The 72,089-nt window shown below is 37.4% G+C and overlaps 4 protein-coding genes across 6 annotated transcripts; 2 read left to right on the forward strand and 2 right to left on the reverse strand.

Annotated features, from left to right (window-relative positions):
* The first annotated feature begins 4,307 nt into the window (after positions 1–4,307).
* On the forward strand, positions 4,308–4,979 carry LOC145164295 (uncharacterized). The gene has a single exon (XM_079083019.1). The coding sequence runs from the start codon at positions 4,308–4,310 to the stop codon at positions 4,977–4,979; it is 672 nt and encodes a 223-aa protein (XP_078939145.1).
* A 16,988-nt stretch (positions 4,980–21,967) lies between these two features.
* Positions 21,968–24,270, reverse strand: LOC145166859 (putative eukaryotic translation initiation factor 5-2). Its single transcript, XM_079085909.1, has 2 exons — positions 24,172–24,270; positions 21,968–23,593 (listed from the first exon to the last, which is right to left on the reverse strand). The coding sequence occupies exon 2, from the start codon at positions 23,299–23,301 to the stop codon at positions 22,111–22,113; it is 1,191 nt and encodes a 396-aa protein (XP_078942035.1). The 5' UTR covers positions 23,302–23,593; positions 24,172–24,270; the 3' UTR covers positions 21,968–22,110.
* Positions 24,271–48,040: 23,770 nt separating this feature from the next.
* LOC145166860 (carboxypeptidase) lies at positions 48,041–49,640 on the reverse strand. Of its 3 annotated transcripts, none has more exons than XM_079085913.1 (3): positions 49,304–49,640; positions 49,003–49,170; positions 48,041–48,316 (listed from the first exon to the last, which is right to left on the reverse strand). In XM_079085913.1, the coding sequence occupies exons 1-2, from the start codon at positions 49,578–49,580 to the stop codon at positions 49,016–49,018; spliced, it is 432 nt and encodes a 143-aa protein (XP_078942039.1). In that variant the 5' UTR covers positions 49,581–49,640; the 3' UTR covers positions 48,041–48,316; positions 49,003–49,015. The 3 variants fall into 3 exon arrangements, with proteins under 3 accessions (XP_078942039.1, XP_078942038.1, XP_078942037.1); XM_079085912.1 differs by having other exon boundaries at positions 48,041–48,394; XM_079085911.1 differs by having other exon boundaries at positions 48,041–49,170.
* Positions 49,641–51,272: 1,632 nt separating this feature from the next.
* Positions 51,273–53,009, forward strand: LOC145166861 (uncharacterized). Its single transcript, XM_079085914.1, has 4 exons — positions 51,273–51,493; positions 51,702–52,051; positions 52,159–52,201; positions 52,271–53,009. Exons 1-4 carry the CDS (start codon positions 51,373–51,375, stop codon positions 52,711–52,713), a joined length of 957 nt encoding a protein of 318 aa, XP_078942040.1. The 5' UTR covers positions 51,273–51,372; the 3' UTR covers positions 52,714–53,009.
* Positions 53,010–72,089: the final 19,080 nt, after the last annotated feature.

Below are 72,089 nucleotides of genomic sequence, written 5' to 3' on the forward strand. Positions count from 1 at the left end.
ATGAAACTATTGTTTCATTTTTGGAAAATTATGTAGAAATATACTTTATTTTTGGAATTGAATGCAATTTCTGTTTTTGATGTATACAAAGTGCAAACTATTAAAGTTAATTTTATACATCATATTCTCTTAAGAGTCACAGTTAAGGATAAACTAGATACTGTAAGATAAGTTCCATTAATGATTTATAATAATGTTTATGTAAGTAAATAAATTTAACATCAAACATTCAAACTATTGAGACTCTACGTTTGATTGCTTCTAGGCTTAATTGTTGACCATGTAATAAATCCCTAAACGTAAACTTAATTACTTGATAGTGTTATAGTCAAAATCAAATACTTAGTTACTGTATGTAGAATGTTGATGTAATTATAAATTGTAATTACAAAATCAATAAACCTCACCTAATTCAAATGTAGATGCAACATTATTACCATAATCATATGAATCTCATAAATATTGTGTGTTCTTTATTTTTCTTAGCATATTTAATTGTGTGTTTGTCTTTTGAAAACCTAACTTGTATATATATGAGTTATCTCTGAAGGCGTGAAGGTTATGATCAACAAATTTGATGGCCCTGGTTTTGGCTTTTGGAAGATGCATGTTATCTCTATTAGAAATAAAAATCGCGAATCATTGTCTGAATTTGAACTAGAATGGATGAAACGGAAGGATCGGGCGATATTAGATCACTAGGCTTTTGGCATGATCAAATTATCACCGGTGAAGAATGTTGCTTACATTATCGACAACGGGAAGACAACTTTTAGACTAATCAAAGAGTTTTCTAATATGTGTGAAAAACCCTAATTTGCAAAGAAGATTTCATTGATCGACAGTTGGTAAATACAAATATGAATGAAGGCATGTCGGTGATAGATCATGTAAACAAATTGAATTCAATATTATAAATCGTTGTATCTATTAAAATTTAATTCGATGATGAAGTTCAAGTTTTGTTGTTATTATCATCTTTGCTCTAAAGTTGGTTGTGTACGGTTACAGTAGTTAAAAGTTCATATAGAACTACTAAGGTTACATTTGAACAGATTCATGATTGGATCCTAGGAGGATATTCGAATATTAAGTGTCGGTGAGTACGGAGGGTGATCCTAGGAGGATATTCGAATATTAAGTGTCGGTGAGTACGGAGGATGGGAAAAAGAGTTTCTTATCTACGTGGGGTAATGGTAGAGCAACACAATTAATAATTATGGGTCGGTCTATGAAATATTATATATATATATATATATATATATATATATATATATATATATATATATATATATATATATATATATATATATATATATGGAAAACCTTGTGAATAGTACCTTTATTGGACTTCATAGTTTGACCACAATTGTTTGTAGTTTTAGATATTTTGCCCCCTCCTCATTAGATAAAAAATTTGGTTCTTGGCCGTCTTCGAATCGTTAGTGAGATTTAGGGAAACACATGGAAATCGAGTAAACAGCCGACAAGAGGAGACGGAAGCAATCTGAGGCGGTGACAGACAGAGAAGAGATCACATGTCCACATCTTTTTTTTGTAAAGGAATGGATGTTGGTGATTTTAGTGTCACCATGTCATTTTATGTAATTGGAACTAACATGTGAGCTAAGGGGCTTCACAATGTGTATTCTAATATATGTACGGGTTTGTGCGGAGTGCACGCATGTATAAGATCGAATTAGAAGCTGGTTCGATGACAAGTCGGGGGTCCGGGGGCTACGCTCCTGGGTCCGGGGTTTCCAAAGGGGTAGCGCCCCTAGCGGGGTCCAAGGGACAGAGCCCTGGATTGGGTCTCGCTGACGGCCCACCCTAAGAGAAACTCTGATCTCGTTTATTATATAAACGACTCTTCTCTTTGAGAAGAAACACATAAAGTTATTAGTTATCATTTTCTTCAATCAAACACAGAATCTATATAGTAATTTGCAACCCAGGCATAGGGTAGAAATATTAGTTCGGAAAGTGTTCTCACGATCCAATTGGTATTCAGATCTCCAACGTATACCCTATTTCCTCCAACAATCGAACTGGTATCTTCTTGTTTCTGGAGATAGGAGATTCAATCCGCGAGATGACCAGGAAGTTTACAAAGTTGGAGAAGTTCGAAGGCGTCGAATTCAGACGTTGGAAGAAGAAGATGCACTTCATGCTGACTACTTTGAAGGTAGCATACGTGCTGACTACTCCAAGACCACCGGAGGTTGAGGAAGGTGCTACTGAGAAATTTAAGAGATAAGGAGGAGACAGAAGTGGGACAACGATGACTACATCTGCAAATGTCACATTCTGAACGGTATGTCTGATGCTCTATTTGATATCCAGAGTGAAGTATGGTGTGCCAAAGATGGACGATTCAAGGTCTGTCACTGAACAATACAATGAACTCCTTGGCATATATGGTCAGTTTAAACTGCACCGTATGAATATGGATGAATCCATTGTTGTGTCAAGCATCATTGAAAAACTTCCTCCATCCTGGAATGACTTCAAACATAACTTAAAACATCAAAAGGAGGAACTGTCTTTGGTTCAACTTGCTAGTCATATTCGTATTGAAGAATCTCTTCGTACGAAGGAAAGTGACAAATCTGATAAATCCAAAGGGAAAGTTGAATCTGGACAGCCCTCGGTTCATATGGTTGAAAACAAACCAAGAAATCAGAACCACAAAGGACATGGAAAACGTAAGCAGGAACATGTCCCAAGCAACTCCAACAAAAAGAGAAAGGATTTGGTTTGTTGGAGGTGTAATCAGGTTGGGCATTGCAAGCGTGATTGTCATGTGAACTTAGGCAACAATGGTGCTGGAAACAGTGAAGCCAATGGGAAGGTGAATGGGTCTTCAGCCCAAGTTAAAGGAGGTTAGTTTTTTACTAACTTTGATAATTCTAATCAGAATTATGTTTACTATGTTTCATTTATTCCTGAATCATTCTATGTATAGGGTGATGATGTTGCTCGGTGGATCGACTTCGGGGCAACGAACCATGTATGCAAGGATAAACGGATGTTTGAAACATGAACTCCACTTGAAGATGGGTCGGTGCTGAAAATGGGAGAAGATTCTTTTATTCCTATTTGTGGTTTTGGTGTCGTGTGTCTTGAATTTACTTCTGGAAAGAAAATCAGGCTTTCTGATGTTTTGTTTGTTCCCAAGATTCGCAAGAATCTTGTTAGTTCTAGTTGTTTGAATTCTGATGGCTTTAAACATGTTATTGAGTCAGATAAGTTTATTTTATCTAAGGATGGAATGTTTTTTGGCTTTGGATATTTAAATAATAGAATATTTCATTTGAATATTGTTAACAAATTATTACATGTTCAAAATTCTGCATGTGTATCTTCTACTTCTAATGTTGATAAATCTATGCTTTGGCATGTAAGATTAGGTTCATGTCAACTTTAGAAAGATGCATGAGATGTCAAAAGATGGATTAATTCTAGTCTTTGATATGACATATGATAAATGTAAAACATGCATGCTTACAAAAGTAACAAAACAGCCCGTTCCTAGTGTCACTAGAAATTCAGCTGTTTTAGAACTTGTACACAGTGACCTGTGTGATTTTCACTCCACTCCTTCTTTGGGAAATAAAAAGTATGTAGCCACCTTTATTGATGACTGCACTCGGTTGTTTCTAAGTCCTTGTTTGTTTTCCGTCGTTTCATCACAATTTACGTTCGATCTAGAGTTTCTCTTTGAAATCTTTGGAGTAGTTACATTAACTGTGAATATCTTGGCTATTCGTTTTGATTTAGGGTTTCCGCTTCTTCTTCCCAATCAAAATGAATATCTGAGTTTTTTACATAGGATCCTGGTACTGGGATTTCAATTGTATTCTTGCAGTGAGATTGCTTGTTGCTTGTGGTGTATATAACGTCTGTTGGAGTCTCGTCGGTTGGATTTCGGTCGATCAATCTTCTTGTCTGAAATAACTCTCTAGGGGTCGGATTTTATCACCGATAAACCTTACTAGATAACGGATAAAGAGAGTCGACTCTTTGTTGGGTCTTCTTATCAGCACTGTGAGGATTTTTTGTTCTTTTTTTTCATCTCTTTCTAATATTGTATTGGGAGATCCTGGTTGTCTTGAGTACACCAGTTATTATTTGCATCACTGTTTATTTGTTGTTAATTGTTTTTTCTTTGACTCGGTATTGATTGTCTTGGGCCCCAAGAAATGTGGTGACCATCTGGACTTGAAATCAATACAGGTGTCAGTTTTGGTGTTTTTCTTGCTTGTTATTTGCTTTGCCTAGTTGTTGTTTGAGTTTAATCTGTTCTTATGGCTAGTCCTAATGAATCTCCTAGTAGAAGTGGAAAGGATGATCAAATTAACTTTGATGATCCTCTCTTCGTCCATCCTTCTGATAATGTTGTTACAACTATTGTTACAATGAAGTTAACTGGTAATGAAAACTTTAGGTTGTGGAGAAGTTCTATGCCTAAAGCTCTTAGGGCCAGAAATAAACTTGGATTTGTAGATGGAACTTTTAAAAAGAGTGATGTTGATGAAGCTAAAAAATCTAAATGGCATAGAACTAATGATGTTGTTTGTTCTTGGCTTCTGTCTTCTATTTCTAATTCCATTTATCATAGTCAAGCTTATTCTGATGTAGCTAAAGATATTTGGAAAAATCTTTTTGAAACTTATAACAAATATAACGGATCTATTGTTTTCAGTGTTCACCAACAAATAAATTCTTTTAAACAAAATGGAATTTTATTGTCAGATTACTTTAATAAGCTTGACTCCCTATGGAAGGAATTTGATGGTCTTATTAGTCTAACTGAGTGTACGTGTGAAACTTCTATTAAACTCAAAGATCATTCTAATCTCATGAAACTTATGCAGTTTCTTAGTGGTCTCGATGATTCTTATAGTCAAGTCAAGAGCCCTATATTACTCATGGAACCATTATCTAATGTCAAAAGTGCCTTTTTCCATATTGTCTAGGGAAGAGTCTCTTCAAAGAAATGGTTCTTTGTCTTCTCTTCAGTCTTCTCAATCTTCATCTAAATCTCAGTCTACTGCCTTCAACAGTAGGTTTAATAATAGATTTAACTCAATTAATTCTAATATGAATAAAAATCAAATTGTTCAGTGCAAGAATTGTGGTATTAAAGGTCATTCAATAGAAAAATGTTACAAGTTAATAGGGTATCCAAAGGATTTCAAACCAAGAAGTGAATCAAACAATCAAAAAAAAATTATGTTAATTCTGCTAGCACTCCTTCTGGGAGTTCTGATACTTCCAATTTAACTGAGTTTGTTGGAGATTTAGAGTTTCACCAGCTTACTAAGGATCAGTACGTCAAGTTTTTACAACTAATCAATGATAAGTAAACTAATGAGGAAGCATCTGCTAGTGCAAATATGGCAGGTACTTGCTTGTTTCAAGCTTTTAATTCTTTGGTAAATTTTCAAAAGTGGATTGTTGATTCAGGAGCCAGTTAACATATGATTTCTTCTTAATCACTTCTTCATGACACTGTGGATGTGTCTAAACTGAATCTTCTTGTTAGTCATACTAATGGTACTTCCGCTAAGACTGAAAAAGTGGTAATATGAACTTGTCTAATTCCTTAACATTGTTTGATGTCTTTGTTGTTCCAAAATTTAATGTAAATTTATTACTTTTTCATAAGGTCTAAAATTTAAAATTCAGGGTTTACAATCAAAGGAGATACTGGGGAATGGTAAGGAATCTGGAGGTCTCTATTACATAAATAGTGTGCCTTCAGGTAATTCTTCTAGGATTAAATGTTCCTCCTATATTTGTTGTGTTTCTAAACTTACATGGCATAACAGACTTGTTCATCCTTATGATCAAGCTTTAGTTTCATTAAAGAACAAACTTTATTTTGGAAATGAAGTTCTTCCTCCTTGTGATGTGTGTCATAAAGCTAAGCAAACCAGAGAGTCCTTTCCTATTAGTCAACATGTCACATCTATACTTGGTGAGTTAATTCACCTAGATGTATGGGGACCTTATAGAGTGACCACTATAGAAGGATTTAGATATTTCTTGACCATTGTGGATGATTAAACTAGAGCTACTTGGGTTTACTTGTTGAATTCAAAGGATGAAGTTTTTTATTGTGTTCTTGTTTTCTTTAACATTCTTTTTAATCAGTTTGAAATTAAAATTAAAACTGTTAGGTCTAATAATTGAACTGGATTTTTAAATCATAAAATGAGACAGTTGTTTGAGTCTAAAGGAATTTTTACATCAAACTTCTTGTTTTCACACTCCACAACAAAATGGAGTTGTGGAGAGAAAACACAGGCACATTTTAAATGTTGCCAGGTCAATAATGTTTCAGTCTTGTTTACCTCTTAAGTACTGGGGAGAAGCTGTTTTAACTTCTGTTTTCTTGATTAATATAACACCTACCTCTGTTTTAAATGGTGCTTCTCCTTATGAGCTTGTTTATAAAAATTCTCCTGCTTTTGATAAGCTTAAAGTGTTTGGTTGTTTGTGTTTTACAACAAAACTGAATAATTTTGATAAATTTTCTGAGAGAGCCGATAAATGTATATTTCTTGGTTATTCATATGATAAAAAGGGATATAGAGTTCTTTGTCTTGATTCAAATCTTATTTTTGTTTCCAGGGATGTAAAATTTTACGATTCTGTGTTTCCATTCAAGCTAAAGTCTTCATCTGTGACTGATAAATCCAATGTCCCTTTATGATCTAATGATCCTTTTTCCTATGATGAGTCTTTGTATTCTAGTTCTTTACTTAATAACACTAGTTTAGATGACTTGAGAGGTGTCTATCAATTGGATGGTGCTAGTGTAGGCCATAACCGGGATGAGACTAGTCCCTTTGATGCCAATAACCAGACTGGAGAGGCACATGTGCCTCCTTCTGGTGAGATGTTTTCAAGTTCCTCTACTTTGACTGAGGAAAGTGGTCAAGTTAATACAATTCCTTCTGAGGGTCAGTCTACTAGGGCTACTAGATCTTGTCGTGTTGTACACATGCCAGTTAGATTTAGTGACTATGTTGTGGAAGGAAGGCATAAATGTGGAATTGAACGTTCTGTTAACTATTCTGCTCTTAAAAATGAAAATATATGCTTTGTTTCTAATCTTAATAAAACAACTGAACGAAAACTTATAGTGAGGCTGCTTTAGATCCAAATTGGATAAAAGCAATGAATGAGGAAATGGAGGCCCTTTATAGGAATAACACTTGAGAAATTACTGATCTTCCTAAATGAAGAAAGGCTATAGGATGTCGTTGGATTTATAAAATCAAATATAAATCTAACCATGAAATAGAAAAATTTAAAGCTAAGCTAAAGGATATAGTCAAAGGGAAGGAATTGACTATGAGGAGACATTTTCTCCTATTGCTAGAATTGCCACTATAAGAATTGTTTTGTCCTTAGTTGTTCATCATTCTTAGCCTTTATATCAACTTGACATAAATAAGGCATTTTATATGGTGATTTGTCTAAAAGTGTTTATATGGAACTTCTTGAAGGATATCATTCTAAGGGTGATATCAGAGTTTGTAAACTAATAAAATATCTTTATGGGCTTAAGCAAGCTCCTAGGAAGTGGAATGAAAAGTTATGTCACTCTCTTTCAATTTTTGGGTTTAAGCAAAGTATAAATGATTATTCTTTGTTTGTAAGGAGTTTTGAAAATATTGTTGTAATTCTGTTGGACTATGTTGATGATAACATTATCACTGGAAATTGTAATGTGGAATTGGAAAATGTTAAGAGTTTTTTAAAGTCACGGTTTTTATTAAGGATTTAGGAGAATTAATATATTTTTTGGGAATTGAAGTTATTAAAACTGATAAAGGAATATGTTTTAATCAAAGGAAATATTGTTTGGAGTTGTTGCACGAGTTTAGAATGCTTTCTTGTAAACTTGTTAAGACTCCTCTCGAAGCAAATTTGGTTATTAAACGAGAATGTGATTTGGATAGTTCTGATTATATGGTTAATATAACTGAATTCCAGAAATTAATAGGAAAATTGATTTATTTGACTATGACTCGTCCAGATATATCATATGTTGTTCAAATTCTAAGTCAATATATGCATAAACCTTACAAGTCACATTAAAATATTGCATTCAGACTATTGAGATGTCTGAAAGATAGTCCAGGTAAGGATGTCTATATAACAAAGCATAGTTCTCTAGATCTTATTGGTTTTATAGATGTTGATTGGGCTAAATGCCTCTTTAGTCATAGATCTGTAACAGGTTATCTTGTTTATTTTGGAGGTTCTCTTGTGTCCTGGAAAAGCAAGAAACAAAGTACTATTTCTCGTTCTTCCACTGAATCTGAATATAGAGCTTTGGGTTCTGTGGTTTGTGAAGTAATATGGATTTTGAAATTATTGTTTGATTTGGGCATAAAAGGCTTAACCCCTGTGAATATTTTTTGTGATAATGAGTCAGCCATTAAGTTGGCTTTAAATCATGTGTTTCACAAAAAAAACTAAACATATTGAAGCTGACTTTCATTTTGTTCGAGAAAAAAAATTGAAAATGGTGTTTTAAAAATAAATAAAATTGATTCCTTTAATCAAAATGTTGATATTTTGACAAAAGCACTTAGGAGTGCTCAACATAAGTATATTTCTGATCTGACTTGGTCTTATTGATATGTTTAAAAAATAAATTTTTGTCTGAATTAATGTTCAGTTTGTGGGGGGAGGGGGGTGTTGAAATATATCACATCTTTTATTATCAAAGTAAGACAAAATTGCAAGAATGGTCCCTGTGGTATGTCAAAACTAGCAACTTTGGTCCAAAATAGGTTTGGCTCGCAAGGATGGTCCAATAGTTTCGTTTTGTTGCGAGTTTAGTCCAATTTCCTATGAACTTTTTTATAATGACGGATTTGCCCTTATTGTTTTATTTTCTATTTTTCTTGTATTACAACAATTAAAAAATAAAACAAAAATAAAATCTCTCTCTCTCTCTCTCTCTCTCTCTCTCTCTCTCTCTCGCCAAGAGCTTTTTCTGGGTTTGTTCTTGTCCACCCAACTGGTCCCTCTTTAACCACCCTCATATTTGGGCTTTAATCCCAACGAAAAACCCCCTGAAGCCTCTTGAGAGCTCAAGCACACACACATATACACACACAATCACATTCATGAACCCCATATCGGCGATCTTCACCTTTCTTGCATTCACTCCCTTTTTCTCTCTCTTTCTCTCTCTCTCTCTCTCACATACACATAAACACACAGACAAACTCTTTTTTTTCTCTCTCTCTCTTTCACTCTTAGGGTTAGCAACAACAATAAGAAACCAAAATTGGCCAAGGAAGATGTTGCTGCCACTGTCTAATCTCTCATTCTCGTCATCGAGATAGAGAAAGACGTTTAGAAACCCTAAACGGCAGGCGATGGTATGAAGTCCAGTGAAATGTCGCCACCACTGTGAAGGGCTTCAAAACCCACTTGCGATGGTGGTTTGCTAGAAATCGAGTCATAGAATGAGATCGTTTGAGCTAGAGAAGAAGGATATCGTCGTTCTCGGATAAGGGTAGCGATTTAGGGTTTCGACCACTATCACTTTTTTCATTTGGGACGGAGGATTTGTGGTTCGACCATGTTATCTAGGAGGGTTTCGACCACCATCACACACGACGACATATTTTTGGTTCGACATTCCTGCGAGAATGACGGTGATTTCCGGAGATAAGAGAGGAACAGGAAGAAGGTTTGAGGATGTAGGTTCGATTAAACAGATTTAGGTTCGATTTTATTGTGGGATACCTTCATCTTCATCTTTGCCGGTCTTCGCTTAGTTTCTCCATATCTGTTAAGCAAAAAATAAACAAGGGACAAATCCATTTTTAAACCACAAAATAATTATATGTTGTTTTTGTTTGAACAAAAAAATAATGGTGTTTTTTGTTTGATTCAATAAAAAGAAGGAATGTAACTGTCAATGGAAAAAATATATGTTTCATGTTCATCAATTGGAGAGAGAGAGGGAGAGAGAGATAGAGAGATTTTATTTTTGTTTTATTTTTAATTGTTTTTTAATTGTTGTAATAAAAGAAAAATGAAAAATAAAATAATAAGGGGCAAATCCATCATTATAAAAAAGTTCATAGGAAATTGGACTAAACTCGCAACAAAACGAAACTATTGGACCATCATTGCGAGCCAAACTCATTTTGGACCAAAGTTGCAAGTTTTGACATACCACAGGGACCATTCTTGCAATTTTGTCTCAAAGTAAATATTAATTCATGTTTGTGGGTAAGTTTTGTATGTTTCTTCTTGACAAAATTGCAAATTTGGTCACTGTGGTATTCAAAAAACTTTGGATGAGGTCCAAAAACTTTTCCACTTGCATAGAAGATCCAAAATCAAGGTTTTTCTGTGTTTTTGGTCCAAAAAAACTTGAAAAGACAGTTATGCCCTTTTATTTCCTTTTTTATAATTATTTTTATTCCAATTTAACTTAAAAATAAAAAGAAAAGAATTATCCTCTCTCTCTCTCTCTCTCTCTCTCTCAAATCAAGATTCGTTCAACTCATTCCCATTACTCAGATAACTAAGTGGGTCTTGTATATTCTTCCTGAAATAGTTGTTTATGTTGCTGGAAATGTTGTTAAGAAATAAGATCTAGATGATTTTGAAGCTGAGGTACTCCCTATCCCCATATCCTTCCCCAAATTGCATTAATCGAAGTACCAGTCATACAGTGTTCTTCGAGATGCGAGTTTCTTTATGATTCCTTCAAAAACAGTGACGAACATACTTTTTTTATACAAAGTGTTGTTAACAGATATGAATCGAGATATCTTGTTAATTGAAATATGTGTAATGATTTCCAGGGAACCAGTTTCAGGCTACAAGTTAAAGGAGATCACTTGAAGTGGTATATTTGTAGGTAATAAAGAGAATGGTGTAGAAGAAACCGATGCTGCCACTCACACCCCATCTAAACCACCACGCGACAAAACCCACAACCAATCTCCTCTCCTGCCCGGACTGCCCGACGACCTCGCCATCGCTTGTTTAATCCGCGTCTTTGGTACCATATCTTCTCCTTCCCGGACTGCAAAAACCTCGAAATCGCCGAAAAATGGGTTTACGTTATGGAAAGAGACAAAGATCGGAGCCCTACTCTCACCTTAATCAAAGTTATTGGGGTTGATTATGGATTTTAGGGTTTTTAGGAGGGATGGTTGGAGAAGATGAAGAGGGTGAGAGAGAGAGAGAGAGAGAGAGAGAGAGAGGGACAGAGAAAGAAAGAGAGAGAGAGAGAGAGAGAGAGAGAGAGAGAGAGAGAGAACGTGGGTGGGGGTGGCTAGGAGAATAATACTTTTATTTTTATTTTTTAATTAATAAATTATTAAAAGAAATATAAAAAATTCCAAAAATAAAAATAAAAAGGGTAAAACAGTTTTTTCAAGTTCTCCAGGGACCAAAACTCAGAAAAAACCTCGATTTTGGACATTCCATGCAAGTTGAAAACTTGTTGGACCTGATCCAAAGTTTTTTGAATGCCACAGTGACCAAATTTGCAGTTTTGTCTTTCTTCTTTTTGCTGGGTATATTGTGTAATTTATGCAACAAGTTGGGTTACAGCACGGATCCTGGGTTGCTCCATGGAGCAGGAACTGATTTGTTTACCCGGTGTATTTAATGTGTATCTTGTGTTCATTTCATTCATTCACTTCTTTCATTCACTGATTTTTCACCTCTGTTGAACTCTCTCGTTTATTAGGGTTTGTTCATATTAGAAGATTGTTCTTCTGTAGAGTTTGATCTTTTGTTTCTAGTAATCGTATCAGTGTGAGTGTGAATATAGTGAGATTTTTCTTTTTAAGTTGATGTATAGTCGAACTGGTTTATAATGAATAAACTATTCAAGTTGGGAATCTTTGGTGTTTTTTACTTTCTTCACGCATTGATGTAGATGAATATATAGATTACAACTTGCAGCATGTCAATAACAGTAATTTCATGTTATTATTTGTACATAACAAGTGAGGTATTTTAAATAAAAAATGAAGTGCAATATAGTCATCAGAGTGTGCTCTTACTGTAGGAAAGTTCGGGGTCGATAACATTCGCTTGTAATTTTTATGTGGACCCAAATCGGGCATGGGAGAAATCGTCTCATTGTCTCTAATCTTGACTTATATCCACCAATCTAGCTTTCATTTATTTACAAATTTGGCTAAATTTTTAACTATTTTACACATTTGATTAAAACTTTTTTTAATAAAATTTCCCTAAGCTTTTTTTTTTTACAAATTTGTTTTGTTCTTATGTTTTTCAACAAATTTTGCTTTACAACTTTTTCATATATATATTTTTACAACTTTGTGTTGGACGATCGAATTTGGTTCTACAAAATTATTAATTTTTTACTAAAATAATTACTTTATAAAATATTCGTTTTTATGGATGGTTGTTTTATGATTTCCCAACTTTGTTTTTATACGTTTTTCTAGATTTTCTATATTTACATAATAGATTTTAGTGTTCATGTATTTTTTTCTGCATATTTGCTTTCGTACACACTGTTTCTTCAAATGAACACAAGGTCTGTGTTGCAATGCCCAGGATGCTTAGTTTTAGTTAGGTATATTTTTAATAATTAAATTTATTATTTTTCATTCTAAAATCTTTATGAACAATAATTTACAAAGAATTGGCTTTGCTTTTATTCTTATCCAAGACATAATGAAGATGTATCAAAGTTGTTTAAATATTCTTAAAAAGAGTACTATTGTTTTTGTTATTTTGTTAGTCAATATAAATATCAAAATCGATTAATAGATAATCTAAAATTTTAAAACTTCGATATTTCATTATCTAAATAGTCAATTTTACAAAAAGTAAAAGTCAACTCTGTTCAAGTGGAGTTTTGTTTCTCTCTATTTTGTTTGTGTTTTTGGGTTACGTAAGTCGGGTTGACCTCTCTTAATAAATTGAATTTCTTAATTTATTTTTTAAAATTATAAATATAAGTATCCACTTTGAGCGCGATGTAAAACTGGATGTTCTTTATATCATTTTGTAGGTGTTTGTTGTAGATAACTAATGCGATTATTGATTCAGTGTTTTAGAAATTAATGTGATTATTTTTTTGTTGTTAAGAAAGAAACACATGCATGCTGGTTTTTATTTGTTGTGTTATTTGTTAACATTAACAAAGATTATGTTGATACATGTTATGTGTTGAACTGATACATGATTTCGAATATTTTGTTTAAACAAATAATATAATATCATTTGATTATAATAAAATATTTAATCTTTTGATAATTTGATGTATTAATCTGATCCGACAATCTAACCCGATTTAAAACATAAGAAATTGTATATTTTGATTTGTTACCTCATTCCGTCATTGTAGCACATGTTAGAGATCATAACTTGATAATTAACATCAAGATAGCATGAAAGTCAACCAATATTTTAGTGTTGACTATCTCTATTTTTCTTTAACTTTAAGTGTAGTCAGCCCATTTTCATTGGTTGACTCTTTATTAAATAATTTGTTTGGAGAAAATAGACTTGATTATAAGGTTTAAAGTTTATTTTTGTTCAATATATATATATATATATATATATATATATATATATATATATATATATATATATATATATATATATATCACAAAATGATTTGACACAAATTAAATTATGCAATCAGATCTCAAATTATTACAAAATAACTTGACATGAATTATGAAATAAGATCTTAAATTATCACCAAAATATACAATATTGCACCAGTGTTGAGACCTTGGTTACAATGTCCAATCTTGGGTTTTCTCTTTCCTTTGCGTTGCGAAACTTTCTTCTTTCTGCCGCCACCATGACCAATAGCCAAAACAGGAGCGGTGGAGCTTGATCCATGAGTTTTCAACATACTCACTTCAGCAGTTTTTAGCTTGTCGTGTAGTGTCATCAAGATGTCCAAGTTGTTCATGTTATAGTTCATAATGAACTGTTGGTATGAACCATAAAGCAAGTTAAGTACCATATCAATGGCCAACTCCTTGGAAAATTGGACACCAAGATTCTCTAATATGTATATGTATGATTTCATTTTCTAAACATGCATACACACATATGCTCCTTCTTGAGTTTGCACGCTATGAGGGATTTTACGATCTCGAATCGTTCCAGCCTGACTGCCTGGTTTACTCCTGAAACATTTCCTTGAGCTGGTAATTTATGTTATACGCCCCAAGATTCTCAAATCCCTTTTAGAGCTCAAAGGACATGCTCGCTAACATAAGGCAAGCAACACTATTCGACTCATCGTAGTGCTTATCATAAGCATCCACTTGTTCAAACAAGTTCGGGGATATCCATATCGAAAATATACTCTTTGCTCTCGTACCTTAGGGTGATCCTCAAGGTGCAGATCCAGTCAAGTAATTGGGTCCCATGAGTTTCTCCTTTGAGAGTATAAAGAGTAGTGAGAATTTTAAGTGAGGTGGTGGTAGGGGATGAGGAAGGTTATTATTAGAATTTGGAATAAACATCTACAAAAGCAAGTTTTAGTTAGTTTGATTAAAAATTAAAATAATTACCCAAAACAAAATTATTTAATACAGCTAGGATCCATATTTCATTTTATGATGTGACGAGGGATGTCGTAGTCACAACATGAAGCTATTTAGGTAGGCAACTTTATTGGCCAATTTCAATCACTATGAAATTTATAGATCTTTAAGATTCATTGACTATGGTAAAAGGCATGTTACTTTCGATTATGCTCATCATAGTTCATGACATAGATGTTGTGGATCATGAATTAGATAGTGGATCGACCATGAAAAAATGTTTGATTCCCAACTCAAGATACACTTGAGTATCGTGAGTATTATATCATTTTCAGCTATACTCTCAAATTGATGTGCCGACACACCGCACACGCTCCGCCAACATATTATAAAGAAAATGTATGTTTTTCATGGGTAACATATGGTTCGCGTTTTTACCATTTAAAACAGGATTTTGTTATAATACTGTAAGCTAATACTTTTAACTTCAAACATCAACCTATCAAACCCTTTCGTAACTCCACTCAAAATAAAATGTCCCAAAAATAAGGCCCAAAAATTCATTTTTAATTTAGTAAAACAATGTTCAAGACATCATCATAAAATCCCAAATGAAACAATTTATCAAAACATCATCTCATCAAAGTAATCATCAAATGCGGAATAAAACGTGTGTGCATTGCAATCACCCCGAGCTCTTCCCTTTTGCACCAAAAGTACCTAAAACATAAACTGAAAATCGTAAGCACGAAGCTTAATGAGTTTCCTCCAAATACCACATACCAAACATATCATAAATATGACGGGCCCCGCCCACTGATTATAATAGGCCCCGCCCAAACTCATATAACGGGCCCCTCCCACTAAATATAATGGGCTCCGCCCACTGAGTATAACGGGCCATGCCTAATCATACAAATCATACAAGCGTAACATGATAATAATATGCAGAATAATCATCAGACCCCACCCAGTAAGCATACAAGCACATACACAGGCAAGAATCACACAAACATCTAGCCTCCTAAGCATAACAAAACATGGGTCGGCATTGGTGCCTTCGACCCGCTAAGCATGGTGAGAAAACTCACCTCGCACTTCTTAATCTCAGGGATAAATCTCTGGCTGCTGACCCGCTAAAAATCCCCGCGATATAATCACAAAACATCATCCAATTAATAATTGGATCCTGACTCACCCTAAGAGTCTAAACTAGCATAAAAGACCTTTTTACCCTTCCCTATATTTAGCCCAAGGCCCAAGCCCAACCCAAATTGTCCAAAGGTACTTTCAGGGTTTTGGCTCGGGTGGGCCGGTTAGCTTATCGTTTGGATCTTCCCGAGGAGCTTAGTCAGATCCATAGCACATTTCACGTCTCTTGGTTGCACAATGTTTAGTGGATGATTTCGCAGTGGTCTCATTGGAGGATATTCAGGTAGATGATCGTCGAATTATATCGAGAGACCGGTGGCAATTCTTAACAAGAAGACGAAAACCTTGAGGAACAAGGTTGTTGAGTTGGTGAAAGTTCAGTGGAAGCACCGCAAGGGTTTAGAATGGACGTGGGAGCCGGAGGACAAGATGAGGGAGCACTACCCAAAGTTATTTGTGGCAGCGGACTTCGAGGACGAAGTCGGATTCAACTGGGGGAAAATTATAACATTCGAGTTCCAGTATGTTTCCATTTTAACCCTTAATGCTTAATTCATTACATTTTGGTCCCTATATAGCGGGGTATACTCTATGAGTACGCTTAGCGTACTAGCTCTCCAATTGATCGCGGGATCACCCACGTACGTTGTGCGTACGTGGAAGTACGCAGGGCGTACGCAAGGATTGGGAAAACCCTAATTTTTAGGGTTTGTGCCCTATTTAAGCAACTTATGTTGCCTTGGTGGTATCTTTCGGTCAGCCTCCACTCCCCTAAACCCAAATAACGAAACCCTAGTGCCTTTTGTGATCTTTGGAGCTTGGAAGTGAGTTTTGGTGGTGTTTTTGGTGATTTGAAGGAAGAAGAACTCTTGGAGATTGCCTTGGGGTAGCTTGAGCTTGTAGATCCAGACTCATAATCATCTTTCCAAGCTATTTGAGGTATAGAGTTCCCTACTTGATGATTCATTATGCTAGATCTAGTTTAGGGCCTTGGTTATGCATTTTTTGGGTCCTTTAAGCTTTGTTTGGGAGTTTGAGCTACTCTAACAACTTGGGATGTTAGATCTTAGCTCCATTGAGGTCCCTTGTCCATAAAAATGTAATCTTTATGAGTGTTATTGGTCCATGTAAGTGTTAAGATTCTTATTAAGCTTATTTTGCGTGTTGGGTCCCATTAAGTCATGTATGGGTGTAAAGTTGCCAACTTTACGTGTTAAGTCACATTCTAGAATTAGATCTGAGAGTTTGGCATGTTGGCTTAACTGATTAAGTGCTTAGTGGATTGGATTGGTGATATGAGGAGTACGCGGGGCATACCCAGCTCGTACGCTGAGTGTACTGGCCCCGAAAGGAGTACGTCAAGTGTAAGTCTGAGTACGCCCAGCGTACTCAGTTGTTTGACTTTTGGGTTGACTTCCTCGGGTTTGGGCCATATTTTGGGCTTTTACGATTTGGGCCGTGTTGGGCCATTGGACTTCTGACTTTGGGCCATGGATAGACTACGGAATTTCTTGGGATTAGGTCCATGATGATTTTTGGGCCCAATTTGGAAGTTAGGCCTTATTGGGCCTTGGGATGCTATTTAGGAATTTGGGCCTTTAGAGCAAATGGGTTGGGCCTTGGTTTTGGGCCAAGAAAGAAAAAGGGTAAATGGTCTTTTACCCTGGATATTGGCAAGTAGCTTGGATTCTTGATTATGGGTCGAGATCCAATTATTAATTGGGTATTAATTGATGATGTTAGCATGGGGATTTTCCAGACCAACAGATTGAGATTTATCGAGAGATTCAATAGCTAGAGGTGAGTTTCCTCACTGTGTTTAGTGAGTCGAAGGCACCAATGTTGGCCCCATGGTTTATTCTGATTAGGATGCTAGTTGTCTACTTGACTTGCATGTATGACATTGATATCTATACCGGGCAGGGCCCGATGCCGAACAGGTCCCGATTACTATCTTGTACGCTATTTATCTTTGTTATTATTGCATGTGTTTATATGATTATATCTTTATATGTTTATATGTATACCGGGCGGGGCCTGATGACTGTTCCGAGCGGGGGCTCGATGTCGGGCGGGGCCCATTATATGTTTGATATGTATGGTATATGGTATTTTGGGGAACTCACTAAGCTTTGTGCTTACAGTTTTCAGTTTATGTTTCAGGTACTTCTGGTTCAAGGGGATGAGCTCGGGATGACTGCATTGTATCGCCACATTGTTCCGTCTTTTCTATGACTCTGATGTACTAGGATATTATTTGACACACTCTGATTTTCACTATGGCTTTATGATATTGATTGGATTGATGGTTTATTTAATATAAAACTCGAAATTTTTGGGATGTTTCAGCATGAGTTTTAGATCATTTTCATGCCATTTGACCTAAGTTGAGTTGAGGACATGCATGGGGCATGCATGTCCATGAAGTAGTCATTTTTATGGACCTTTGGTTCCCCCTTTAGCATTTGCAAGAGTCGGGGTTGAAGACTTATTGGATTAAGGACTCAAAACATTAGGACTTTGCATCAGATGAAGCTCACGACGTGACATAGGGTGTGTTACGACGTGAGACCAGCATATGACGACTCTTTTGACCTGATGTGCTCACGACGTGACTAAGGATAGTTCACATTGTGAGGTTGTCGAGTGATTCATCCAGGACCGAGTTGCTGTGTTGAGTTGGGATGAGTTGGAAGCAGTCCGAGTGAGCCCTCACGACGTGACTAAGGGTTGGTCACGATGTGAGGCTGAATAATTAACATTTTGACTGTTGACTTTTGACCTGGGTTGATTTTTGGTCAAGATGGCTGATTTCAGTATGTAATCTAAGTTTGGACCTTGTATGTTGTGATATGAGTGTTGTAGCGGCAGTTGCGTGGCTTTAAGCTGATGGTTAGTCTACTTTGTGATTCAAGTGAGTTTCCTCGTTGTACCCGTGGGTCGAGGGCACCAATGTCGGCCCACTAGGATCTGTTATATGCTAACTGTGTTTTTGACTCTTGCATGGTCTGTCGGGCTAGGCCCACTGTATGTTGGGCTGGGCCTATGGATTAGGAAGGGCTAGGCTCAATGTATGTTATTTGTTAGTTGTCTCTGTGACTCTTGCATTGTATGTTGGGCTAGGCCCATTGTATAATGGGCTAGGCCCATTGTATAATGGGCTAGGCCCATTATGGTGGGTTGGGCCCAATGTGAGGGCTAGGCCCAATGATATGTATGGTATGTGGTGTTTTGGGGAACTCACTACGTTTTGTGATTACGGTTTATATTTATGGTTTCAGGTACTTCCGTTTTGAAGGGGAAGGGCCTGGCTTGATCGCAGCACATCCCCCCATGTTTCCGCAACTTTATGATTTTGGGATTGTACTTTTATAACTATTTTTACTCTGATATACCTTTGAAAGATTGAAATGGGTAAATGGTGTTTAATGGTTAATTTAAAAATGAGACTTTTACCTTATAATTTTTGGGACGTTACACACATTTCACTCTAGCAGATGGGATCGACTTGGGAGCCTTAGGGCTGTTGAGAAATAGCGATTCAATAATAGAAAGACCCTACAATTTGATTTCAAGCTTTTCTAGTTCATTTGGAGCACATTGTGAAGTAATCTAGTGGTCTAAGGTATAACTTTTTTCCCTTTTGGTGTGCAAATCCGAGTTTCACTTGTTGTTTGGATGTTGAATCCGATTTTCATCCCATTTGAGGACTAGGGTTTGTGTTCTAAGCAAACTAAGATGATTATGTTAGCTTCTAGCTCAAATCTTTCATATGGTGGAAATTTTGTTGAAATTGCCAAATCTCCACAACCCCTAGATGTTGCAATAATAATGTCGATGTGATAATCTAACCCTTATATGATTTCATGGCCATTGAGGAAGGATTGATCGCAAATCTTCATAGAATAACACAATTCAATCAATGGTAGAATCATTTACTTAGATTATGAAGTTTGGGGATAATTATGAAATATGAACCTTAATGGTGATTGTTGGAGATATAAGGAGTATGTATTGTTCATGATCATAGATCTATGTTATAGATTATGAATTGAAGGTTAACATGAAGAATCATCACATCCTAGTGTGGTTTTAGTGATTGTTGGGACAAAAAGGGAAAAATGGGAATAAAAGAAGGAAAACATGTTCTTGAGATCAATTTTATGTATTGGAATGTTGAGAAACTTGTCATACTTATATATATATATATATATATATATATATATCAATTTACTTGAGTTTATGTTAATGGAAGAAGTGGTTAGTAAAGACATTAAATCATTTTGTGGATTGAGTACTTATTCATATTAAGTGGCTTAATGACTAATTGATGCTTTTAATCAATAGGAAAGCTTATTGAATTAAGTCAAATTAAAAGGAGTGGCACAATAATTTCTTACTTTTATTGGTGTCTTATTGGGGTTTAAGTTAAGTGCTTAATGGAAGTTGGGATTTCGTGGAAGTTGGAAACAAAAATGGAATTCAGATTCTGCCTGCACAGTGGACGTGAGGCATCCATGTATAGACACGAGGCGCCAGCGCAACAGATCCTGGATGCTGCGAATTGTTTCACGATTTCCATTTGATTCCATTTTTAAGCATCCTCTATGTTATAATGACTTGTAATCCAAGATTTTAAATGCATTTATCTATAATTCTTAGATTACTTTTAGCAATATATTAATGTACTTTCGGTTTATATAGGTAGTGATTGAGAGTGGTACTTATTGAAGAGAAGTGGAATAAGAAGGTAGGAACTAAGGTGAGTTACCGGGAACATAGATCCCCTACCTACTAAATTTTTATAAATCTTACTTGATTCTCATTGCATGGTACTTTATGTACCCATTGATTGTCATATGTTGTAATTGTGCATTCATGCAAACTATTTTCTTGAAATGTTTTGACTGCTCTTCCTTCATCCTCCATCTCACTATGAGGGTCGGTTGGAATATGTTTGGTTGTTTAATAGCCATGAAACTCAAGAGCTTAAAAACTTTGTAAAATGTTTTTTCCATCATGTGTGTACATATTCATACCAAGATGGGTGTAACTTGAGATCACAAGTACCCTAATGGACATTGATTATTGTTGTTGTGATTAGATTTCTAGATAATATTCACATGAACAAGTAGAGGTTCGCTACTCTTTGTGTAGCCTAGATTAGATAGCCCCTAGTGCCTTGTTTGTAGACGTAAGGGCTAATTTAACATTTTGTTTGTCATATGTTCTTTACATTTGGCCATCAAATTTATGAGTTGGACTTTGAGATTGACATGGGGTTGGGAATGGATGCATGCATAGCCTTGCATTTAACATGAAATTCTTATACATCTTTTGGCATTGTTTAAACGAAAGAAAAATATATTTTGCATCTTTCAAAATATAAATTATAAGTTTTGGGAGGATCAATTCGAGTATTGAGATTGCTATTCCTTACTCAAAATGAGTTGATCTTTTGATAATTCACTAGACATTTCGTTGTAACTTATTTTGGATGTGTGTTCAGAATGAGCGGTTGATGCTTAGGAGTTAACATGGATTTTAGAAGACATCGACTTGTGGAGAACTTGAGCATTTGTTATGATACCTAATAGATACCTCACTTTTAAACTTTTATTAAACTTTTGGGACCGTTAAACTTTTTAAACTTGAAAGTGTTGAATATTAACAATTAAAAACTTCGTTGAAAATAATTTTACAAATGGGCCCTAACAAAGGGTGTTACAAAATATTAATTAATAAGTCAAAATGAGTCAAAATAACCCTGACTTGGCTTCTAGGATTCGTATAGAAATATTGAGACTTATTAGTTTAACTTGTAATTAATGGAGGAATAAACTAGAAATTTAAATGCTTGGGAGCTATAGATATGAAGAGACCAATATGTCAAAGTTATGAACTTATGCCCGAGTTCCCTCTCTTATTTTCCTCATTCAAATGCTTGGGAGCTATAGATATGAAGAGACCAATAGTGCTTCTAATGCTTGGAGAATTGGAGATAGGTGATGAAATTGGAAGCAAAACTTAAGATCCAATAGTGTTTCTAAGCTTATACTTGAATTAGAAGCTTGGAATGCAACTTTCTTCTCTATTGTTGTCTTCTATGTTAGGTTAAACTCCATCTAATCAAATTCAATGTTCTAAGCATGGATTAGGCTTAGTTTTGTGCTTTAGGCATATTGTTAAATACCTTATGACCCTCAATTTTAAACGTAGAGGCCCAAAAAATGCAATGATTTCAAGACATACAAACAATATAAAGGCCCACACAAATACGATTAAAATTGAAGGCTCAATTTAGTGACATAATGATAGAAGTGGTACACACATCAAAAACTCAAAACTCAAACTCATGACCCTCAAAAAAACTACTTCAAATTCATTCCATTCCATTTCATTCCTACTCTGATTCCGATTCCGCACTCTGAAGCCATTCCACAAACGGCTTCGCATTCCTCCAAATAACGGAATCCTTATTTCCACCTTTCAACCCTTCCTCATACCACTTCACCACATACTCCTCCTCCACCACATCCGCATCATAAAGCGCCTTCAAAACAAGCGCCACCTCCTTCACCGCCACCGGATTCTTCACCTTCCCACAATACTCCTCCACCGCCCCAAGCAACATCATCTGCCCCTCCTCCCCATCCGCCACCACCGCCGCCAGATACTTCCGCCTCTTCACCACCACCTTCGCAAACCCCTTCTCCACCCCGTCAAACAACCCTTCATACACCGCGTTTACATTCTCCTTTCGTGTCCCAGTCAGCGCTGACATCATCACATCCGGCCCCACTCCTTTCTCCAAATCCTCCTTCACTTTCTCCACTAGAATCTGATGTGGCGCTTTCGTTTTTGTTTTCGCCTCCACCGCCTCATCCAACAGCATCACCATGTCGGCTGTCACCGCGCTCAGCTGTTCTTGTACACGCTGGCGTGCGGCTTCCGCTGACGTGTCGGTCTGCCATTGGATGTTGTCATCGTCGGCATCCGCCACGTCAGCAGGTGGTGAAGAGGTTGGTTTTACTTCTTTTCCCTTTTTTTTACTCTTGACCTTTTTGACCTCCTCATCGGCTGCTTCCCCTTCTTTTAACCTCTCCTTTTCAGCCCTCCTAAGGGCTTTTTTGTCTTTTGACTTCTTTTGCTCAGGTGGGTTTTTGAGGATAAATGATGTTAACTTATCTCTCATGTCCACGTCAGATATGAACCCACAAGCAGCACATTTGAGTTGAACCATTTGAGTTTTAGTGATCAAAACTTCAGTTTCAGGATTCCCACATCCGTAACACTGAACGTATTTTTTAATAAAAATTTCAAGAAGACCTGCGAGTTTTGCAGTGTCGTGGGACCCGTTGACTAGGGACACACCCGTCTTTTCATCAAATTTTGATTGGGCACCGAGTTCACACCCGAAGTACTTAGTAGTATAAGAAGGTGGTCTAGCTAAAGCTTTAGCAACATCAACCATGTTGACTATATTTGTTTTAATTCCATTTCCACGCCCTTCAATTTTCGTGACCATTTTGGGCATTTTGTATCTGTAAAAGGCGTCATCACTGTTGCCAGCACCAATGTTTTGTAATGCCATTTTTGGGGGGTTGATAATGGAGATACTAGAGGAGGGTGGTGATGGAATGTTTCAGAGATATGGTGGAGAGAGAAGGTTGTGGCCAAGTGTGACCAGTGAAGGATCTTTTGTGTTGGAAATGGAATGGTGATTGATGCATATAAAGAGAGGTCTTTTTTCTTGATGTAGGAGAATATTCACCTAACAACCCAATCCACCCTAAGTAGAGAATAGCCTGCTCGGACATAAAAAACACTTTTGACTTTTAGCAAGCTCCAACTTGCAATCTGTAGAAGCAAAATGGCTGTGTAACCTTCAAAAAAAATAGGGTGTTGTTAGTATCTAAATAACCACATGAAGAACAATACAAAAGCTCGTCTACTGTATCTACTCGTATATGATTTGAGTGTATCTACTAGCGTTATGTTCAATCAAGTATATGAATTCACAGTATTGAAACAATCGAATTTATCAACTAATAAATGCCGGTTACAGTAATTATTAAAGCAGAGAAACTCCGAGAAAACATGATGAATGCAAACTCAATTAGATCTGACCTGACCTAGAACTACAAAAAGGATGATTTCTACCTTATCATATAGACTACACGACATCGTAACTGAATAGAATTTTACTAAACTGATCAAGTAACGTGATTAAAATATAGTCGTGTCAGATTCAGCTTATATCTCCAAAAACAGCGATCACATTCAGATATGATGAAATTCAAAATTATCGAGATTTACGAACAGATAAGCAGAGATCCAAAATTAATCGACACAATCATAAGTGTAAAACTACCAATAGAAACCGATACAGATTGAGAACATACACAGATAACATAATCAAATTTGATGATGATAACGCAATAAAAGTTGTGTATAGACTTACCGATTCAACACTGCGGAGGTTGAGAAGAGAAAGAGAAGAGACGCTGTTTAGGGTTTTGAGTTGTGGATTGGAGAAGAGCGATTGAGGTCTGAGGGAGAGGCTGCCTATGCAATACATTTATATAGGGTTGGTATCGTGTGGAGATATTCAGGCTTTAATGCCATTTGATCTCAACCGTTGATTTGTCAACTGACTTCATCGACGGTATACAATAGACGTTTATAGTGAACTGTAAGCGTAACCCTATTCCCGTTTCCTCATCTTAAAAAGATAAATGTTCGAAAGATGTTAATTTATTTGTTTTTGTATAAATATCTTTTAACATAAGTTTTATGATTAAATATTTAACTTGTTAGAAATTTATAACTTTCTATGATAATGTTAATTTAAGGAAGTTGACATTACACGACTTTAAATATACATTTAAAAAAGTATATAATATATAAATTATGATATTTTATGGTGACATGTGTAACATTTAATATCCTCTTACCCAATAAAATGGTGACATGTGTGACATTTAATGCTAATTTAATGATAGACACATGTCATTATTTAAATTGGTAGGATCAAAAGGTAGAAGGATATTTAATTTCTCATAAATTATATAATCCGTTAAACCATAATATACATTTTTTTAAACCATAATATACATTTTTTTAAACCATAAGTTGTGTAGAGATTACATCCATTAATTTAACAGCGACAACCTGTACTTGTAGTCGTATCCGACGGCTTTCTTTAGGCCCAAGTTTACTTAGATGGCCCAATTAAGTACCAAATGAAGCTTACTCAATTTCGAAAAAATAGGTTAGTAATATTTGAAGTCTACGACTTTTATAAATAAGTGTGGTAAAAATATTGTTTAGGTTTCGATTAATCTTTAATTAGTCCTTAGACACTACCCAACCAACTAGAAGTCATTTAACGATTAATCACTTCTTACACAATGAACGAAGCAATAACAAATAATGAAATTTTAATATGTTGAAAAAATTCTATTGCAACAGAAATTATTTGATGAAGGATTATTGTTGTATTAATCATATTAACATATTATGTTTTAATATTAGTGATGTTTATGAATTTTGTTATGATATTAGATCTATTGAATTTTTAAAACTCGGTGAATTAACATTTTAGGGTTTCCGATTAATCTCCGCCTAACCGATTAATTCTTTAACTCTAATCCACCGACTAGCTAACGACAAACGTTTTTTTTACAACATTGCTTTATTATTTGTGTATAAATATTTGATTGTAGCATTTTGATAGTTGTAGAACTATATAAAAGAACATTCAAATAGAAGCTTAAAGTTAAAATATAAAAGTTAAAAGTCTCTAAAAACTCTTAAAAACTAATTGAAATAATTCTTGTATTAGAAACTTTTTGTTATGAAATATAGATTTAAACTAGTAATCTCAAATAAATTATTTTTCTTTGTTTTGAGTTTTATGAAAATGCTATATTTTAAAGTTATTAGAAATACGTTGTAAAAGACGCTCTAAATGTTAACATATGTTCGTCTATTTTTTTATTTTTTATATGTTATATGTTTTCTTTTGACATATGCCTCTTAATAAGTAAATAAAATTCATACGGCTATATATTATACATATAACACCGTCACATTAAAAATGTTGTCACCTCAGCGCCATATTATCATCATCTCCCCCACCATTTAGGCTATAGGATATACTAGTAACATCAAAGGCATGTTGGTGACGTGGCACCCTCAACACGGTGTACACATGACCCTCAATGATGTGGTGTTGGTGTGGTGGCCGATGGTGGGAGTGGCATGAACCACAACATATTACACGATTTTTTTTCTATCTTTGTTGTGGTGGTCGATGGTGTATAGGGTGTATCTTAGTCACACTATATCACACCACTTTCTTTATTTTTCGCTCTTTGCCCCTTGCTCCCATGGGCTTCCTCTTTTAGAAATCTTCACAACATGAGAATGGTGAACATCATTCGGTATTTGTGGTGGCGTAAATGTTGATAGTACTTGATATTAAAGGAGATGATTGTGTGAGATGTGAAGAGTATATCTCATATGCTTACCAATGTGGTAGTCACCACTCTATATCACCATATAACTTTTTTTTTTAATTATTTAGTAAAAGTAATATTAATGAAAATAAAAATATAATATTAAATAAAAATTAAAAAGTTAGATTAATGTAGAAAAATTAAAAATTACATGATAAAAGTTGAAAGAAAAAACTACTTTCCGTTGTCGTCGTCATTAAGATTCTTCATGTAGTATATATGGTCTGTTAAATCTTGGCGAAGATTGTTGTTCTTTTTTTATGTATTTCTGTAACTTTCAAGAAGTATTGTGGGCTACTGCTTGCAAATTGTTCATATTATTTTTTCTTAATGACTTTAAAAGCTCATTCCATATCATTCTTGTTAGAATTTTGGGGTAATAAAGGCACTTGAATATTCTGAGAATTATGATTTCACTTTCAAATCAAAGTATTTGGGTGGTACTCCCTAATCTTTGATTGGATAAGTGTAACAATGGATAAAATCAACCTTGGTTTGTATTGATATTAACATAACAATATATAGAGAGGATTACAACAATTACTCCTATGATAAAGGAGATAAACTAGCATACAGATACAATAAATACTAGAAATTATCCTCTAATACCCCCCTTCAATCGAAAAGGTGGCGGTCCAAGACGAAGCATTGCACGAAATTTCTCAAAGAGTGCACGCGGAAGACTTTTTGTGAAGATATCTGCCACTTGAAGATTGGTTGGAACAAACTTTGTGTATAATTTACCCGAGCTAACAAGCTCCCAAATAAAGTGATAATCCAAGTCAATATGTTTGGCACGCTTGTGTGAGATTGGGTTCTGAGTCATAAATAGGTCACTTTTGTTATCACAGAGAAGCGTAGGACGGTCCGGTGGTAAAGCATGCAATTCTCGAAGTAAATGGGTGATCCAAACAATTTCTGTAGCCGTGTTTGCCATTGCCTTATACTCGGACTCACAACTGGACCTGGAGACCGTTGGTTGTTTCTTGGAACTTCAGGAAACAAGATTTCCACCAAGAAACACCGAATAGCCATAAGTAGAGCGACGTGTTTCAAGACAGCGAGCCCAATCAACATCGGAGTAGCCGACGACGGAAGCTTTGTGTCGGCGACTATAAGTTAGACCAAAGGAAATGGTGCCTTTAACATACCGAAGTATTCTCTTAACATGTTGAAAATGATCGATGGTTGGAGCATGAAGAAACTGAGAGACTTGATTAACGGCATAAGATAAGTCCGGTCTAGTTATGGTTAAGTACTGAAGGGCTCCAACTAACGACCTATAGAGAGTAGGATCAGAATAGGGCATGTCATCCATTGTGAGGGATTTATGTGGAGCCAAAGGTGTACTGACAGGTCTGGAGACTAAAAGCTCAGCCCGGATGAGAATGTCTCGAGCATATTTTGTCTGTGAAAGGAAGAGACTGTTGTCCATGTAAGCAACTTCAAGGCCAATGAAGTAATTTAGTTCCCCAAGGTCTTTTATGGCAAATTCGTGATTGAGACGAGAGATAAAGGTGGCAATGGCAGATTCAATATTTCCCGTAAGAATGAGATTATCGACATAAACCAGTAAGTACAGAATGCATGAGTCTTTGAGAAAAATAAAGAGAGAAGTGTTTGCACGGCTGCATATAAAACCATAAGAAATAAAAAAGGTGATTAAGCGTTGAAACCATGCACGTGGTGCCTGTTTTAATCAATATAATGCCTTGGATAATTTGCACACATGATTTGGGAACTGAGGGTTGATGAATCCCGGAGGTTGTTCCATGAAGATCGTCTCAGTTAAGTTACCATTTAAGAACGCGTTTTTGACATCTAGTTGATGCAGCTTCCAATTATTCAAGACGGAAAGCGTAATGACAATTCGCATTGTGGATGCTTTGACAACCAGACTAAATGTGAGAGAGTAGTTGAGACCCGGGATTTGAGTATATCCCTGGGCAACTAATCTAGCTTTGTAGCGTTCGATGGTTCCGTCTGAGTGGTATTTAATGCGATAGACCCATTTGGACCCTACAATGTTGGTGAGACCAGGACGTGGTACTAAGGTCCATGTTTTATTTTGTTGCAAAGACTCAAATTCTTCAATCATGGCAGCCATCCATTTTGGATCTTTGGCTGCCGTTTTAAAACCTTTGGGTTTAGTTGTCGATATTAATGCAACATGAAGACAGTTAGTAGCAAGGGAGGCTAGATCAACCTGATGTTTTGGTCGAAAAATACCAGCCTTGGACCTGGTAATCATTGGATGACTCGATACAGAAGATTCAGGTGATGGCATAGGCAAATATGTACTTGGAACCGGATGATCAGATGAAACAGGAGCCTGGTCAGCAGGGGCTGTAGTAGACGAAACAACTGGAGAAGGATAAGTTGCATCCGTATGGACCTGTTCAGGTAACAAAGTGGCAGGTGGGTCTCGATGTTTGTCTGGTGGGTTGCAAAGAGCACAAGGTGATGATTTTGTAGTATGCTCATTAGCTTTGGCAGGTGGAGTAAGACTAGTTGGCACATCAAGAGATGATGAAGACTGTGGAAGTTCTTCAATAAAAGTAGTAAGAGTTAATTGAGATAAATTTGGGTCAAGAGATGTACCATGAAACGGGAACACTTGCTCATTGAATCGTGCATTTCGAGTGATGTAGACACGAGAAGATGCTGGATCGAGACACCAGTACCCTTTATGTTGCTGACTATAGCCAATAAACACACATGGGATGCTTTGAGGTTCAAATTTGTGTTTGGAATAGTCACGCAAATAAGGGAATACCTGACATCCATATGTACGAAAGTTGGCATGTTGTGGGTCTTGATTGAAGATCAAGCGAAATGGTGATTGGTTTGCCAATAATGGAGTAGGTAAACGATTAATTATGAATGTAGCTATGGTAAATGCATCAACCCAATAACATGCAGGAACTTTGGCATTAAACAACATTGCTAAGCCAGTTTCCACAATATGCCTATGTTTTCGTTCCGCTCGACCATTTTGCTAAGGTGTGTACGGACACGAAAACCTATGAAGTGTGCCATTGTCTTCAAAAAAAATTCGGAATGTGTGATTCACAAATTCCGTGCTACCATCGCTTTGAAACACCTTTATCTTTCTCGAGCATTGAGTTTGAACAATATTAATAAAAGCAGGTAGGATCGAATAAAAACCCGTTTTGGTTTTAAGTGGGTAGAACCACGTAAACCTGGAGTAATCGTCAATAAATGCAACATAATATTGATAACCATCTTTAGAACAAACGGGAGCTGGTCGCCATAAATCACAATGTATTAGGTCTAAAGGTTGAGATGAACGTTTGTAATTTAGATTAAAAGATAAACGCTGCCCTTTTACAAGTTGACAAGCAGTGCAAACAGTTGGTTTTGGTAACAATGAAGTAATAGATAAAACACCTAACTTATTTAAAAGGGAAATAATATCAATAGACAGGTGGCCTAAACGAGCATGCCATAATTCATAAAAAGCTCGAGTGGAAACTCTAGAGGTAGCAACCAAGGCTTCAGGTTCATCCTTCAACACATAAAGACCATTTTGACAGCTTCCTTTAGCAAGTACCCGTTTTGTTTTCCGATCCTGAATTGCAAAAAAAGGTTGAGAGAAAAGGACATCAACAGGATAGTCCTTGGTATGCTTGTTGACAGATAATAAGTTTTTTGTAAGATTAGGAATGACAAGAACATCACTTAAAGGAATGATGTTTGATATAATAGAAGAACCTATATGAGTGATGGGAAGCTTCTTGCCATTTCCAAAGATTGCTTCATTGTTACCTTGGTATGGTGCTGAGTGATGTAGGGTTTCACGATCGGGGGTCATATGAGCAGTGGCCCCGGAATCAACATGCCAATCAGGAGTGTTGGTGGTGACATGACATTGGGCATGGAAAGCCTTCGATAAAGATTCATCCGAAGAAGCAGCTTGACTGGCATAGGTGTGGAGATTTGGACAGGAATACGCATAATGTCCATTGTTTTTGCAGAGTTGACAATGAGGAGGTCGTCTCCCTTGACCATGCCCCCTGCCACCTCAAGAGTTGTTCCCACGGTAAGAGGTGGAACGACCCCGACCGTGATATGATTGGTTTTGTTGCACATGAAAAGCAGCCGGAGGAGTAGAAGCACCATGGATGGACTGCAAAAATAACTTGTGGCTTTCTGCTTGTGTAACGAGATCACGAAAGACGCGTGATGGCTTTATGGCTCGAATCGTAGAGAATGTTTCATAGGATGGTCCTAAGCCACAAAGAAACCAATGTAGTTTGTCGATTTCAACAATGGGTGTCCAATCGCAGATAGTTGATCACAGATGGCCTTGAAACGAAGACTATAACCAGGAACAGAAGATGTTCCTTTGGTTAACTGACGAAGAGAATCATGCAAGGATTGAATGCGTTCTACAGAGCAATTGCTATAAGCGGATTCAAGAGCTTGCCAGATCTGTCGAGCAGTGGAAATACCCAATACTTCAGCCGCTGCTTCTTCAGTGAGAGATGAGTGCAAGAGAATAATGGCACGCTGATCTGCATCATTCCAGAGAGCAAGAGCAGGATTTGGAATAGTTTTGTTTCTTCAGTGATGGTAGGCGGCGGAGAGGAAGAAGTGTCGTCGATATGCCCTGATAGTTGTTGATAGGTGAAGATGGGAAGCATCTGGTTGCGCCAGAGAAGATAATTGTTGGATGAAAGATTGATAGTCATCATATGTAATAGAGTGTTCATGGAGAACGGACCATCGGTGGAGGAGGAGGAAGACGATGGATCCATAATAATATCCCAGGAAGAAATTAGAAATTGAAGGGGAGAGAAAGAATGTGAACGACTGTCTACTTTTCATCTTGAAGAAACTTAAACAAGTGTGCACTCCGCACATTCCTTACTTGTTTAATATTCATCAAGATTGATTTTGGTCAACAAGTCAACCCACTACACTTAAATACAATTACTGAAACAAATCACCAACAATTCCTTGTGGATTTTTATGTTACATTGAACAATTTTTGTTTTCCATTATGTGGATATGTGGCGATTTGACAATTGTAGTGTAATAAGGATATATCTCATCAAAAAGGTAATACCCATTTATATATTTGCATTCACTAGAAACTGAAAGTTGGGTGCTCTTCCTGTTAGAATATCATCGAATATCAACGTCTGATTAAGAACATTTATGTCATTGTTTAACTCAACAACACCAAAGTATGCAAGCCAAAACCATAGACCTTGTGAAGCCACTGCTTCTAGTATTGTCATCGGGATTCCATGATCACATTATGTGAATAGGCATTGCCATGTAATTTAACAATTTTCCCATGTCAAATACATACAATTAATGCTTCCAATCCTTCATGAGAAACCGCGTGTTATTTTTGTGACAAAAACAGTTGTTCAACATCACTTCTCGTGGGTTTCCACAAATAAATTTTGCAATAAAGCTCGATAACATATTCACTAAACAAATATGTACATTCAAATGTTTTTTCTCTCACATCTTCAAATATTCATTAGTTGTGTCAACGGTGATGTCATATGCCAAAAACCAAATTGTGGCCGTAAACTTTTGTATCGTAGAAAAACCTTGCTTACCTCTAACATCCCACTTAAATTTAAAGAATTCACATTATCTTCCAAACTGTAGCTATATCTGGGAATAGTTTTCTTCCCGAACGTAATCTTTGTTTGAAGGACGTATGGTCGTACTTGTAAGAACCCGTTATTTCAAATCAATGTCATGGTCTAGGGCAACCATTATAATTTGTTTTAAAGTAATAAAATAATTAATATCAAAATAAGCGTCAAAAATAAAATATAAGATAAACTTGATTTATATGAATAAAGTGGTAGTGATCGTGACAAGGATTCCGAAGATATAAAGAATACCGAAATCGAAGTTATAAGGAAGAAGTTATGACCTATCGAAGTTTCGCGACAGAACCGACACAACGATGTGTTTCGTAAAAAGTGAGTTTAAAAAAAATGCTTTTTAGCCTTAGGTATCTAAACAAAAGTTGTAACATACATTAAACCGAGAGCGTGCATAAAAATAACGTCCAAATCTGACTTCGTATGAGGAAGTTATGATTTTTCTAAGATTCGGCACAACAGTGTACTGCCCGAAATTCGAACTATAGATCAAGCGTTTTTAGCCGACACAACCTAAATGAGAATCGAAGATCTTTTCAATAGTAGTTCAGCGGTAAAAAGACAGACGAAAACGGCTGTCAGATGAAGAAGTTATGAATTTTTAACGGACTTTTTCTGTCCCAGCCTGTTAAAAATATAACATTAAAAATAAAGTTAAAATTGGCCGATGGAGTCTAAACGAAAGTCATAGAGTACGATATCACCTACGCGTGGATATAAAGAACGTCAAAAACGGAGCTCGTATGCGATAGTTACGAATTTTTGAAGTTCATGGCTCAAATTCTGAGGCTTGTCCGAAGGCGTACGCCCAACGTACGAGATTACGCCAAGCGTTCGCGTGCCCGGTCCAGAGCTGGCCACGTCGCCCTTCCTTCGCATGGTAGACACGTATCAGACACGTCCGATGCGAGCCACCGCCTTCCGAGAATCTGATGCGTGATACCTACGCCCCGCGTACTGCGAGACTACGCCCCGCGTAGTGCGAGACCTCCGGGCTATAAAAGGGTTGTGAGGGCAGCTCGATTCTTTGGCCATTTTACACCTCTTTTTCACTCTCTACTCTATAACATCCCAAAATTCAAGACCAAAAATTTTGTTTTGATTAATTAAAAACCGCTTAATAAATCTTGCTCAATCATTTAATAACATTCTTAATAAAACAATTATCAGAGTTTTAAATCCCAAATATCATCTAGTGCGGAAAACATGGTGTGATGCGCTGCGATCGCGCCGAGCTCCTTCCTTGGAAAAAATTAGTACCTGAAACAAATAGCTGAAAACCGTAAGCACGATGCTTAGTGAGTTCCCCAGATACCACATATCATACCTATCAACTGATCCATACATGCCATACGTAACCATGAACCATACATAACAAACATATCCATAATCAAGTAAGGTGCTACGTGCCAAACATAGTCTTGCTGTTATGCCACGGGCCGCACGTGGTCTTTCCTGTCAAGCCTGGGGCCACTCCCTGGTCCATACAGACAAGTGCCAAGGGCCACCCCTGGTCTTCCATGCAAGCATCACAAAGACAACTATACATACTACTATACTAGGCTACTCAGCATACAGCGTGCCAGGAGCCACCTCCTAGTCTTTCATACATGTTGCCTAGGGCTAACCCCCGGGTCTTCCTACCATACATAATAGCATACTGTGTGCCAGGAGCCTCCTCCTGGTCTTTCATGCATAATGCCTAGGGCTAACCCCCGGGTCTTCCTACCATACATAATAACATACTGTGTGCCAGGAGCCTCCTCCTGGTCTTTCATGCATAATGCCTAGGGCTAACCCCCGGGTCTACCTACCATACATAAACTAAATGGGCCGACATTGTGGCCGTAGACCCATACAAACAGTTAGGAGACTCCCTCGATGTCGTGTAGTGTCAGCACGATCCTCGGCACGGAAATCAGCTCGTCTCAAATCTTCAATCCCTACACAACAACCCTTCTCGATTACTAATTCATAATCATAACCCTCTTACAAGAGTCAACCCAAGTCCAAGCCAACAGTCAAGGCCAAACCCTGGTTAAAGTCAACATCCAGTTGACTCGACTCGCCGAGTTGGCCCGCCAACTCGTCGAGTCCCCTTTTCCATAAAATGTTAAAACCCCGATTCTACCTGCCGAGTCTAGCGACCACTCGACGGTCCTTCTTCACCCATAACTGTTGGATTAATGTCTAAGTCCATAACTATATTTGGTATGTACTTGACCCGATTGGCATGGTCCATTTGGGTTGCATGACATCATGCATTTGGATAGACTAAAATGAGAGAAATAACACTTAAGGTTTACTAATATATTATAAGTTCTAATATATTAATAAGATTATTTAATTAGTATTGATCAAGAATTAATTTGGAACTAATTAAGTGATCAAAAGGAGACTAATTAAATATATGGGTTGATTGTGTAAATCATCCATACTTGTATAGTGGGCTAATGCTCCATGGATTATCAAGTTGGGTTAAAACCCATAGGATGCTCAATGGATGCTCCATGGTGTTTTTGTACCCATGGATCATGGAAATGAAAGGCCATGACAATTAGGGTTTACATGGTGTAACCCTAATTGTGACAGACTATATAAGCATCTTATTCTTGTCAAAATCGGCCACCATGAGAGAACTATGTGTGTATGGTGAGGGCTAGACGATTTCATGAAGTGGTTCATTTCTCTCTAAGTTATTTCAAGTGTATTTGATGTTGTGTGAACCATTTGAGGTGTCACACTTGGGGCACTCGGCTCTTAAGCATCAAGGAATCAAGATACATAAAAAGGTATGTCTTCAAACTTGTTTTTATTACCCAAGTATCATAGATTGTATGCTAGATAGGGTAATACCTTGGAATATTCATATTTGCATGTATAATAGAGAAAACATAGATCCAAGGTATTTAGGGTTGCATGTACACTTAGGAGTGTTAGAATGCTCAAAACCAAACAGTGGTATCAGAGACAAGGCTTGTTTTCAATTATACTTGATGCAAAGTGCTGAAAAATGCTGAAAAAATCGATTTTCGGGCTGTCTGGGCACTGGACTCGTCGAGTCCACTGATGGACTCGTCGAGTCCACTGATGGACTCGCCGAGTCCATGAGGAAACTCATCCTACTCGTCGAGTAGGTTCATACACTCGACGAGTAGGACCCCCTGACATCATATTTTCGACTTTTAATGGCTGGAATTGGACTAGAATCATTACCCTAAGCTGTTTTTGAACCTATAAACTTGTTTTTGATGTGGTAATGTTCATTCTAATCCAATTTCAAAGATAATTGTCAATATATTCATGTTTTGTATTAGTTTAATGGATAGGCTAATTACATGAAAAAGTTTGATTGAATTATCTTGTTCTTATGATTTGCTTAGATGAATAGGAATGTTATGTGAAATTGTCAGTCTTACCGTTAGTAGGCCTTATTCACGAAGCCGGTCTATAAGGGGGGTATAAGGTTGTTGCCTGTAAAATGGCAGCTTAATGGGTGTCCACTCTCACCCACCGCTTCCTTGACTGGTGGAGGGTCGTTAGCCGAACGGGTAGGACAATGACTATAATTCTCCCTTCATTAAAAGTATTAATGATAAATACTAAGTAACTAAACTTTTATAAATACCCAATCTTAGTTACTTAGGAAAATGTGAATTTGGTGCTAACCCATGAAATTACACTTTGCACTTTGCTTAAGTCGGTTAGTGGAGCGTGTGTGGTTAACCGGCACACTAACCTGGATTTAACAAGGTAGGCAAAGGGTAACTTAATGTTTATCATAGGATCGGTGGAGCGCGTGTGGTTAATCGGCACATCGATTAAGTGATAAATATTATGGGTACCAAGTATATTTGCATGGTTATTCACACCTTGTTTTGTGATCCTCGGCATCCCAGTCACAAAACCTGAGAGGGCACAATCGAGATTGAAACATGCCATTGAAAAGTTCAATGAATCTCAAAAGAATCTAGGAGTTTCAAAACCAATTAAAACCTAATAAATTATTTCGTTTTCATGGTGGAAATTGGTGAATCGTCATTCACCTACCTTCAAATATTTTATAACCTGGATTACGGCATCCCTCTTCCAAGTTATAAAATGTTATGTTGGGTCATAACCTTAATATTTCATATTGGGTGTTATATTAAGGACTTTAGATCAACTATCTTGAATATCTCCCAAAAGATGTCTAGTTCAGACATTTATGATCTTCCCAAATCTCTTGGAACTTCACTTCCTCCACCTCCTCCAATTATTTTTCCTAACCCACAAGTTCAAGGTCACTCAAGCCCTATTGGCAAGCAAGGTCTATGTGTGATCACATCTTGGAGATGAAGTCACATATTGACAAGCCGGGAGAGTTGGGTGTCAAAGTCTTAAGAAAGTTGGATGTTCAATCACTTTCTAAGTCACATAGTGAGTTCCTTTGGGACTACTATGAAACGGACTATGACATGACCCTTAATGATCTTATTTATTTGGTTGGTGCTGCTGAATCAGCAATGGTTTGAGGAATAGTAAAGCAAATTTGATTAGGAGATCAACTTCCCAATGGACATTGACAATGGTAACATTGGATATCTAGAAAAGGCTTTCTCTTCCCAATGGAAAGGGATCGACCATAGTCAACTCGGTTGACCAAATGGTAAAGAGAAAGTCTGAGTCTGTGATAGTCCCGTGTACCATTTCCATAGAGTCCATATGTTTATATTTCCAAAAGAAGGGGCATTGGTTACAAAACTGCCTATTTACCTGAAGGATCATAGGGTTAATCAAGTCAAGATGTTTGATTCTACTTCAGGTGAAGTCCACTATCTAACTCTGTTAAGTTTCTATTATGAGATTCTCATTACATGATGTGACTGGGTCACATATTGTTGTTTTAAGAATCAAAGAAAAAAATGAAGAAACTTGAAAGAAGTATATGCTGATTCTGATTGCGAAGATGGATTTCGATCGCATGGTTCGGTGATCAGAATTTTTGAGCCGTTGCTTAGGAGTTATGCTATATTGCTTAGGAATAGATAACAACAAGTTTTTCATATGCATTTGCACTGTAAGGATAAGTTTTTTCCGCAAAGTTTTAGAATAAAATAAAAAGGTTTTAATTTTATATTTATTTTAAATATCCTTACAGTTGCATTTGTGAAAAATGGTTGTTTATATGATTCCATTGATAACAATATTTAAGAAATGGACTTGATTCTTTCGTTTGTGGTAGGGTCATAATTTACCAAATAAGGAAAGATTCTCATCACCCAAGGTTTCGGTTGGATAGAAACTTGGAAATCATGCAAGTTGTATAGTATGATGAATGAGAATGTTCATGTTTGGAAAATTAAGATTAATTCCTTGTTCACATGTATATGTGAGTCAAGTGAAGGACTAAGGGATCGAGTACACATTCTGGTGCACTGATCAAGTCCACCACAAAAGATCGATAAGACTATTCATCATGATTTACTAAAGTTTAGTAAATATGGTTATACTTACCAGTTTAAGTATAATTCTGAAACATTGGAAAACTTTCAATATATGGCAAAACGAATGAGAAGAATCAAATTAGGCAGAAGGATAAAAGTTTCTCAAATCTGAAAAGATGGGAGAGTACTTTAGTATCATGTTTCGTGATCATCTTAATGATTTAGAAATCTTGTCACAATTAGTCCTCTAAGGACATATTAGTGCATTCTTATGACTAAGAAGAGGAATCTTGAATTGTTGAAATGGTTAAATCAAGAAGATGAGTCATACTTCGTTCCAAAACAAGTCTTAGAGTCATACTCCAAGACTGTAAGTTGAGTGATATATCTTAAAGAAAGGTTTATAACACTTGTCAAATGTAAGAGTAAAAGTGTCCTACTCTTGTACATTTGAAGTTGGTAAGTTGTGATGTTTTGGATAAAACAAAGACCAACTAAGGCCAATTGTGTAAAGTGTCTGTCTTGATTAGAATCCACACTATCTCTTGAATATTTGGCAAGTAAGTCTTATAGGTCAAGAAGACAGTGGGAGTCTAAAAGATCCTGAAATAGTTTCAAGAACTAATCAAGAATAAAACCTGTATTTCATCACTAGCACATGACTAGAGGTTTATAACCTATCGTGTTGACACTTCTGTGCCTATTCCAGTTAAAGTTGGCTATACATTTGAGTTATACATGTTCTCAATTGTCTGCATAACTACTTGGAAGCAATGGTAGGCCCTTGTACTGCCAGGTGGCAAGAAGTTAAGATTGCACCAGTTCAGTCCATATGAGTTTGGATTTGCCACTAACCTAGTCTTGAGATTATGGTTTTGACAAATTCGCGTGGATAAGAACACATACACCATAAAATCTAAGGTCATGAGGTTTCTCTCCGATTCATGGAAATGATGGTGAGGAAACACTTCCACCAAGCAGATTTTAAGTAGATAGCAATTGTGATATTTGCAGTTCTCAAAATCGTTAGTGGAGCGTGTGTGGTTAACCGGCACACTAACATGGACTTATGAGAAATGACAAAAGTCTAAACAATCGAGACTATGATTACAACATCCCTTTTCATAGTTCTAAAATTGTTTAGACACACCTGTGAGCTATCTAAGATAAGGTGTATGATTTTGATAAAGTCTTATCAAAGCAATCTCGTATCAGAAATCTGAACTTTGGTAAGAAAGTCAATAAAGTATTGACTTCTAGAAGTCCAACTGTTTTCTGGATACATGTCAAAGCTAGTGGGAGCATAAGTGTTATGATAATAATCATCATGTTAGTGGGAGCATGATAATTATTATTAGTATTGCAAGATAGCAATGTTAATTATAGAAAACAAAAGTTTCAATTCCGGAAGTTGCAGGGGTTGAAAAGTTGTTTTGCTATAATTAAGGGAGAGGAAATTATACTTCATTTCAATTCTAAAAGCTTAGATTGAGGTTTTAATCATCTTTAGTCACTAGTATATATGAATTTTGTGTTGGAATGGCTCAACATAAGGAAATTCTATATATAGGCCCATTATTTGCATTCTAAAATTCGATTATGATTACGACATCCCTTTTCATAATCTGAATTATGAGAACTTGGCAAATAGAAATAGAGATATTATAGCAAAAAGACTGACCTAGAATCATGTCTTTATGTGATACATCATGAATCGTGTCCCATTTGCTTTGGGTACAGGATCGATTGCATGTGCTATAATATTTATCCTTTCTAAATTTTCCAAATGCCTGAGGCATTAAGAAGGGGAAAAGGTCTAGAATTGGATACGACTAAAGTGATTAAGCAATTGTCGAGGACAATCTAAGGTTTACCAAAGATTGGTTACTCAGGGACAGTTGGAAGTATAGTGTTTCTGGAAGGAGCATATTAACATGTTCTGAAAAGAGGAAACTCTTGTTCAGAAATGATAGTCAAAAATGGGAATATGGAGTTGTCTCCATAGGTGGATTTAATCTGTTTAAGATTAGAAAAAAAAAACTTAATGCAAGAAGGATGTTTCCATGGAGTTGATCTCCATTGGAATACTCTGTAATGTCTGTTGACAAGTCTTTGTGACTTTGTGCATAATCATTACAAGAGGATCAATGCATACAAGTTTAGAATCTAATAGATTTAGGTAAATGGCAGGAATTTGGAATTCTTGCATTTGCGGTAAGGATTTGGGATTGTGAAATGAGAATCATTGGAATTATGTTCAATCGATCTATTTCACAGAGTAAATATCATAGATAAACTTAGTGTGCATACTTGGTGTATGGCATAACTAATGTTTAGACAAACATAGTGTGCATACTTGGTGTATGGCATGACTAGCGCTTAGAAAACATAGTGTACATGCTTGGAGCATGGGACAACTATTGTTTTTAACTCAAATATAAAGTTGATAGTTTGAAACAGTATGCAATGAATAATGTGTGATCAATATGGTGATAAATAAAAGGTGTTCTATTTATATTCATAAGTTCTGAGACCATATTGGATTCGATTATTCTTGTGTTTCACTTTGCATGTTTTGACTTCCAGAATAACTAGGTCGTTCTTCTTGAATGACTAAGTTATTCAAACCGTCCACAGTCGGTCATATGTTGGAAGTAGATATGAATCAAGACTGTCATGGGTTGGCTTGTAGAGGTCTAAGATGTTGGACAAAGTGGTGCTACAACACTCATGAGTGCTCATAAGTTCTGAGTATTGGATTCAACCCGCGCTCATTTGAATCACTTCATGGATTTTATCACGAGTGATCATGAGACGATAATATCTTATATTCTTCAAACCTAGAGATATGAGTTGTTACTATGAGTTGGTTATACATTGATTGCACGAAAACGCATTGGTAACTCGATGTTATAAAACGTGCCTTTGTGTATGATTCAACAAGTAGTAGAACAAGCCATATGAGTCGAAGTTTATCCATTCCTTTTACCTTCGGGATAAAAGCGATATCTGTGGGCGCCTCGATGATTTAATGATGACACATGTGAGTGCTTGGCCAAGCCAGGACTGATTTGATTTTTTCAGTCAGTCAGTCATCATGAATCGGAAATCGGGAAACAACAAATGGACAGAGAGAATGATTTATAATCCATGTCTCAGTCCATATGATATATATAATGGAGGAATATATGATCACTTATCTAATGGACAAGTCATTGACAAAGGTCAGAGTTCAGTTACAACGTCAGAGTTCGACAGCGGCTTAAAGAGCTACGATTGCCAGTCGGTTCTTGAATTCATACTCAATAATAGTTTTAGACTTATCCAAGTGGGAGACTGTTGGATTAGTGTCTAAGTCTATAACTATATTTGGTATGTACTTGACCCGATTGGCATGGTCCATTTGGGTTGCATGGCATCATGCATTTGGATAGACTAAAATGAGAGAAATAACACTTAAGGTTTACTAATATATTATAAGTTCTAATATATTAATAAGATTATTTAATTAGTATTGATCAAGAATTAATTTGGAATTAATTAAGTGATCAAAAGGAGACTAATTAAATATATGGGTTGATTGTGTAAATCATCCATACTTGTATAGTGGGCTAATGCTCCATGGATTATCAAGTTGTGTTAAAACCCATAGGATGCTCCATGGTGTTTTTGTACCCATGGATCATGGAAATAAAAGGCCATGACAATTAGGGTTTACATGGTGTAACCCTAATTGTGACAGACTATATAAGCATCTTATTCTTGTCAAAATCGGCCACCGTGAGAGAACTATGTGTGTATGGTGAGGGCTAGACGATTTCATGAAGTGGTTCATTTCTCTCTAAGTTATTCCAAGTGTATTTGATGTTGTGTGAACCATTTGAGGTGTCACACTTGGGGCACTCAGCTCTTAAGCATCAAGGAATCAAGCTACATAAAAAGGTATGTCTTCAAACTTGTTTTTATTACCCAAGTATCATAGATTGTATGTTAGATAGGGTAATACCTTGGAATATTCATATTTGCATGTATAATAGAGAAAACATAGATCCAAGGTATTTAGGGTTGCATGTACACTTAGGAGTGTTAGAATGCTCAAAACCAAACAATAACATCGGGACCCCTTCAACCGACTCGCCGAGTTCATCCTTGAACTCGTCGAGTTCATTTCCCTCATATGAACGTGTTCAGTCTATGACTCATCGAGTTGTATGAACAACTAGTCGAGTCCATCTTTATGAGTTGGGAGATTGCCTTGGACTCGCTGAGTCTGTTCATACACTCGTCGAGTCCTATGATTTCCAGGTCCAAGACAAACCCCTAGCAGGCTTAGTGTTCCTTCCACTCAATCTAAACCAATTCCAGAAAACGGTTTGGGGAAAAAGCGTCCCGACTCGCCGAGTCACCCAAGTGACTCGCCGAGTCCCTCTTTGTCCAAAACGATACAGTCGATTACAATGGGTCTCAATGCATCAAAACCATAGATCTGACCTCCTAGGGTCCATTTCATACGTAAAGTTCCAATCTTGACGTCCATGCATGGGGTTTTTGGCTCAAAAAGCCATAAAAGAGGTATATATATATATGAAGCATGGGTCTCCCATGGCCATAAAGTTGGCACCTTTATGCCATGGGAACCCTCAATGGTTCCAGATCTGAAGCACAAACCCACTTATGCACATAATTCCGACTATAGATTCAATAAGGCTTAGAAAAAGGTAGAAAATAGCCCCAAATCAAGATCTAAGCAAAGAATAGTCAAGGTTTCAGCTTTATACCTCAAGTGAGCTGGAATTGGGGCACAACCTCTAGATCTACTAACTTCCACTTGAACTTCCAAGCTTCCTTCTTTTTTTCTTCAACTTCAAATACACACAAAAGGCACCAAAAATCTCAAGAACACTCAATAATGGCTTAGGGTTTCGAGTTAGGGTTTCTCTGGGTTGGGAGGAACGATGGAGGCTGGGTTGAGGCAAGAAAAGTTGTTTAAATAGGGTGCAAACCCTGAACATTAAGGTTTTGTCCAGACAGCTTCTACTCGTCGAGTCGGTCCCCCGACTCGTCGAGTAGGTTACTAAAACTCCCGCATAATGTCGAGTCTACTCGACGAGTTGGGCCTCCAACTCGCCGAGTCCTAGAGTAAATCCCAATATTTCTTGAATTTGAATACGTACTAAGAACCGGGTGCTACATACTCCCTCTCTAGCCACTCTAAACCACCCTGAAGTTTAGGGAACCTCCCTAAAACTCGAAGAAAGCCCCGAAGCACCCGAAGTCCCCGAGAAAAGAGACTTTTCAGTTTGAAACTCGGCCCGCGCAAAGCCCGGTTTTCAACAAAAACTCACGGTTTCGTCAAGGAAAATCATTTCTAGAAACTAAGTGCTGCCCGAATCACCACCTTATCAAGTGAGTTCATACCCCTACACTTTTCCAAACTTTTTCTATGTTTTAAAGGGGAGGGGGGGGGGAATACAAGTAAAACACAAGAAATCTTGTGTTTAAAAATATAATTTACTTATTATGTTTTCTTACCGTTAATATGTATTTAAACGTGAAATTTGTTAAAACATGGAGATAAACTTATAAACTGTAATAGGTATAGTTTATGGAACATATGAAACTATTTTACAAAGTTCTATGAAACTATTTTACAAAGTTCATGTTATATCAGAGAGATAAACTTATAAACTATAACAGGTATATAGTTTATGGAACAAATGGACTATTTTACAAAGTTACATGTTATTTACAAAAAGGTTTTTCTGCTTTATTACTAGTAAATTCGTTGAAGCAATTTGTAAGACACCTTCATGTACTTATCTAAGTACCCTTTAAAGTCCTGACTTATAACCAAAGTCTCCTGGAGGGAGAGCGTGAGTTTGTGTATAGATCTATACGGGACTGACAATCCCGCACCTGAGCTGCTTGCAACAGCTAGGTCGGCAGGCCTGAGGTAACAAATGTCATAACGTTCCAACGCCTGAAGAACGTCGTGTAGGCCATTAGTCATATCAGTATGGTTATAAGAACTCACAAGGAGAAAACAACGACATATTTACGTAGTAATTTACTTTTTCTTAAACAGTCTTAAGAGGTACTGACTCTGTGATTACTCAGTATATACATCATGGTTATATAAAATTGATGTCCGGTAGACAGTGGAATGTGTGATTTCCGCCTTACTTCCTGTTCCTTGTTTGGTTGTGGGCTTAGGGCAGATTCACCCATTCGACTGTCTATTCGATCTTGATTTTATACAACTCATATGTACTAAGTGATCATAGGAGGGTAGTAACATCGCATCTAGTTTACAGGGTAAACACATCTTCAGCTAGTTTTACTTATAAATAAAATTAGGTATCATTAAACTAAGTATGGTAATTATACTTGTGCTTTCCGGTCTTGGAACGATTAAAACTACAAATCGGTTTCATAGAAAATATAGGATTTTCTAGGATAAACATCGTTATTTTAAAGGTAAACAATTTTCAATTCAAAACAAAAACGATATTTACTGAAAACAATGTTTTACACAAGAGTAAGTAGAACCAGGAACATAATTACAAAAAGGTTCAACACTTAATTACAAACTTGTATAACTTAAAGGACCCTTATTTGTTAATTCTATAGTTCCTTATTTTTAACATCAGAGTTATATATAAATAATATCCGATAGGTAGTGGAATGTGTGGTTTACGCCTTACTTCCTGTTCCTTGTTTGGTTGTGGTCTTAGGGCAGATTCACACATTCAACTATCCATTCAATATTAGTTTATATATAACTAGTATAAACTAAGTAATCATAGAAGGAACTGGCATGGTCACACTTCTTACTAAGAAAATATAGGATTTTCTGGAGGAATACACGAACTTTTCCAAAGAATAAAGAATATACTTTTTATAACAAAAACGCTTATGAACTCACCAACTTTAATGTTGACACTTTTTCAAACCACTTGTATTCTCAGGAACGTTAGTAGACAGGTACCCTCTCAGGTGTTGCGAAGACGGAGTATAGTAGTATTACATCTTACCTTTTGCTATAGTTTTAATGTAAATCAAACAATGTTTTGAACACAATGTAAACTTTATATTATCAATACAATGGTTGTTGTTGCTTTGATTACTATTATACATTTGTTGTGATACTGTACATGACGTCCTCCGCACCCGAACGTTTCTGTCGTTCCGGTTTGGGGGTGTGACAGTACTAGCAATCATCGACAAAATAATCAGGTATCATAAGTTCGTTTACAACTGCACGATCTATGTTCATTACAACTCTAGTACTTCTGACATGCAAACTTTCTACTTTTTGATCGAAAATGGTGCCTACCACTCAAACAAATGTGGTGAAAAACATATAATCGCATAATGAAGATGAAAATTCCATACTTTAGTTGTTTCTAAAATGTTATCCGAATAGAAGGGTGAATTGTTTGTGTGAAAAGTTTATAAAAAATAAATGTAGTTATAAGGTTAATTTTGAAAAGAAGAAATTAAAAATGAATACATATATTTGCTTGGAATTATGAACTTTATTGGCATGACACCGTGTGGCTGATACCACACCTCTCCATGCCAACAAAGTGTCAAGTGAGTGGGGAGGGTGTTCATGTTGTGAAGAAATGCCCAATCTCAACATTGGTGTCATAGGCGTGGTGTGTATACGATATATAGCCTAATGGATTAAATTTGAAAATCCAGCCATGTGTACGAAGTTTGGCTTTTGATCAAAAATAATTTCGACTTATTGCCATGCAAATAATGATAAAAACTTTATGTGCTATACCACAATAGACCTTTTTTGATTTATTTATTTTATTTTATTTTATTTTATTTTTTCGTACAACCTTAAGAGGATCAGCAATACAAGAGCTTTTGGTGATTTTTTTGAAAAAACTTATTTCATCGTTACAATAAGAGTTTTTTCAATTTGCTCATTTATGGGGCCTGTTATATTTGTTTTTTTTTTCATTTATTATTGTTTATGTAAGTTATTTATTTCCATTTAGTTGAAAACTTACTAGACTTACCATATCATTGAAAAAACTAATAACAATACTTTGTTAATTAACAAGCTCCTTTGGAAAATTTTGGTTTGATAAAATTCTTCCAATAGTTTTTTCGATTTTCAAGAATTTTTGGTTTGAAAAAACTCCCAAAAAAAAACCTCCAATTCATATGTTCTAAATCATTGTATCTCCTAAAAGTGTTATTTTTATGTTTTCAATTTTTTTTTTACTTGTGTGACCGACACTCTCGTCAAAGTATCAAAAAATTGATTATTATACTCTTATAAATCAAGTTTAAATCCTTAGTTTTATCGATTAATCTTCTTATAAATCAAAGTTTATAATATCACCTATACCTTTTATAAAATTTCAAAATATCATATTTACTCAAAAAGAAATCTTCAGAGAAATCCTAATATTTTAGTTTAATTTATGAAAAATTCTCAAACTAAATTTTGTTTAAAGAAAAACATAGAATATCGGCTAAAACTTCAAAAAAACCATTTTTGTCCGTTTTACAGATTTAACTGATATTCTGTCATTTTTCGTTAGTTTGGTCAAAATATTTGGACTTTTCTAAAAATTACCCAATAACCAAAATATTGAAACTTTTTTAAAAATTACCATGGAATTAATGTATATTATTATTAAAAAAGTTATTTATAAACATAATAAATATCTTTATTATAAACAAAAGAAATACATTTGTTGCTAATTTCTAAGAATAGAATAATGGACTAAGTACTAATCTATTTCTTGTTGACCACTTCACATTCTCTACGTTCTTCATATGCATCATTATGGGTGTCATGATGAGATGTACTATGTGAATGTTCCTCTAATGTTGGTGTTTCTCTTATGTTCTTTAACCTAACTACCACCCAACATCCATATCTCACTGGTAACAACCATCGGCTAACATACATCTATCGAATGTGAAAAGTGAACCGTGAATGACAGTTTATATGAAAACATGTGAAGGGTGATTATCTATTTAAATTGTCATTTAAAGTTCATTTTTCACTCTCGATAGATGTGTGTAATTCGATGGTTATTACCAGGCAATGTATGGAGGTTAGGTGGTAGTTATCTTAAAGAACATAATAAAAGATTTATATGTTCAAGAATCAGTGTGTAATGATATTTTCTAATAATATATGATCCTATATCGTCACATCTTATAACATGTAGATACCTATCTATTTGTTTATTAAGTAATTTGATTATTAATAAATATTATCAACTCTTGTATTTAATTGAAGAAATGTACATAATATATCTAACAATGACACCTACAACGATGCATAATACACCTAGAGGTGACAATGGGTCGACCTGGGTTGAGTTCGGGTTCAACCCATTTAATAATTGGGATGAAATTTTCAACCCAACCCAACCTGTTTATTTAAATGGGTTGATATTTCCAACCCAACCTAACCTTTTAGATAAATAGGTTGTCATCGGGTTGACCTGTTTATGTAGTTCCCGACCCACCCTATTAAATAAATGGATTAAACTTGGGTTAATCCATTTAATATCAATTAAATAAATTATATAATTAAATATTATACCACTTAAATTAGTTCCATAGGTAAATAAAACTTTATAATTATGACAAAAGCACAATCCTAATTTATAAATACAAATAAATTGTTCAAATCACATTAAAAATGTTTAGTTTCAAAGTAATTTTGGAGAGTGACCAGTATTATCAGCGCTAAAAAAATGATGGAAATTAGGATTGAATTTTATTAAACATAGATAATAATAATGCAACATTATAATTTACAAATTAATACTTTGTTTAATACATGATAACATTCAAATAATTATTAAATTATATATATATATATATATATATATATATATATATATATATATATATATATATATATATAGTTGACGGGTTGATAATTTTTACCCAACCCAACCTAATTAGTTAAATGAGTTAGATGGGTTGACCCATTTAAGTTAAATGGGTTGAAAGTCTTAACCCAACCCGCTAATTTTGGGTTGGGTTCGGGTTGGGTTGATTTTTGTCAGCTCTAAGTACAACGATGAATGGGAGGAACGTAGAGAGTTTGAAGTGTTCAGCGAAACCGACCAAGATACTGGTTAAATCTACGATCCATTAATTTCATGGTAATTTTTTGGAAAAATCTTAATATTTTGACCAAACTAATGAAAAAAGACAGGATACCGGCTAAATCTGCGAAACCGGCCAAAAAATGATTATTTCAAAGTTTTAGCCCGTATTTTGTGTTTTTCTATAAACAAAATTTAGTTTGAGACTTTTCCATAAATTAGACTAAAATATTTGGACTTTTCTGGAGATTTCACTTACCCAAATTATAAAAACTATGTTCAACTGTAATCATGTGTAGTAGGATGTTTTTATCAGTCGAGTCATGACATTTTGTCATCCTTAGCATGCTACAACGATCTGTTCCACCCGAGAAGACCTATGTGCCCTTGAAGGCCTCCTACTTTATAATAGTTTTCCCAAATGAGTAAACCAAGAAAATTATGTTTGGTAATTAATCAGAACTAAAACATAACTTGGTTGTCTTTTTGATATCTACTTGTGGATCAATGAAATGCATAAGTATTTTGAATGAATTAATGCATGTCTCGTTATAACAACTTGTTATATTGTTTGAACTCATCATAGCATTAGGAACCCGAGCTACTAAGGATCTAGCAATCAGTAACTAATCGTGAACCAAATGATGCTATAATATCAAAATCTCACAAATTACATAAAAACTGTTTATATTTTGCAGATTACAATAATTATTAAAGATATATACATTGCATCTACAACATTTTGGAATGACATTTCAATTCAAATCAAAACTAAAATGCAGCAACTGAGGCTCCACAGGTTGAACAAGATAGACAACAACAGGTCTCCATTATGAAGGCTGAGGGCAAAATCGACCAATTCATCCAATTCAAGAGATGGGAAGCAGGTATTATTTTTAAAGGCTGAGGGCAAAATTGACCAATTCGTACAATTCATGAGATGGGCAGAGCAGGTATCAATTTGAAGGTTAAGGGCCAAAACTGTCATTGTGCCTAATGTTTGTAAGATTTGAGTAGTAACTTTCATTTCATCATACAACATTATTAACTTACAAATATTTCACATCAGTAAATTTTCTTATCATCAATTTAGATAATGTAAATAGAAAATTTAATTTAAAGACAAACAGAAAAGCTTTGTGATGAATACAGAAGGTTAAGATCATTGAAGAACTAAAACCCCCAATACACTATGTGTACAGCAAAAGGTCCAAACAGCCCATCAAGAGCCCAACTAAGTGATCTTTGAGATTGATCCTGTTCTTATTTGTTTTTAGAGTCTATCTTTAATTATGCAGGAGCCAATTAAAGACTAAAGACAAAAACTGCATAATTAAAGATAGACTCTAAAAACAAATAAGAACCGGATCAATCTCAAAGATCACTTAGTTGGGCTCTTGATGGGCTGTTTGGACCTTTTGCTGTACACATAGTGTATTGGGGGATTATCAATACACAATGTGTACAGTTGATTCATTTTACTATATGTTTCAAGAACAATATAGAATTTGAATAGGAGATACAACAATTTCTTGGTAGTATGAAAACGCTAAAATCAAAGAAATTTGGGTTGAAATGAAGTAATGAACCTTTTGGTATCAATCAATCATCATATGAAGAATGTGGAGAAGCAGTGCAGCCAATGTCAAAGGGATCTTCAGATCCACAGCAATGCCAATACTGGAACACTTTACCAGATTCAGGCGTATTCATGGTGCCTCCACTATACACACTCTCGAATTTCCTCTTGGTTTCTCCTGAAGATTCAAGAAACTAGTCACAATCGCAACTCTGAGATTAACAAAAACTGTAACATGAGCAAATTTAAACGCTTTCGAGTTTCAACACATACAATTAAAAGAAATGAAGAGCAGATTAATAATTGATTACCACCAAAATGCGCAGTGTGGAAACGACACGCTTGGGGATGATTGAGAGAAGGATCGAATTGTGTTTTACATTGCTTACAAGTTCTCAAGTTCACCCGCTTTGTTTCTTCTACCGAACATTGAATCGAGTATCTTTTGATACTCCGATGAATTCGCAGTTGCGAATTCTGCGTTGACAATCCAACTAAGGAAGGAAAGCGATGAAGACTTGAGGAATTCTGATGAACGAAGGAAGCATGTAGTGGCGCGATTGACGAGTTTATTGAACAGATTTGCATCGTAATTACCAATTTCAGTTTCAAGAACTATGAATGGTCTAGGGTTTTGATGTGATGAAATTCATATAATTTGGGGAAACTATAACTGGACAAACGATGGGTCTTTATAGCTTGGCAAAATGGACCCTTTTAGATTTATTTTTCAATTGATGCCCTCCTTTTTTGCTACATTCACTTAGAAGTCTTTACTAAAATTAGTATTCACGTTCATACTTCATAGTTCATACCCGTATAGTTGAATATTTCCTTAACAACAATATTACACCGTTAAGTTTAAGTTATTTTAAGCTCACCATAGTTCTCAACTTCTCATTTCCTCATAATTTTAAACATAAATAATGATTTTTTTTCTATGTTAAGAGTGAATTACAATTGTTATTTCTTTATAAGTTCTAAGTTGTTACATTACTAATTATTTTATACACCATGCATAAATTGTTTTAGAATGATGAGGTGAATTGTTATTTGGGACCTTAGAGCATACATAATAAGGGTGCCTTTTCAATATTTTTTTGGTATCACATTATCGGTATACCAACAAACAAAAAAGTTTATCAACCATCAAGATTGCAGATGGCCTGGTGGTAATCACTTGGTATGAAATACTTTAAAATGAAGTTGACCCAGGTTTCAATGTTGCAGTCTTCAACCTTTAGGTGACCCATCGTTAAAAAACGCTTAACAAGCATCCATAATAGGGGAGCTGATACAGGTCTCGGGTCGTACGTAAGACTGCCTTTGTGGTTTGATCTACCATTGAATACCAAATCAATTGAATGTCAATACGACATCTCACTAAGGTAGCATTTAATCCATTTAATAATAAATAGACTTGTCACCCCATTCAACTCTCTCATTGAACTTACAAATTACCATTATGGATGCTCTAATAAGCTATTAGAAAAGCTCATATTTTATTTTGATGCATGTATCCCTAGATATTAGTTGTTTGATTGACTTCCTATATAGACATAATAATATAAAAAATTTAAATGTGAGAATATAGTATCATATTTCTCTTGGGTTTATAGCTAAAACTGTGAGCTCTTTATAAGTATTTAAATATGTCCTGATGATAATTTATCATTATGGGTTTTAGCTTATTTAAAGGTTATTGGTTAATCTAATGGTGTTATTGTTATGATGTATACACATTATAAATAAATGTTACTGAAAGATGATTTTCTTTAAAAAAAATGCATTTTATGTCATAAGTTTGGTTATATTCATATTTTTTTGTAATTTAACTCATTAGTTGTATCTCAGTTTGATCTATAGTTTAAGAAATATCAAATTGCTTGTATTTCTTTGGTTTTAATTTTCAATTTACAAATTTTTATATCATTCGAGGCGAAAAAATATTGGTTAAACCGATTTTAGATATAAATTCTTTAGTCTTATTCATTTTATCATTTACATAATTACTCTTCATTGTCTACTTTTTTTGTAGCTTTATTCAACAGAAAACCCTGTAATAATGTCTTAATTTATCATATACATAAGATATGTAAGCTTTTGTGATATCGTAATACATTTAGGTACTTAAAGGTCCTCATAAGCAATAAACTTAGAAACAAGGATGTAAGCATGACTACAAAGTTTAACATGGGCATTTCCTGAAAGTTTGCAAAGCCAAAGGACTATTTTTGTAATTATTCTAAAACAAGCAACGAATACCGTGATTCAAACACGGATCCATCTGTTCTTAACCCCAAATAGATTTTCTAGGGCTCCAATTTGTGATCGTACGACTTCAATCAAACAGTGTAATTGGTTGAATAAGATTGAATAAATGGCAAATAGCAACAAGCGAGATGAACCCTTAACAGCTCCACCGGTCGATCGATGGTTTGACCTAACCCTAGGCTCCTCTTTTCAAGACAATCCTTCCTCCAAATTCTGCACTCTTCGCTGTAAGTACATGTATCTGTTTCCTCTTATGAAATATACGTGCTATTTGCAATAAAATTGCGTCTGTTTGACAGATTGAATGCTTCTTTATGCATCTTGTATGATTTTCTGTAATAGAGTGTAAAATTGTTTGCTGGAATTTAATTAACAATCGACGATTAAGAGATTGTTATCTGAAGGATGATTAACTTACGCAATTGGGTATTTCAGATGAATTTAAACCAGCGTCTATCGATAAAAACCAACCTGGGAAATTGCACAAAACCAAAGATAACAAGGTCGCTGTTGAATTCCAGAACAATCTACCAGGGAAACCCAAAGTGAGCTTTGAAGGTAGCAGTGAAGATTACAAAGACAACGATGCAGTTTTGTTCTTTGATGGAACAAGTTTTAGGTTAGAAAGACTTCACAGATCAGTGAAGCGATTGAGACATGTCCGCCAACCTGGCGAGTCTGCAGCAGTGGCTGCCGCCACTTTACCACCACCTGAAGCATGTTCACCACCACTTGGAAAGGGATCAAAACCTCAATCTTCAAACAAGAACTTCCTTCCTCCATCAGTAAGTTATTCTTTCAATTCTTCCCCTGATTTTCACTTCACAAATTTAACCATAAAAATGTTATCTTGATTCTTGATTCTTGCATGAGTTGAACTCTTTTTGTACAGGTTGAAGTTGAAAGAATTGAAATTGGCAACTTTAAAGGCTTTGGTATGTTCTTATTTCTCATTTTTTTTTACTGTTTTCCACAATCATAACAAATCTTTTTTGAAATCCCAGATGGGAAACCCCGAGAAGAAAAAGTTGTTGAAGATCCATTCAACCCATCAAATTCTTTATACACATCACCAGATCCCAAGAACGATGATGACCTGGACGAACAGCTGGACATACTCAATGATGATGAGGAAGAAATCGATATGAACATAGAAACAGAAACAGAACCCGAAAGGCAACAACAAGCATTCACTGGAATTGACATCAACATTCCTCATCAAAACGAAAGTGATGATGAAATTGCAGAAGTTGATGTTAGTGATGATGAAGGGGATGAAGGTCTTAATGCTGCAGAAGCCCTTAGAGCACAAGTGAATGCTGAGGAAAGAAAAGAAGGGTCTTCGAGTGAGAGTGGGAGTAGTAGTAGTAGTAGTGGAAGTGGCAGTGGGAGTAGCAGTAGCAGTGACAGTGACAGCAGTGATGGTGACTCTGTAAACTCTGTTTAAGAAGTTTTATGTTTTCGGGTCTTGTAAGTTGAGTAAAAGTATTAGCAAGATTGTTGTATGTCATATAAGCAAAAAAGTTGAAAAAAAAAACTCAAATCGTAATTGGTTACGAAATCTTTAGGCTAAAAATTGCAATAATCGGTAAAAACTATATAAAAGTCTTCAAGGAGATGAGTTTTTAGTTACTTTTTGTAAGGTTATATGATAATAGGATGAAAACACTTTGATTATTACCTTGATTCCGAACAATTTTCTTGTATGGTAACGTTTTCATGTTAAATATTCGGTTAATAGTATTTGAATTTGTGTTTTATTGCTATTTCAATTAAGATATTGTATTACCAATTCACTTATCGTTCCAAGTTCAAATAGTGTAGGAATTAAGATAGTTAAATAAAACATACAATATTCCAAATTAATAGTGTAGGAATTAAGATAGTTAAATAAAACATACAATATTCCAAATTAATAGTGTAGGAATTAAGATAGTTAAATAAAACATACAATATTCCAAATTTGTAACACCGAATGTCTAACATTGCAATGGAGTAAATTACATGAATGTCAAACAATACATACCACATTAATAATTATCACAAAGACAATTACTAAGTCATACCAATACTAGTGGGCCGACATTGGTGCCTTCAACCCACGGTTTCCACGAAGGGAGACTCACCTTACTGTGTACGCCGAAATCGTACTCCTCGGCTGGCTCGTAACTGCTCTCCCTAAAACATAATATATTCCCTAATCAGTCATTGGGTCCAAATAGAACTCCCTTATAACCCAAACTTCTAATTCATGTCCCAAGGTAAGGTTTCCTAATCCTTGGCCTATTGGGCCTCTTTCTCCCAAGACCCAACTCCTAATTAAATTAAGGCCCAAGTCCATCCATTTAAGTTTCAAGGCCCATTAAGGCCCAATACCATATATCCTAGGTCTAGGCCCAGAAGCCTTACTCCACAGTGAGTCATGAGGCCAAGCAAATCCAGGCCCAATCACCCAAGGCCCAAAAACCACGTTAACCACTCTGCATGCATACACGCGACGTACTTGGCACGTACGCTCGGCGTATGCTGGCCTTGACCAGAAACGGGAAACTGACCCGGAACGCGCAACGTACTAGGGGTATGCCCATCGTTCCTGCCAATCACCCTAAATTCCTTCTTTTGACTTAATCCATTAAGTCCTAACGTCCAAAACATAGATCCAGGTCCTTTAAGACATCCTAAACCATAAAGTTATAAACTTTATGCCTTTGCATGCATGGATGGGGGTTAAGACATGATTTAAGTCCTTAACACACTTTGTGACCATCTAACACTTGCATGGTTGTGGCTTAATCATCAAGGCCCGATATTTATGACTCTAAATGCTTCCAAGGGCTCAAAAGGACAGCTCTTATGGGCTAGAACTACCTGAACACAAGATCTCAACTATGGAGTCAATAAAACACCCCAAAACTACAACTAAGCATGCAATGGTCAAGTTTGAAGCTTGATACCTCAAATGAGTCAGAAAAGATGCTAAACTCATGGATCTACAAGCTCCTCTCACGTTCTTGCTCCTTCTTCTAACTTCTTCTTCTTCAAAATCGCCAAAAATACCCAAAAGTGCACCAAATTAGCTCACAAAGCATGCAAGAGGCTTAGGGTTCGATTTATACTCTTTAGGGACAGTGGAGGCTAAGGGAATGAGGTTTGGGACGCAGTTAATGTCTTTATATATGGTGCAAACCCTAAAATTTAAGGTTTACAACTGGACATGTTACGCCCAGCATACACAAGCCACCCCCTCCCCCGCTTCAAGCCTCGATCGTGTACGTCGTGCGTACACTATGTACGCCCAACGTACGGTCTTTCTCACAATTACCATATATTATACTTAATTAAATCGAAGGGAAATACCTGGTGACTCGGATGTTACAGTAGGGGTACCAAGACTATTCTAGATCGATGATCTCCAACATATTTATATGTGTACGTGTAAAAAGGCATAAAGAAATGGTTGAGTAAGTTGATGCAACGGTAGAGCATATACATAAAAAAATAGGATACAAGCATATGAGTAGAAAGGAGATAGTAACTATAAACTTCAAAATAAAACATGTAAAGAGGTAAGCGGATACGAAAAACTATACAAATGACACAACCAAAAAAACATGTATAATGGTACCTAGACTACTCCACTGACTTAATATTTACCCTCCACACCCTTTTATAGAAAGTCAATTCCTCAGAAAGAGTCAACTTTTTCATGGTCTTCTGTCTCCTTCTCGTACATCAACCATCACCAACTCCGCTTTCCTAATTTTCATCGTCGGTGCCTCCTTTGGACATGTCCATACCATCTCAATCTTTCCTTCATTCAAAATTTTGGTGGACGGCACCATTCACAACGAAGTTTTGATTGTTGTGTTCTGGTTCCTATCCAACAAATTTCTATCATCTCAATAATTTATTTATGTTACTTTATTTTCTCCTCGTGCTCCTTATTCGACCCGCATTGAGATTCATATATCATAATCAATCGAATAATTACTATGTAAAAATTTCCCTTTAGTTTCAACGAGACATTTTTGTCACACAAGACCCGTGATGCTGCCCTCCAATGGGTATATTGGGTTATTACCAAAATGCTTCTAAATCATATCCTATACATGCTACTTGAATTACCAATTTACTACCATGGTGGTAGCGGTGGAACGTAAAATTATCTTTTCGAGTCTATATTTTAAATTTTTTATTAACTATGTTAATCAATACAAAATTTATAGGCTTGATGGTTGATACAACAATTTCACCATCTTTATATGCGATAATCTTGGTGTGAAACTTACTGATTACGATTATGCATCTTGTAAATTTGCAGGTTCAACTTGTGCTTTTGTGCACAAGGAATTCGAGTAACAAGGGACAAAAAACTAAACTAGAAAATAGAAAAGAAGAACATGAGAAAATCAATTGGTGCCATAGGCTCTTTATTGATAAATAAAAGATATGTATCAGACAACTACAACATAAAACATTGGTCATATTTATACAAACAAAATTAGAATCCTAATATAATAAAAACATTGTAGGGAATAATCAAAAACTAAAATAAGGAAACTTTCCAATTTTAATCATGATATTAAATTAATTAAACATTTTCCTTCTTAATTAAGAACTAGGTATGTTCTTCACTTTCATCAACTGTTACATATCTATGAATTACAACCTCTAACGACTTTGTGAAGATGTCCACCCTTTTCTATTTGTTACACATATGCTTCACTATGATGTTGTAACATCCCAATGACAAGGTACTTCCAATTTCCAAATTGTGCATGATTCCTTTTTGGCCATGGCGTGGTGAAGCCTCACCACGGCGTGGCGATAAGCCTTTGGGCCATGGAGTTTAATGGACCACCACGGCTTGGTGGTGTTGTACCACGGCGTGGTGGCGGCTGATGGAGAAACTATAAATTTTAGGGCTGAACCCTATTTAAGGATCCTTAAACCCCCTCATAGTCTCCGTCACATCAGTCTCCATTCCCCTAAATCGTCCCTTGCAAACCCTAATCATCTTCCTCCCTTTTTGAGCTAGTTTGGTGCTTTTTGAAGATAAAGAAGGAAAAATGATGAGGAAGGAAGCAAAGTTCAAGCAAGCAAGTCCCCATTCTTCACGTTGACACTCTTCTGGACCTTTATAAGTGTCCAAGACTCGATTTTTATCATTCCAAGTTGTTAGATCTTGAGTTTTGTCCCTTTAGTTTCTTGTTCTTGAATGTTGGGATGGTTAGACCTCATAAAGTTTGCAACTTTATGAATCTCCAGGTCAAGATGAGTTAGTTGTGTCTTGGATCTGGATAATCAAGTTTTGATGTCATGCATAGAGATTAGGTCATAAATCCTCATTTTGACCTAATATGGGTTCAAGACATGCATTGGATATGTATGTCTATAAAGCACCAACCTTTGGGATGGTTTTGGTGTTAGAATCACTTCTGGAAAGGATGGACTTCAGACTTTAAGGATTAAGTGCTTATCTGTAACACCCCATTTATTAAGTAAATAAGTAAATAAATTAATGAATGTATGGTAGCCCAAAAATTAATAATGATATAGTAAGGTGTTGGTCTCGAGGAGCTAATCGTCATAATTTTTGAGATTAGGGGTTAAAAGTGTAAGTTTCGGGTTGGTTTCGTAAATAATTATAAAGGGAGGGACTATTGGGTAATTATTGGGACTTAACATGAAGAGATGTTGGAAGCTAAGGGCTAAATGGTAAATTTTTCAGACTCAATTTGTAAAGAGTTTTGAAGGCAGGGGTTAAAAGGGTAAAATATGGGATTTAATTTGAAAAGGTAATTCTGGAGAGGGACCATTTCTGCCATTATGGCAATGACTTTTGAAAGGCATCGAGTATATATTTGTCTTAAGGAACCCTAACCCTAATACATGTTACAGCCGTCACCCCCTCACCCTTATACCTCCTGCTTCCCCTCCAGCCGCCGGCGATCCTTGTGTCGGCAATAGCGAAGACGACGGTAACCCAAGGGTTTTGCTGCATTGGTTGAAGACCGGAGAAGAGGTGGTGTCGTGGCGACCACCGTTAGCGACTCTTCAGCCGCCACTTCTAGCTTTCTCGCCGCCACCTTGCACCACCGAAGCTGCCGCCGCGAGCCGGTGCATCGACTGTCGCTGTGAGCCGCTGCTTCTGCATTTCCCAGTCGACGACAGTGCCACTGGATTTCCTCCATTCTTCTTCTCCTCCCTCAGCCGCCAACGAAGACGGGAGTCATCCAGTCGCCGCTTCCACCTCGTGGGCGGCCATGTGAGTGTGTTCCGTGATTTTATTGTGATGTTCGAGTATTGCTGCTTCAGGCCTAATGTTTGAGTGTATGTGTTTGGCCGGAAACTAAGGAGTTAACCACCATGGCCGCCATGCGCCACCGCCGGCCACCACAAGGTGGCTGTGTGTGTGTGATTAGTTTGTTTAATGTGTTTATTTTGGGATTAGAGTTGGTAAAATGTAATTAGAAAAGTGGAATAATGGAAAGAAATTGAAAACGACCACCTTAGGGTGGTGGCTGCCGCCTCCTGCCGCCATGTCGGGTGGCGGTGTGCTTGCCTCGTTGAGCTTGATTCGTTTGGGGTGCTTGAAACCCTAATGGGCCTTGTAAGCCCTAATGGACCCAATGAAGCTTAATGGACCTAAAAGCCCAAGCATGTGACTAATGAGCTTAATGATATTCTAGTGGGCCTAATAGGCCCAATAAAGCCCTAATTGACCTAAAGGCCCAACAAATTGATAAATGGGCTAATATTTAGATTGGCAACCCTAATTAGGGTTTGGAAAACCCTAATGTCAATAAAACCTAACTTTGAGAATTTATCGGGACACACACGGGAATTATTTAATAACTTGAAATATTAAATAATAATCATTGGCAGAAATTAATCTAAGCAATATTGGACTTAATGGATTAAGTCCTTAGTAGGTTAAGTCCTTAATGGGTTAAGTGAGAAACACTTAACCCTAATCGTCATTTTATGTGAAACCCTAATTTCACTTGGGCCATTCGTTTGGGCTTAGATGATTGGGATAATAATGGACCATCCAAGAGCAAGCAATTGAACTAGAATAATTTAATGGGCCTAGGGTAAGGCCCATGTAAGGGTTTTGGGCCCAATTTGGGAAAATTGGGCCATAGTTTGGGCCTTAATGATCATATGATGTTGGGCCTCAGAATAAGACCATGTATAGGCTTGGGCCCAATTTGGAAAATTGGGCCATATGTTGGGCTTTGATTTCCTAGTTGACTTTGGGCCTATGGATTGGGCCTTGGGCTTGCATAAAGCCAAGTTTGGGGTAATGTAGTAATTATCCAAAGTATGTATTCATGGTTATGTAGTGGAACCCAATTATTAATTGGGTGTTATTTTGGTGTTGACAGTTTGGGAATCTGACATCCAACAGCTGGGGTTGAGTCTGCGGGACTTCAGCAGTGTGGGATTGAGTTTGCGGGACTTCAGCAGTGCCAGGTGAGTCTTCTCACCATACCCATGGGTCTAAGGCACTAAGGCCGGCCCATTATGTGATTATGTTATATGTGATTGGTCATTATGTGATTTGATATGATATGTGATTGGTTATGATATGTGATTGTGTGTTTTTTCATGGAAGACCATCTGGGGGATCCCATGGAATTGGATGTAAGACCATGTGGGGTAGCCCATGACATTCCTAGGTAAAGACCATGCGGGGGAGTGCATGGCATTGGATGTAAGACCATGTGGGGTAGCCCATGGCAGTCCTAGGTAAAGACCATGTGGGGTAGCCCATGGCATTCTTACAGGTTTTATGTATGCATGGCTTATGTGTTATGTGCGTAGCTTTTATAGCTAGCAGGATATGTGATACAAACAACTTTTATAGCTAGCAGGATATGTGATACATGTAGCTTTTATAGCTAGCAGGATATTGAAAACGACCACCTTAGGGTGGTGGCTGCCGCCTCCTGCCGCCATGTCGGGTGGCGGTGTGCTTGCCTCGTTGAGCTTGATTCGTTTGGGGTGCTTGAAACCCTAATGGGCCTTGTAAGCCCTAATGGACCCAATGAAGCTTAATGGACCTAAAAGCCCAAGCATGTGACTAATGAGCTTAATGATATTCTAGTGGGCCTAATAGGCCCAATAAAGCCCTAATTGACCTAAAGGCCCAACAAATTGATAAATGGGCTAATATTTAGATTGGCAACCCTAATTAGGGTTTGGAAAACCCTAATGTCAATAAAACCTAACTTTGAGAATTTATCGGGACACACACGGGAATTATTTAATAACTTGAAATATTAAATAATAATCATTGGCAGAAATTAATCTAAGCAATATTGGACTTAATGGATTAAGTCCTTAGTAGGTTAAGTCCTTAATGGGTTAAGTGAGAAACACTTAACCCTAATCGTCATTTTATGTGAAACCCTAATTTCACTTGGGCCATTCGTTTGGGCTTAGATGATTGGGATAATAATGGACCATCCAAGAGCAAGCAATTGAACTAGAATAATTTAATGGGCCTAGGGTAAGGCCCATGTAAGGGTTTTGGGCCCAATTTGGGAAAATTGGGCCATAGTTTGGGCCTTAATGATCATATGATGTTGGGCCTCAGAATAAGACCATGTATAGGCTTGGGCCCAATTTGGAAAATTGGGCCATATGTTGGGCTTTGATTTCCTAGTTGACTTTGGGCCTATGGATTGGGCCTTGGGCTTGCATAAAGCCAAGTTTGGGGTAATGTAGTAATTATCCAAAGTATGTATTCATGGTTATGTAGTGGAACCCAATTATTAATTGGGTGTTATTTTGGTGTTGACAGTTTGGGAATCTGACATCCAACAGCTGGGGTTGAGTCTGCGGGACTTCAGCAGTGTGGGATTGAGTTTGCGGGACTTCAGCAGTGCCAGGTGAGTCTTCTCACCATACCCATGGGTCTAAGGCACTAAGGCCGGCCCATTATGTGATTATGTTATATGTGATTGGTCATTATGTGATTTGATATGATATGTGATTGGTTATGATATGTGATTGTGTGTTTTTTCATGGAAGACCATCTGGGGGATCCCATGGAATTGGATGTAAGACCATGTGGGGTAGCCCATGACATTCCTAGGTAAAGACCATGTGGGGGAGTGCATGGCATTGGATGTAAGACCATGTGGGGTAGCCCATGGCAGTCCTAGGTAAAGACCATGTGGGGTAGCCCATGGCATTCTTACAGGTTTTATGTATGCATGGCTTATGTGTTATGTGCGTAGCTTTTATAGCTAGCAGGATATGTGATACAAACAACTTTTATAGCTAGCAGGATATGTGATACATGTAGCTTTTATAGCTAGCAGGATATGTGATACATGTAGCTTTTATAGCTAACAAGATATGTGATATAAGATATGTGGATTGTGTGTATGGTATGCTCTGGGGAAACTCACTAAGCTTCGTGCTTATGGTTTTCAGTTTTGGTTTCAGGTACTTCGTTTTCAAAGGAAGGGAGTCGGCTCGATCGCAGTGCATCACACCATGTTTTTCGCACACGAGATCCTTGGGATTACACTCTGATATGGTTTTATGATACTATGTTTTGATTATTGACACTTTGGTTTTGACATGAGATATTATTATGAATGTTTTTTTACTAATGGTTTTATGTAATAACTTAATTAAAACGAAATTTTTGGCCTGTATTTTTGGGATGTTACAAGTTGGTATCAGAGCCTTGGTTTGAGGGATTCGGGCACACTCTCGGGTGTGTCTGAACTCAAACTAAGGACATGGTATGAAAATTTTTCAAAAGTAAAATCATTTTATAAAAAGAGTTTGAAAAGAATTTGGAAAGATAAAAAGAACTTTGAAAAGAACAAGGTGTGTGATACTTGCGATCAGCCGAGCTCAAGTAAGTTTCCCAGAATACCCACATATGTTGTCTGTTATGATTTGATTATAAATCTGTGAATCGCATGCTAGTTAGGGCTAGGGGAGATGCCTGTGTATGTTGTATGAGCTGGTAGACTTGCATGCTAGTGCTGAGTAGTCAGCAATAGGTTGGCCTAATATGTGATGCTTGTAGCCGCAAGAATATTGGATGCCATGCTGGAATGAGAATGATAATTAGTATTTGTAACTACTATGTGTATGCTTTTAAAATTGTATACGGTTAGGATCTTATAGCATTAGAATAATTGATTTGGCCTTATTTCCTGTTCCTTGTTTGGTTGTGGTCCTAGGGTAGAGTGTATTATTCGACAAACTATTAGATCATGTTCTGTGTATAATTTGCATGCATAAGGCAGCTGACAGTGAGGATGGATGGATGTGGATAGCACGAGTTGTGGTATGTGGGCGGAATGTTCTACGATAGTTCTTTGGATCGGAGTGTCACTGCACGAATGCTGCTTGCTTTGTGCTTTGTGGAACTCTTGAGTGATGGGAGTCAGCTACTAAATAGATGTGACGATATCCAGGAGGTGGATGGCTGGCATCATGGGGAGTTCTTCAGCAGCTGAGGGCATGGCGAGGTCAGGAACCTAGGAAAGCCTAGGATATGATTCAACAGGTTAGTAGTGAAGACTAGTGAGACTTGGGTGCATCAGTTTGAGAAAGTGAATTGGAAGATTCGGGAGGATTGCCGAGGAAAGTATGGATAGGTGTGGAAGGTAATATTGGGCCCGTACTACTGAAAGCACAGTATCCATACTTGAATCGGTGAGAGTCTTGGTGAATATGAGAAGCTTCGGGGAGAAGTTTGTGACCCGGTTTGGGGACAGAGGACGTTCCAGTTGTTGCAGCTTAGCCATTGGCAAGTGAGTTAGTGAGCGTGACAGGGTGTCAGACCCTGAAGGTTATGCTTTCTAAAAGGCTGCATATGCGAGATCGAGTTGAAGCACCTTGAGCAGAGAGGTTCGAGCTAAGTGCGTGTAGTAGAGGGCCCCGGGAAGAGACCCATGACTTCTAATCGTCGGGTAAAAGGCTAGCAGGGCCAGAGTCAGTGCAACACGTGCGGGAAAGTGCACAAGGGAGTTTTTCGCTCCAAAGGTTTAGGCTGCTATAAGGTAGCGGGGTTGGTCATGCCAGCAGAAGGTGGTAAGGATTCTTGGGTATATCCGAATCCTTGGAATGTCAGTTCAATATGGTGTTAAGCACCCAAGAGTGAGATTCAGATTCTGGTTCCGGCTCAGGATCAGGGCTTGGGCCAGGCAATGCGCGATCACAGGAGTTCATCTCATCGGAGATTGCTTATAGAGTTATGGGAATGGACCTTGGTGGTCTTTAGTTTAGCCAAGGTATAACGTTAGAAGCTCTTGGTAGTTGTCTCGGGGCCTTTTGGGCAAGATTTGTCGTGAGAAGGTTAGGGGGTCATTTGGAACCCAAGGTTTGTGGATCCTTAGGATCCTTCGGGAAGGAAGATCCTGTAGTTAGTTCCTGTCATCAGGATCATGATTTAGTCAGATGTTCGCGGGTATGCTATCTTTCTGCTACTTCCAAGTGGATATTGGAAATATCTATCGCTTCAGAATTGTGAGTAAGTTTGGATAAGTCAGATCTCGGGTCAGTTTTCTGCTAGTGTTTGGGTTATCAAGGATCATATATGCCATCCTGCATGCCGAAAGGTCCTTGATGAACCCACAGAGGGACGCACCTTGCAAAGTGGGTCCTACGTGTGCCGTTATCATTCCGTATCTTTGTCGGGATCTATGCAGGAGTATTATTTAGAGGATACTCGGTCAGGGTTAGAGTGATAGTTCTCCAGTGAAGTCAGCGTTCAGGGGTTCTATCATTGTTCAGGTGTGGTCGACAATTGTCTATGGATGAACTTTGGAGTTCAAGGCACTACCGTTGCTGGAAAGGATTGGTAGCATGAAGATGGTATTGTCCGTAACGGGTGTTAGATTCATGTGTGTTCGGTCATTGGATGTTCAAGAGAATTGTATTTTTGCATGGGTTGTGCTCGGTTAGAGTTCAGTGTTGCTGCAAGATTGACGTAGGAATGAGGATTCGTTAGCTAGGGTGAAGGTTAAGGCCTCCAGTTTTAGCGTGGGAGATGGATTGAGGTGTCAGGCTGGATCAGATTTCAAGAGTACTCTTCAAGTTTTCAGCGGATAGGCGATCTTAGGATTTATTTGGTAAGTGATCGCCAACATTGGTAAGCTCAGGTTGTCATCAGTGGGATATTAGAAAGCGAGAAGGATTGGGAATCCTTCAATTCTCATGAGCCATGAAAACTTATCTGAAGCTAAGTGGGGGATAATTGACCAGGTACTCAAGAACAGAAATGGGTGTGAAACTAGGATGAGTTTCGCAGCCACGTCAGGAAGGAAGGCGGCCGAGTGGCCGTCTAGGTTGACGAGTGGGTGAGTTGGGAATTTAGAAAACGTTCCAGCATTTGGTTCACGCTTTTCCTGGGCATCGGATAACAGGTTTAGGGGACCAGGTTAGAGCCCCAGTTAGGACTCAAGTTCAGTTGAGTGTCAGTTCGAGTGCGTGTTCGAACCGGTATGGAAAGTGTTGTAAGACTACGGGGGCAGCCGTAGCATTCACTAGCAGCTAGTAGCATAGAAGTGTTGTGAGTCTGCGGGTGTAGCCATAGCATTCACAAGGTTAGCAAATAGTGCTAGAGTGATGTAAGACTGTGGGTGTAGCCACAACATTCACTAGGTTGGTAGATAGCATGAGCGCGTTGTTAGGACGCGGAAAGAACAGGAGTACCCACCAGCTCGGGTGCAACAGTGAGGATATGGAAATCCACGGATTGGATTTCGGGATTACCCAAATGGATTAGATCTGGTTGAGCCAACGATGCGACAGCTGGAACATCACTGCAGTTATGAGGTCAGGGAAGCAATGGATTGCTTAGGTTCGTGTATGATATAAGGCTACCGTTGGTCATTGAGCCATCACTTTTAGCCTTGGGTGTGGTGACATCAGGATTCGACGCATGGAACTGATCAGTTAGATCAGAAAGTTGTTAGAGTCACAGTGGCATGATAACTAGTTGCAACTAGTTCCAGAGAAGGATTTCGTTCAGAAGTCGTGTGAGGCGACTAAGTGGGAGTCCTTTGGCTCCGTAGTCGGGCCGGAACCCGGTATTTCCGATGATTGGTGAATGAATCGAGACCAGGCAGGTCTCGGTAGATTCTGAAAAGCATCCGTATGGCAACATACTGCTTCAGGCAGTTTAGGGTTCGGACAGTTTTAGCGTTTGGGCAACGTTAGTATTTCGTTTCAGGTTGCAAATACGGTCGGAATAGCTGGTTGATTGGGAAGTGGCAAGTCACTCATAGCGGGATTATTTGAGCCTTAGCCGAGTACAAGCGACCTGCAGAGAAAATTTGGCTTGTCGTCCTGATTTATAGTGGGAACCTCGAGTTATCAGGAGTTGAGTAGTCAGATGAGAGATAAGTGGATTGGATTTAGCGATAATGATTCAGTATGAGTGGTCTGTCAAGGATTCAGACCATTTCGAGACAGCAGATTTCGAACGGAGTAGTTGTCCTCTCGTTGTGAGGGATTCGTTCACCTGCAGAATTTAGGGCCTTGCGAAGATTGGTCACGGCTACCCTGGGAAGACTAGGGTGTGCCCATGCTGGTGACCATGTTACTAAAGTGGTTGGGTGTGTAAGGAATGGTAAGAAATGATTTCGAGGACGAAATCTAATTTAAGTGGGGGAGAGTTGTAACACCGCATTTATTAAGTAAATAAGTAAATAAAGTAATGAATGTATGGTAGCCCAAAAATCAATAATGATATAGTAAGGTGTTGGTCTCGAGGAGCTAATCGTCATAATTTTTGAGATTGGGGGTTAAAAGTGTAAGTTTCGGGTTGGTTTCGTAAATAATTATAAAGGCAGGGACTATTGGGTAATTATTGGGACTTAACATGAAGAGATGTTGGAAGCTAAGGGCTAAATGGTAAATTTTTCAGACTCAATTTGTAAAGAGTTTTGAAGGCAGGGGTTAAAAGGGTAAAATATGGGATTTAATTTGAAAAGGTAATTCTGGAGAGGGACCATTTCTGCCATTATGGCAATGACTTTTGAAAGGCATCGGGTATATATTTGTCTTAAGGAACCCTAACCCTAATACATGTTACAACCGTCACCCCCTCACCCTTATACCTCCCGCTTCCTCTCCAGCCGCCGGCGATCCTTGTATCGACAATAGCGAAGACGACGGTAACCCAAGGGTTTTGCTGCATCGGTTGAAGACCGGAGAAGAGGTGGTGTCGTGGCAACCACAGTTAGCGACTCTTCAGCCACCGCTTCTAGCTTTCTCGCCGCCACCTTGCACCACCGAAGCGGCCGCTGCGAGCCGGTGCATCGACTGTCGTTGTGAGCCGCTGCTGCTGCATTTCCCAGCCGACGACAGTGCCACCGGATTTCCTCCATTCTTCTTCTCCTTCCTCAGCCGCCAACGAAGACGGGAGTCATCCAGCCACCGCTGCCACCTCGTGGGCGGCCATGTGGGTGTGTTCCATGATTTTATTGTGATGTTCGGGTATTGCTGCTTCAGGCCTAATGTTTGAGTGTATGTGTTTGGCTGGAAACTAAGGAGTTAACCACCATGGCCGCCAGCCATGGTGGCTGCCGCCATGCGCCACCGCCGGCCACCACAAGGTGGCTGTGTGTGTGATTAGTTTGTTTAGTGTGTTTATTTTGGGATTAGAGTTGGTAAAATGTAATTAGAAAAGTGGAATAATGGAAAGAAATTGAAAACCACCACCTTAGGGTGGTGGCTCCCGCCTCCTGCCGCCACCGGCCGCCGTGTCGGGTGGCGGTGCGCTTGCCTCGTTGAGCTTGATTCGTTTGGGGTGCTTGAAACCCTAATGGGCCTTGTAAGCCCTAATGGACCCAATGAAGCTTAATGGACCGAAAAGCCCAAGCATGTGACTAATGGGCTTAATGATATTCTAGTGGGCCTAATAGGCCCAATAAAACCCTCATTGACGCAAAGGCCCAAAAAATTGATAAATGGGCTAATATTTGGATTGGAAACCCTAATTAGGGTTTGAAAAACCCTAATGTCAATAAAACCTAACTTTGAGAATTTATCGGGACACACACGGGAATTATTTAATAACTTGAAATATTAAATAATCATCATTGGCATAAATTAATCTAAGCAATATTGGACTTAATGGATTAAGTCCTTAGTGGGTTAAGTCCTTAATGGGTTAAGTGAGAAACACTTAACCCTAATCGTCATTTTATATGAAACCCTAATTTCACTTGGGCCATTCGTTTGGGCTTAGATGATTGGGATAATAATGGACCATCCAAGAGCAAGCAATTGAACTAGAATAACTTAATGGGCCTAGGGTAAGGCCCATGTAAGGGTTTTGGGCCCAATTTGGGAAAATTTGGCCATAGATGGGCCATAGTTTGGGCCTTAATGATTATATGATGTTGGGCCTCAGAATAAGACCATGTATAGGCTTGGGCCCAATTTGGAAAATTGGGCCATATGTTGGGCTTTGATTTCCTAGTTGACTTTGGGCCTATGGATTGGGCCTTGGGCTTGCATAAAGCCAAGTTTGGGGTAATGTAGTAATTATCCAAAGTATGTATTCATGGTTATGTAGTGGAACCCAATTATTAATTGGGTGTTATTTTGGTGTTGACAGTTTGGGAATCTGTCATCCAGCAGCTGGGGTTGAGTCTGCGGGACTTCAGCAGTGTGGGATTGAGTTTGTGGGACTTCAGTAGTGCCAGGTGAGTCTTCTCACCATACCCATGGGTCTAAGGCACCAAGGCCGGCCCATTTTGTGATTATGTTATATGTGATTGGTCATTATGTGATTTGATATAATATGTGATTGGTTATGATATGTGTTTGTGTGTTTTTGCATGGAAGACCATGTGGGGGAGCCCATGGACTTGGATGTAAGACCATGTGGGGTAGCTCATGACATTCCTAGGTAAAGACCATACGGGGAGCCCATGGTATTGGATGTAAGACCATGTGGGGTAGCCCATGACAGTCCTAGGTAAAGACCATGTAGGGTAGCCCATGACATTCTTACAGGTTTTATGTATGCATGGCTTATGTGTTATGTGCGTAGCTTTTATAGCTAGCAGGATATGTGATACATACAACTTTTATAGCTAGCAGGATATGTGATACATGTAGCTTTTATAGCTAGCAGGATATGTGATACATGTAGCTTTTATAGCTAACAAGATATGTGATATGAGATATGTGGATTGTGTGTATGGTATGCTCTGGGGAAACTCACTAAGCTTCGTGCTTACGGTTTTCAGTTTTGGTTTCAGGTACTTCGTTTTCAAAGGAAGGGAGTCGGCTCGATCGCAGTGCATCACACCATGTTTTCCGCACACGAGATCCTTGGGATTACACTCTGATATGGTTTTATGATACTATGTTTTGATTATTGACACTTTGGTTTTGACATGAGATATTATTATGAATGTTTTTTTACTAATGGTTTTATGTAATAACTTAATTAAAACGAAATTTTTGGCCTGTATTTTTGGGATGTTACAAGTTGGTATCAGAGCCTTGGTTTGAGGGATTCGGGCACACTCTCGGGTGTGTCTGAACTCAAACTAAGGACATGGTATGAAAATTTTTCAAAAGTAAAATCATTTTATAAAAAGAGTTTGAAAAGAATTTGGAAAGATAAAAAGAACTTTGAAAAGAACAAGGTGTGTGATGCGTGCGATCATCCGAGCTCAAGTAAGTTTCCCATAATACCCACATATGTTGTCTGTTATGATTTGATTATGAATCTGTGAATCGCATGCTAGTTAGGGCTAGGGGAGATGCCTGTGTATGTTGTATGAGCTGGTAGAATTGCATGCTAGTGCTGAGTAATCAACAATAGGTTGGCCTAATATGTGATGCTTGTAGCCGCAAGAATATTGGATGCCATGCTGGAATGAGAATGATAATTAGTATTTGCAACTGCTATGCGTATGCTTTTAAAATTGTATACGGTTAGGATCTTATAGCCTTAGAATAATTGATTTGGCCTTATTTCCTGTTCCTTGTTTGGTTGTGGTCCTAGGGTAGAGTCTATTATTCGACAGACTATTAGATCCTATTCTGTGTATAATTTGCATGCATAAGGCAGCTGACAGTGAGGATGGATGGATATGGATAGCACGAGTTGTGGTATGTGGGCGGAATGTTCTACGATAGTTCTTTGGATCGGAGTGTCACTGCACGAATGCTGCTTGCTTTGTGCTTTGTGGAACTCTTGAGTGATGGGAGTCAGCTACTAAGTAGATGTGACGATATCCAGGAGGTGGATGGCTGGCATCATGGGGAGTTCTTCAGCAGCTGAGGGCATGGCGAGGTCAGGAACCTAGGAAAGCCTAGGATACGATTCAGCAGGTTAGTAGTGAAGACTGGTGAGACTTGGGTGCATCAGTTTGAGAAAGTGAATTGGAGGATTTGGGAGGATTGCCGAGGAAAGTATGGATAGGTGTGGAAGGTAGTATTGGGCCCGTACTACTGAAAGCACAGTATCCATACTTGAATCGGTGAGAGTCTTGGAGAATCTGAGAAGCTTCGGGGAGAAGTTTGTGACCCGGTTTGGGGACAGAAGACGTTCCAGTTGTTGCAGCTTAGCCATTGGCAAGTGAGTTAATGAGCGTGACAGGGTGTCAGACCCTGAAGGTTATGCTTTCTAAAACGCTGCAGATGCGAGATCGAGTTGAAGCACCTTGAGCAGAGAGGTTCGCGCAAAGTACGTGTAGTAGAGGGTCCCGGGAAGAGACCCATGACTTCTAATCGTCGGGTAAAAGGCTAGCAGGGCCGGAGTCAGTGCAACACTTGCGGGAAAGTGCACAAGGGAGTTTGTCGCTCCAAGGGTTTAGGCTGCTACAAGGTAGCGGGGTTGGTCATGCCAGCAGAAGGTGGTAAGGATTCTTGGGTATATCCGAATCCTTGGAATGTCAGTTCAATATGGTGTTAAGCACCCAAGAGTGAGATTCAGATTCTGGTTCCGGCTCAGGATCAGGGTCTGGGCCAGGCAATGCGCGATCACAGGAGTTCATCTCATCGGAGATTGCTTATAGAGTTATGGGAATGGACCTTGGTGGTCTTTAATTCAGCCAAGGTATAACGTTAGAAGCTCTTGGTAGTTGTCTCGGGGCCTTTTGGGCCAGATTTGTCGTGAGAAAGTTAGGGGTTCATTTGGAACCCAAGGTTTGTGGATCCTTAGGATCCTTCGGGAAGGAAGATCCTGTAGTTAGTTCCTGTCATTAGGATCATGATTTAGTCAGATGTTCGCGGGTATGCTATCTTTCTGCTACTTCCGAATGGATATTGGAAATCTCTATCGGTTCAGAATTATGAGTGAGTTTGGATAAGTCGGATCTCGGGTCAGTTTTCTGCTAGTGTTTGGGTTATCAAGGATCATATATGCCATCCTGCTCACGACAATACGTCCTCAGTGGTGCTTGAAACGAAGCCGATGCGTCCTGTAGTTCTGCCAACCTATGCTCGGCTACGACCACTCTCTCTTCGAGTGTCGAGTGTCTATCCTGATACTCCTTTGCCTTCTCCCGAGCGGCGATAAGGTCCTTAATGAGTTGGTCTCTAAAATAGAAGTCTCTTTCTAAATCTCGAGTTTGTGAGATGGTAGTGTGTGTAGCAGCGCGTAGTTCCCTAATTCGATGTTGGTGATCTGCTGGGTCATCACCGGGAGGGCTCTGTCAACCGGTCCCCCATGGTTGAGGTCATTGCAACCTCGTTCGTCTCCGAATGGCGATTGCTGTTGCTGATGATGACTCCACCCCTCGATCAATGCTTCCCAACGGGGTACAAGTTCGATGTAGTCGAAACGGTTCGCGAGAGTCCTGGCTATGTAAGGAGAGTTGTCCACCTCTCGATCCACTTCCGACTCTTTTCCTAATCACCCACTAACTCTCCGGGTTCAGAAAGTAGGGGTCTCCTGGTAAGTAAAATCTTGCCATGATGTCCGTGCGAGAATAGGGGTGAGGTAAGAGGAATATAATAGTCATATTCCTAGAAATACTTATAGGGGTTTGATCCTCCTTAATTACTTCTATAATGACATGGTGCATACCCATTACATATAACAAAAGATATGATAGACCTTCGAATAAGTGATCATACTCAAAAACCACAACCAAACAAGGAACAGGAAGTAAAGCAATGATCACAGATTCTAAGTCTATGATATCTAAGTTATATATGTAACCTTAGCGTATCCACTTAGTGATTGTAGATCTACTAGCAAGAATCTGTTTAGTTTTCACATAAGTTATAGAACCACAAAATACTCCTATAGTGTTTTAAATGTTATGTTTGGTTCTTAACGATTTTCTTGTATGGGTGTTGGTAAGTTGATAGACTTGTTGTCCACTATGACTATCCCCCGACACATACTAGTCACTTCTCGGACGAATATAGTTGATCAGGCTATATTCCTCCCAGACTTGATTGCATATCCAAGGACATATTCACATTGCACAACTCCTCTATTTTTCACTTTTGTATTGTCCTAGATATGATACTATACTAGTATGTATGCATACACTCATACTTTTAACAAGAAACTACTTATTTCTAAAAGTATAGTTATTTGAAAATATTTAATCAGAGACTTTAGTCCTAATGCATTTATAGTTGTATAGCTTATGTGGTTCGGTATACTTAGTTCACTATAAACAATGCTCTGATACCAATCTGTCACACCCCCAAACCAAGGATGGCGGAAACGTCCGGGGGTGGAGGACTTCATGTATAATATCACAACAACGAGTATAATAGTGCTCAAAGTAAATACAACCATCATAAATATAATTGAAAAAGTTACCCCGTAGTATGTGTTTACATGTTTCAAATCAATTACACTATGATGACAAAATGAAATGTTTGACGATTTAACGTCCTATCCTCAAAAGCTGTTGATTTCCTGTTTCACTGATTTCTTGAGAATACAAGTAGTTTTCAAAGAGTATCAACAATTAAGTTGGTTAGTTCATAAGAGTTTTATGTGAGAAAGAAGCCGTTTTCCTTGTAAAAGAGATAGAGTATGATTCCAGAAAATTCAATATTTTCTTTATTAAGTGTGAAATGGAAGCTCCTACGTTATGCAATAATGTACCCTAGAAAGACCCGTAGATCCCTTCTATAATCGCCCAGTGTATAAAAGTTATATAAAATTTATGTTAACTAAACCGTCGAATATAATGGGTCTGCCTTAGGTCCACAACCAAACAAGGAACAGGAAGTGCGGCGGGCCCACCATTTCTAAGTCGATTACGACTAAATTCATATATAACTCTAACATGTACACTTAGCAATTACAACTGAAGTCTAACAATTCTAGATGAAACGTAGTTTTAATAGAATAAAAGTCATTTTATGTAAACAGGGTACCTTGTAATGTAAACTTCAAGAAAAATCCCTTATTTTCCTTATAAAAAGTTATGTAGCCTTAAATCCCAAGACCGAGAATATGTATGTGATTTGTACTTAAAATGTTTATAACAGTAATATGTTTCCAAAGAAAATCCAATATTTTCCTTATAAAAGTCATGTAGTCCTAAATCCCAAGACCGAGAATATGTGTGTGTTTTTATACCTATAACGTGTTTGTAGTTTTAAATAGATAAAACCCCATTTCAAATTAGAATTTTCCCTGTAAACTTGAAAGATTGTTAACTCCCTATGTGAGTCGTTATAACCATACTATAACGAGAATTAACCTGCAACAACGTTTTTCAGACGTCAAGATCCTATGACTCTTGTCACCCGTAGACCTGCAGGTCCGGCTGTAGCTAGCAGCGAGGTGTGGGGTGTCAATCCCAATATAGATCTATACACAATTATCACGCTCTC

Source organism: Lactuca virosa, chromosome 3, assembly GCF_052849685.1.
Source record: "Lactuca virosa cultivar CGN04683 chromosome 3, Lactuca_virosa_CGN04683_v6, whole genome shotgun sequence".
NCBI lineage: Eukaryota > Viridiplantae > Streptophyta > Magnoliopsida > Asterales > Asteraceae > Lactuca > Lactuca virosa.

Excerpts from the sequence above, each read along its gene's own strand:
- LOC145164295 (XM_079083019.1), top strand. The coding sequence starts at position 4,308 with ATGGCTAGTCCTAATGAATCTCCTAGTAGAAGTGGAAAGGATGATCAA.
- LOC145166859 (XM_079085909.1), bottom strand. The coding sequence starts at position 23,301 with ATGGCATTACAAAACATTGGTGCTGGCAACAGTGATGACGCCTTTTAC.
- LOC145166860 (XM_079085913.1), bottom strand. The coding sequence starts at position 49,580 with ATGCAAATCTGTTCAATAAACTCGTCAATCGCGCCACTACATGCTTCC. Across the intron at positions 49,171-49,303 it reads CCACACTGCGCATTTTGGTG|GAGAAACCAAGAGGAAATTC; the intron begins GTAATCAATTAT and ends TTGAATCTTCAG.
- LOC145166861 (XM_079085914.1), top strand. The coding sequence starts at position 51,373 with ATGGCAAATAGCAACAAGCGAGATGAACCCTTAACAGCTCCACCGGTC. Across the intron at positions 52,052-52,158 it reads AGAACTTCCTTCCTCCATCA|GTTGAAGTTGAAAGAATTGA; the intron begins GTAAGTTATTCT and ends CTTTTTGTACAG. Across the intron at positions 52,202-52,270 it reads TGGCAACTTTAAAGGCTTTG|ATGGGAAACCCCGAGAAGAA; the intron begins GTATGTTCTTAT and ends TTGAAATCCCAG.